At 34.0% G+C, this 72,089-nt stretch overlaps 2 protein-coding genes across 3 annotated transcripts; one reads left to right on the forward strand and one right to left on the reverse strand.

Moving 5' to 3' along the window:
• Positions 1–2,070: 2,070 nt before the first annotated feature.
• On the forward strand, positions 2,071–11,459 carry LOC101898825 (pupal cuticle protein Edg-78E). The gene is made up of 2 exons (XM_059126353.1): positions 2,071–2,142; positions 10,709–11,459. The coding sequence occupies exons 1-2, from the start codon at positions 2,131–2,133 to the stop codon at positions 11,060–11,062; spliced, it is 366 nt and encodes a 121-aa protein (XP_058982336.1). The 5' UTR covers positions 2,071–2,130; the 3' UTR covers positions 11,063–11,459.
• Positions 11,460–29,490: 18,031 nt separating this feature from the next.
• On the reverse strand, positions 29,491–35,314 carry LOC101897459 (probable serine hydrolase). 2 transcript variants are annotated; one of them, XM_005181789.4, is made up of 3 exons: positions 35,214–35,314; positions 30,808–30,902; positions 29,491–30,739 (listed from the first exon to the last, which is right to left on the reverse strand). In XM_005181789.4, the coding sequence occupies exons 1-3, from the start codon at positions 35,248–35,250 to the stop codon at positions 29,783–29,785; spliced, it is 1,089 nt and encodes a 362-aa protein (XP_005181846.2). In that variant the 5' UTR covers positions 35,251–35,314; the 3' UTR covers positions 29,491–29,782. The 2 variants fall into 2 exon arrangements, with proteins under 2 accessions (XP_005181846.2, XP_058982367.1); XM_059126384.1 differs by lacking the exon at positions 35,214–35,314 and adding an exon at positions 34,724–34,742.
• Positions 35,315–72,089: the final 36,775 nt, after the last annotated feature.

Here is a 72,089-nt window from a genome sequence, read left to right on the forward strand (position 1 = left end):
CTCCTCAAACAATTGTTGGGGTAATGAAAAACAGAAAAATGAAGACAACTTCGAAAACAGCAGCCTCGATGTCTGCAGTAACTGGCTAAACTGACTTTAAAGTACATAACTTTTTTTGGTTGAATAGTTGTTAATGGCGGGAGAACTATTGTTGCTATAATTTGGTCATTGGTTTTGGCGCATCACCATTAATTTTTGTTTTGTTGTTATTGCTGTTGGTGTTTCTAGTGTCCATTTGACTCACATCAAATTTGTTTGAGATACGGTATAGCCATTTGATGGCAGTGAAGGTGTTAGCATCCATACGCCTGTCTACATGCCGGCCTGGCTGGCTGGCTGGCAGGCTGGCTGATGGTCTTAACACCAAAGCCATTAGACAAAAAGAAATAAAGAGACCAAAGCAACAAACACCACACCAACGACACCCGTAACGAAGGTAGACAAATTGTTGGTATTTTTATGGGTCTTTTGAATTGCTGCCACACAAACATATTAAAGTCACTTCACGAAAAACACAAACAGCAATTGCCAAGTTAAGATGTTTTCATTAACCCTTTCAGTGTCAACGAAAATTTTTGTTGAGATAAAAATGTGAAATTTCGTACTTATGTTCATTTGATAGCCCATAATTTAGAAAAAATATTAATTTCGAATTTGTCTGTCACTCAAGTTCGATACCAAATGTCGAATATATTCGACATCGGCATTCAGAGACCTCTATTGCTCTTGCGTTTCACTTTGTATAATAATATTATTTATCATGCAATAGTATGCATTTTAATCTTTATAAAATGTTATAAAACATTTTACAGAAATTAAATCAAAAACATTATTCATTTTTTAAAGAACTAAGACGAATTAGTGGTTTAGATATAAATTAAACAGATTAATCACTTTTTCAAGAAATAAAAATATATTTGTGATTTTAATTTTTTATGACAAAGCACTTACAGAACTCCACCATAACAACCTATTTTTGGCAAAATGTTTGAAAGACAACTTTCCCTTGCTATTTGAATAAATAGTTGTATAATGGTCTGCATTCGAAAAGAGCTGAACGGTTATATAAATTTACTGAAATATGAGAACAGCGTCGTAATTCCAAATATGTTTGTGTTTTCAGAACCTGGCACAAAAGGAATGCCTTTAGATCTTCTGGCTTTCGAACTGCAAGTTTTTTTTACATTTGAGCGTATACGTATGGCGATTTTCATCAACACTTTCTTCTGATATTGCATCCTTAGACAAAATGTCCTGTGCTCACACTTGTGACACGTCAAAACAAACATTGTCATCATCTTCGATTACATCCCCAACATACGAATGTACTTCAAGTATCTTCATGATATCATCATCTTTTAATGATCCAATTTTCTGGGGAAAATGAAGAAAAAAATACTTGAGTTTGCCAGTACATGCGTATTTACTGTAAAAAATAAACCACCTTTGGAGGCCAATGTCGATTATATTCGACAACCCAAAAATGTTTCCAAAAGGCACCACACAATGTTTGTATTTTTCTTTTTTTTATTATATGGTGTTTTTACACTTGTTACAATGTTGACAAATTTTTTCAATATTTTCCGATTACAGCAAATCTGATTTTTGGTTCAGAAATATATTGTTTTCACAAATCCCATACTAATTTACGAAAATGCGCTCAGAAATTCGAAAACTAAACTTACAGAGTAGAGCTGCAATATTTTTAAATAGCACACGAGTCTGTCATTTAAAAGAACAAAACACATCAAAAATAACGGTACATGGGAAGATCAAAAAATCGCAAATAAAGAGAGTACTTTAAAATGTCAAATATATTTGACAAAAACACCGAAAGGGTTAAAGTGTATCTCGCGGTATGTAGGTGAATATGTGTTGGAGTATTTCTATGTGACTCTCTCTCTGTGTGTGTTTGTGAATTTGTTTTTCTATCTTCTGTCTACAACAAATTCGTTTTTCATCTTCTATAATTTTTTGTATGGCACTTTGATGGAATTGCTATTGTTGCTGTGGTTGTTGTCGTTAGTCTCGTCTGCTTTATGCTGCCGCTCTCTGCCGTAGCAAAGCTGATATATAAGCAAAGGTTTTTAGCAAACCAACAAACAGTTTATCAAAGTTTAATCTAGCAAAATGTTCAAACTTGTGAGTAAAGCGAAAATTTTTGAAAAAAAAAAAAAAATAACCGAACAAATAATTAAGAACTGTTAATATTAAATAACAAATTAGGCATTACACAAAAAGGACAAAACAGCAACAATATAAGAGACTAAAAGTGTGATTTTTGTGCTAATGTGTGTGTGTGCTCTCTCTATAAATCGAAGAGCAATTTTGTTGTGCAAATAAAAGAGTAGTGCAATCAACTTATTCATTCAAGTCCATCTGATTTTTCTCATGGGAATTAATTGATGCAGTTTGTTGCTTAAGTCTTTCGTTTCTCTTTGTATGGGAGTATCAACTTTGACATTTCCAGGCCTGTTTCGAATTTTCCACATTGTGATTTAATGGAATAAGTGGTCACAATTTGAAACTTGTTATCCTTGTGTGGGGAATTTGCCCCTTGAGTGTTTCGTGTTTGTGTCTTAAGTCTTTTGTTTTTGCTTAAGAAAATAATTAATTTAAAATAGAAAAGGATACGATTGAATACTTTACTGCTTAATGGCAATTACGACAACCCAGAATTGTGAAAAACCGATGTTTTGTTTTAACCATTTTTATCATTGTGATCTATTTTCTTCTTTGAAAAAAGGTGTTTAACAATTTTCCAACCTTTAAACCTTCCGTAGGGACTTAAAGGGACTGAATAATTGTTAAAAAAAAACGAGGTAAAGGGTTTTTCGAATTCCTTCAACCTGTCAAATTATCAATCAATCATATCAATGAAAAACTTTTTTATTCTATTTTTGAAGCAGTCTGCTAATGTTTAGACTTTATTACATATCCCAAAAAATTAAAACATTTCCAAAACATATTTAAACTTTATAGAATTCTTCATAACCTAGAGTAAAGGAAGATCTCTTCAAGGATTTATAAGCATCGAAAAAATAAGTGATCATACTTCCTCAAAAAAGAATACCAATTAAATAATCTATAGAACATATACTTGCTACAACTTCTATAATTGGAAACTCTACACTTTACCTATAAATCGCTACACATGTTACATATCCCAAGAAATTGTTACATATCCCAAAAATTATTACATTCCCAAAACATTTATAAACTCTATAGACATCCTCTTTACATAAAAGGAAATGAAGATCTCTTCAAGGATTTATAAGCATCGAAAGACTTATAGGTCAAAAATTATTACATTCCCAAAACATTTATAAACCCTATAGACATCTTCTTTACATAAAAGGAAATGAAGACCTCTTCAAGGATTTATAAGCATCGAAAGACTTATAGGTCATACATTCACAGAAGAGGCTCAAAAAGTCAACAAAAAAGAGAGTTCGTGTTCCATAAATATAGTACACCTTCGACGTCTTCCAAAAACAGAATAACCTATATCCTCCCTTTCTACAGAGAAAATCATGTTAATAAATTCTACACATGGAAAAGCCCCAAGAAATCTACTATATAGATTATATCAACGAGAGGTCTTAAAAAAAACTCTAGAGGGTAATTTCAGAGGTTTCCTATAGATACTTCTTCGGTTATAATGTACATGGAAAGCGTGTTTTTATTATCACTATTTCTCAATACTTATTTTGATATTACAACGAGTTTTTTTCTGTTTATCGTTAATGGAAACAAGGTTCTTTTCATTTCTTGACCATGTAAACAGGGTCGTTCTGGATTTCGGTTCATAATGTATATTGCTAAAATAGAAAATATATTAGAATCTTCTTTATAATAATTATTTTATCGTAGAGATATTTTAATAAAAAAATGATGATCTTCCGAATGAGGATTTGCCAACTTTGCTCATAAAAATTTGGAAAACTGCAAAAAGAGAATCTCTAGATGTTTCATTAGGAAATATATAAATTTTCTTATAAAAATCTATTGATATTATAAATGAAAGAAATCAGTTCTTGTTTAAAAAGATTTATTGATATTTAGTTATTTTAAAAAACATCAGTAAATCTTTTTTTTTTTTAATTGAGCAGAGTAGAGTTGTTCCAAAATAATCTTTCAAACTTCTCCGAGAAACTAAGTATAGCTTCTCAAAAAATATGTAGATCTAATCAAAGAATATATGTGAATTTGTTCATAGTGGATTTCTACACCTTCTGAAAACAGATATATCCTCAAGAAAAGATTTCTTTTGATACCTTTCTTTTGAAAATGATCAGTTAGGGTTCTTATTTTTAGTCGTTAATGTAAACAAGATTTTTTGTTTTCTTTATGTACACAGGTTTTTGCTTAGAATTTTTCATTGCAATTGAATTTTTGTTTATATGCCGCTTCAATCCAGAATAACAAATAATAATACCTGTAATAACAAAGAAAATATATTAAACTTTGCTTCAAAATATTTGAAAAAATAAGAGTTCTCTCAAAGTAAATCACCAGGGACTGGATTCCTGTTCCATGAAAAAACAATAAAAAACACATTTCTTTTCTTCACTTTTTCGTTTCCTTTCTCATGTTCATTTCTTTAACTTCACATTTTCATAAAACAGGAATTGAGGATCAGGCGTAGATATCTTAGCATAGAGATCTTAAGATATTTTCTTAAATATTAAGATCTTACTTTGCTAGACACGAAAATCAAGATCTTTAAATATCTCAACCTTTAATCCTCGAATAACAAATAATAATTCGAAAGGCTTGTTACAGAAGATTTTGTTATTCAAAAATCTTATTCCACTATTTACTACTATTTACAAAAAAATTGTAAAGTTATGTATTTTTTATTAGGATTTATATTTTATGTCTATTGTTGTATTTTTTTTTTTTCAATGGACCTTTGTTTTCCTTTTGCCATTCACTGAAAATATCTTTGCTTTCCACATACAACATTGCAATAGTCGTGTCCTAGGTTTTTTCATATTCTTTTTCTCTTCAGCTTAACATATGTCTTCGTATATGATTATATAACTCTATGTTGTAACCGTGTCGTTTTTTTCCTGACCCATTGAATACACTTTTTTAAGTCTGCAATGCTATTTAGCTCTCAGTGTGCAAAGTTCATTACATTCGCAGTCGAACAAGTGATTAGAAATCTTAACATTTCTGTAAATATTTCATTGATGATCGTTTGGATATTGACACCAAAATAGCTGATGGTTATTATTAATGTAACCACATAATTTAATTGACTGTTAGTATGTTGGTTTTTCATTAATAATTAAATAGTTATGTAAATATTATTGGAATTCCATCGAAAAAAAAAATAAAGCAATTAAATGTTTCTTCTTCTTTTGTACAATGAATTATAAAAACAATTGTTTCTATCTATTTAACTTGTTCCACAAAAACAATACTTGTGTGTGACTTATTTTTTCAGCAGAAATTAAGTTCGAAGAGCATCTTTTTTATCTTTTGTGCCACATTCCAACCGATGCCTTTAGCAAATACCTTTCAAAAATTGGCAATACTTTTAATTGTTTTGCAATTTAAATTTTCCCATCGATATGAACAAAAAAGCTAGCTAAAAACAAAAGCGTGAAATGTCAACTGGCGCATAATATAATGAAGTGGGACGAATTGAATTGCCATAAACAAATGATTAGTTAAATAAAAAAAAACTTAAATAGTTCATATATTATTTGATGTCATATTTTTTTTTAATATACAAAAATAAAGAGGAAAACAATATTTTTTTAATTTTTTTTTCGACCCAAATTATTATACATTGTCTTGTTTCTATTCATTCAACCATCTGGTTATGAATTTATAGCTCAGCATGCATTTATACCTTTCAAAAAATGGTTATGCATATTAATTCACATAACGAAAATGTTAAGTTTTTCAGCTCACAAAAATATATATTAATTCGAACATATCTATATATATATATTGTTCTGTAAACATCACTAGACAACCAAAAATATGAAACCTTCAAATATATTTAGTCTCTTTTAAGAAACAAGTTTTTTTTTTTTCATTCGAGAACATAAAAGTCTGTTTTATGCTTAGTTAATATATTGAAACGTTTTTTTAAATAATATAAACTATTCGAAAATATGGATCTGAAATATAAAAGCTAAAATGTCAACCTGAAAAATTCCGATATGTATATTTCCAGCTGAGTTTTATATTCAGAAAAAATATATAAAAATTAAATGAGGTTCCATTGTAGAATTAAAAAGGTATCCCCATTTTAAATAAACAAATCGAGCTGTGCATCTTCTGTAACTTACTTTATCAAATTTAACTGTATTTCTTTTTTACAATAAATTAGATATTGCCAATTGGTGTAACTTTGAAAAAAGTGTGAGTCTTAGGAAAAATTTTACAACCAAGAAGAAACATCTGAAAATATTATAAAATAGACTATCCCTAGTTAAAAAAATGTAAACGTGAAAAGAATTTCACCTTTATAAAAAGATAATAAAATATAAAAAAAAAGATAATAAAAACTCTATTTGGGTTGTCATGCTTTTATGCCTTCCTGGCTAAAGCTCTCTTCGCTAATTGTCCTGTCATTTTTTCAATTTAATTTCGTTAATGTAAACAAGATTTTTCACCTAATTTTTCTTGTAATTCTTTAAATTTAATTTCGTTAATGTAAATAATTTTTTTTTACTTTTTTATATGCATAAACAATATTGATCGGGATTAGTATCATTGCATTTGCAGATCTGATGAATATTTTAAATTTGCTTAAGTTGCGAACATTTAGTTTATCGTTAATGGAAACAAGATTTTTTTTAATTTTGACATTACATCTGGGTTTTAAAATTTGCAGGAACACCTTGTAATTGTGCCACAAAACGCTTTTTTTGACTGGCTTCATCGGTTGTCTTCCACTGCCTTTACACGGTGACATTTTTTAACCATGCCATTTTTTTGTTGGTAAAAGGTGTAGAAAGACAAGGATAGAAGAAAAAATGGCACGATAAGCCACCGCACAGGGTTACATGCAATTTTCTGTGCATTTCACTTTTTACTTCTTCCGAATTTTTTATAATTTTGACATTTCATATCGTTTCTTTATTGTAATTTTTGTTGCGTTTCTTTTATTGTGATGTGTTTAGTGTTTGAATTGTATAGTGAATTATATAAAAATTAATTGGAAGTTTTAAAAAGTAAAAAAAAAGAAAGTTAAAATAAAAGTCAATAATTTTAATAAATATGCAGACCAGATCGACAATAACTTTTTCCATCATTTCTTATTTAGATTCACACATTTAATTTTAAATCACTTCTTTATAAATATCTGTTACAAACAATTAGCACAACAATACAGCTCTATACGAAATACTGAATAAAATAAAATGTCAGAAAAAATGCCAAGCACTAATATCATAAAATGCCACCGTGTAAAGGCGCGAAGATTTACGCAGAAATTTTAAAAGAGAATTGATAAAAATGCCATGTAAAAATGCCACCGTGTAAAGGCAGTGTTCCTCATAAAAGATTAAAAGAGTGCAGGGCTAACAAGTATAGATTACGAGTCGAAATTGAACTAAGTTAACCTACAACTCCTTTGGAGAAGCCAGAAGAAGGTTCTCTATGTATCTGTACCCTTACCATGGTCGAAGAATATAGGTAGACGCGTCGACACAGTTGCTGGGACAATGAACTGTCAAACCAATTTTGGAATTTAAAATGTTGAATGAAAAATTATTTAAATTTGTAAAAATTGTTGAAAAACGCGAATTATAATAGCCTCCGACTGACGTAGCATGAGAAAACATATAAAAATCTACTTATATTTGAAAAAAACATTTAAATCTTTTTGGCATATCAATGCTCCCAAGCGTTGATGCATCTACCTGTATTATTCTGCCATGACCCTTACATCGTTAAAATTCTAATATCTATAATGTTTCTTTCAAAGTCAATTTCCTTAGAAATGTTCTCTCTATATATTTTTTTGCTTAATTTGCGAACATTTGGTTTATTGTTAATGGAAGCAAGTTTTTTTTTTAATTTTGACATTACATCTGGGTTATAAAATTTGCTGGAACACCTTGTTATTGCGTTATAAAACGCTTTTTTGACTGGCTTAAGTCATCGAAGAAAACTTTTCATGCATCTGCACCTTTACTTAGTTAAAATTCCAATATCTATAATGTTTCATTCGAAACACACATTTGGTTTATCGTTAATGGAAACAAGATTTTTTAAGATTTGTAAGTAAAATTCCACGTCGAGCAAATGAGTTCTTTAAATAGCCTCCATCCCAAAAAGTTTTGACTTTATTTCTCGTCTGACCTGTAATGAAAAAGTATATAAGATTATGAAAAATAATAAAATACAATAAGTTATATTAATATTTAAAAATTAATTTTCTATGACATGTAGATTCTAAGAAGACTGATTTTAAAACATATACGGGAATTTTTGAAATCAGGTCTCCGCTTGACTAAAATATGTATCTTATTCGATATCACCAATGGTATATATTGAAATGTTTCAAAATTTAGCTTGATATAAAAGCTAACCGGTTTATTTAATATTTAAAATTTCCAAAATTAATTTGTATTTTCAATCACACTTTATGTTCCTCAATTCTTAATATAAAATAAAATAAGATGTTATTTTGTTAAAGCAAAAAATTACCACAATTTGTGCAACATACATATATTTAACACCCTATTTGTCGTTTTAGCAATCGATTAATTAAATACCAAACCAACAATAATTTATTTTCATTTCTTCAAAGTATTTGAAGGCCTTTGCCATGGATGACATTAAACTCAGTATTTCACCTGGAAGTTTCATTTAGCCAAGCCAGTAATTTATTGCAAAACACATATTTCTGATAGTATTTCACAAAAAAAAAAGAACCTGTTCTTTTGATGTCGATCGTCATAGTCACCACATGCAATGCCAACAGCACAATTGGTTGTTCTGTTTTGCTCTGCCATAGAGAAGATGAGATATATTTTTAAATGTTGGCATTCACTTTTCAGGGTTTCATCAGTGTATCGTGGAAGTTAAATCACTTTTATGGCAAAAAAAAAATCTAAACTATTACTTGATTAATTGTGTGAATATTGCAATGACATTAAAAGAAATGTTAATTAAAAAAAAATATGGAATACTAATACACTGAGAGAAAAATAATTTTGAAATTAAAAAAGACTGAAATCTAGGAAGATTTCTTCTATGGGGGTTCCTTAATAGCACATCTACTAATTTTCGTAGAAAGCCTCGATCACTTTGAAGAATTTTTTTTTCTCAATAGGAGTTTTATGGGCCTTCTACTGCCTGTAGATGAAACATAGATCCTATATCTACTAAACAAATTGTTATCATATATTCCTTTAGTTTATATAATGTTTCTAACAAGTATTTTTAAGAGGCACAATTTCTTCCGATATTATATCGCTATATTGGCAAATTTAAGCTATAACTACAAGATGAGATAAAAAACGGCAACAAAGTCAAAAGCCATATTTTTTATTATTATTATTTTTTTTTAATTTTATTGAATGAAAGCAAAAATTGTCGGAAATAGCATAAAATTTTAGAATAAGATTAGATTTGTTCGAATGGATCACCTTTAGCACGTATTATGGCCTTCAAACGTCCAATGAAGCCGTCACACGCTGCCGGAATGTTGCTCTGCGGTATTTTGACCCGTTCCCGGCGAAACGCCCTGCTTGAGGTGATCGACACTTTGGTATTTTTTAGTGTCAACCTTCCTTTCCAAAATACTCCAGACACAATAGTCCAACGGATTGTTATCCGGAGTTTTGGTGGCCATTGTGCGCTGGAAATGATCATTTTATAACCATTCTTGGGTGACGCGTGCTGAGTCCTGTTGGAATGTCCAAGGTCTGCTGCCAAAATGTTTGCCTGACCAAGGCTTTGATACACCCTCCAGAATTATTTAGCGATAATATTCAGAGAGCGACCATCGCCAGTTATGGCGGCCGGCGCTTGAGTTCTGGTGGCCAATCGAAGGTGCACATTTTCAGCTGACCTTTTGGCAAGTAAACACGATCATTTTGTTTGTTTACAAACTGGCGGACATCGAATGCTTTCTCATCGGAGAAAACAAAATTCGGCTGTTCACCACTTTCGTCTATTGTCTTTCTGTTGCGGTGTAAGTTCTTGCACTTTTTGGAATAGCAATGGCTTTACACCGAGCTTATTTCTCAATATATGCCGAATTGAGTATTGCGATATGTTTAGCTCACTAGCCAATTTTCGGCCACTCCGACGCGGGTTTTAAAAAAGTCGCTTCTTTACTATTCGTACCATTTTTGCTGATGTTGCTGTTTTTTCCGTACACTTCCTTGACGTTGGGCTACGCTACCAGTATCCCGGTAACGGCAACAAGCGATGGTACGAGACACAAAAGATTTATTCACATTTAAATGCTGGAGTGCTCTAACGATAGGCACTTGTAGTTTTTCAGACAAAAGAAAGAAATCACACTATCACACTCGAATTCCACCACGAATACCCTGTATTACAGTGGATCTGTTACGGTTTTTTTCGTTAATGGAAAAAGTATTCATCATATAGCATCAAACCTTCTTGTTATCCCTAATTCTGTTCATCCTAATCTGCACATCACAAAATACACTTACAAACATTAACCTAAACCACTTTCCTTTTTTCCTCTTGTATTTTCCAGTTCGTCTTGACCGCTCTCGTGGCTTTCGCCTATGCCGATAACATCAACAAAGATGCCGAAGTTTTGAGCTTCAAAAATGATCCTGCCGATGCTGAGGGAAACTATGCCTATGCTTTCGAGACCAGCAATGGTATTCAGCAACAAGAAGCCGGTAATCCCGCTGGTGTAGCTGGTTCCTATGAGTTTGTATCGCCCGAAGGTGAAAAATTCTTTGTTAGCTATACTGCCGATGAAAATGGTTTCCAACCCGTTGGTGATCATTTGCCCACACCACCACCAGTGCCAGAGGCCATTCTCAAGGCTTTGGAATACATTGCTGCCCATCCTCCAGCCGATGAAACACACAGAAAGTAAATTTAAGTATTAATTTCCAAGAAAAAGAAAACACACAAAAAAAAAGGAAAAACCGAAAGGACGTTAGAAACAGGATGGAGCAGCGGCGTATTGGAGTAGTGAAAATGGTTGGAGTTAAGAAACTAGTCAACAAAAAAACTCTACCCATTGTTTTTTAATTTGCCGCTCTGTTCCACGCAATTTACATCATTCGGCCGTCCATGACCAAAATAAGTTCATCTGAATTTTGGGGTTTACAAAGTGCAGGAAACTTGTTTTCTTCTTCACTTCTTTTTTTTATAAATAATTTATAGTATTAGCTTGTTTTTATTGTATTATGTTTTAGGTTAAATGCGTTGAACATTTTTTTGTACGAAATGAAATGAAAAAAAAAAATCATGCACAAATAAATGTATAAAAAATATACAAACTACGGTCGTTCCAAATATCTTTTGGGGAATTTTTCGGAGTTGATTATAAATAAATCATCGACTTACTGGATTTATTTAGTATATTTCGGCCCAGGTCAGATGTGGAATTCGTTAGCACATTAATTACAAAGTCATGGCCAATCGATGAGTGGTAGGAATGATACAGCCCAGCTAATATTTTTCCGAGGGCTCTGATGTCCGATTTTTTGTTGAGATTTTCTACCGTTTCTCCAGAAAAGTTTCCGAGTAATCGCACATACTCCTTTCTTTTGTTTCGATTGAAAAACCATTGAAAATCCACAAAACGAGCAGTTTACCCCCTGGAAGAATATTGTCTACATAGGTGTACGATATATTACATCACCCATACAGGGTAAAATAAAAAAACAGCAAAAAAGTCAAACGCAATAATTTTTACATTTTTCAAAATTTTATTGAATGACAGCAAAAAAATGTCGGAAATAGCATCAAATTTTAAAAAAAAAATTAAAATTTAAAAAATTTATTTATTGAAATTTTAGAATAAGTTTAGATTTGTTCGAATTGGTCACCTTTGGCACGAATTATGGCCTTCAAACGGTCAATGAAACTGTAACACGCTGCCCGAATGTTGCTCTGCGGTATTTGGGCCCATTCCCGCCGAACCGCTTGCTTGAGGTGATCGACACTTTGGTATTTTTAGTGCCAACCTTGCTCTCCAAAATACTCCAGACGCAATAAGTCCAACGAATTGGTGTTCGAGAATTTTTGCGGCCATTGTGAGTGGGAAATAAAGCGAGGAACCTTATTTTGTAACCATTCTTGGATGGCGCGTGCTGAGTGCGATGGTGCTGAGTCCTGTTGGAATGCCCAAGGTCTGCGGCAAAATGTTTGCGTGCCCAAGGGTTTAATACACCCTCCAGAATATTTTCGCGATAATAATCGGCATTTATTCTGAGTCGATTGATACGAGCGGAGAGCGACCATCGGCTGTTATGGTGGCCCACACCATCACCATGGCCGGCGCTTAAGTTCTGGTGGCCAACCGAAGGTGCACATTTTAAGCTGACCTCTTTGGCAAGTAAACACGATCATTTTGTTTGTTTCGGAGAAAACAAAATTCGGCAGTTCACCACTTTCGGCCAAGCGAAGAAACCCTTCAGCTCTTTTAAGTCTATTTTGTTTCTGTTGCCGGTGTAAGTTCTTGCCCTTTTTGGAATTTCAATGGCTTTACGCCGAGCACATTTTGCAATATTTGCCGAATTGAATATTGCGATATGTTCAGCTCACAAACCATTTTCGGCCACTGCGACCCACTGCAGGCTTCGATCAAGTCGCTTCTTTACTTTTCGAACCATTTCTGCTGATGTTGCTGTTTTCTTCCGTCCACTTCCTTGACGTCAGGCTACGCTACCAGTATCCCGGTAACGGTAACAAGCGATGGTACGAGACACAAAAGATTCATTCACATTTAAATGCTGGAGTGCTCTAACGATAGCCACTTGTGGTTTTCCAGCCAAATATAAAGAAATCACACCATCACGCTTGAATTCCATCACGAATAACTTTTTCGTGGAAAATTCTGACCAAAATGCTTTTGTACGCTTGTAAACAATATAATGAGCTGTCACTGGAATAATTTTAACAGTTGTCGGACTAGTGGCTTAGAAATGACAGCAGTCTGAAGTTGGTTGCAGTTTTTTCATCTCACCTTGTATATGGGAGCTATAGCTATATCTGAACCGATTTTCTCCAAATTTGATTTATTTGCTTCTAGACTGAATTCGGTTGGATGTGCCAATTTTCAGGTCATTTGGACTGATATTGGCCATTTGGTGCACAATTACCCCAAAATAGGTTGAAGATATGTATGGGAGCTATATCTAAATTTGAACCGATTCTCATCAATTTTAATAGGGTTCGTCCTTGGGCCAAACAAATATTTGTTGGAAAATTTCATCTTAATCGGATAATAAATGTGACCTGCACTTTGTTCACAAAAATACATGGACAGTCAGCCCATCTGACATACATAAATCGACTCAGAAAGTGGTTCTATGAAGATCCAGAGAAGTAACTATGGGTCTATCTAGCTTTCTTCTCCATGTTACTATGTGGTGCAGGGTGTAAAAACTAAATATATATTCAAGAGGCTTCATATATACAGTAAAAATAATTCTGTACCCATTCTAATTTTTTAAACAGGAGTGGTGCGGAAGTTCTCCCACACAAAACAGAGGATTGAAAAGTAAACTCCGTAAAAAAACACCTACTCGCGAGCAAGTTTCGCTCCCGAAAGAAAATGAGGGATTCTGTGCTCTGGTCAAAACACACCAAAGTATGTAAAGAAGATCAACACCATTCGGATCGTACTATTAAATGGCAATTCACTCATTTAAATTTCCGTAATTTGCGATTTTTACGGATAGTCCTTAAGTCCTACCAATGCAACCGTGCCGGCAACATTAATTTAGACTTTTCATTCATAATTTTGCGTTTTTATTTTACCGATATTTGTCGATAACTCAGAAAATTTGTTAGAGAATTCCACTACTGATCGGATACAAATTTATTTAAGCTAGAGCACGTGGTGATATTTTCGACCCCCTCTTTTTTTCAAACTAACCAACTATGTTATAAGGTCATAGGCTAGGTATCTATCAACGAAACATGCCGACAATTTAATACGTATTCCAATCGTTTCATTAAAAATAGTTCAAAGCAATACAACCGGTTCATTTCGCATACGATTATCTCAGACAATAGTCGCAATTCTTCGTTGATAAAATGTGACAAATGCGGCCAATTAAAATGTTAAATAAAACGTTATTCGTGATCCACGTAGACCATATTGTAGGCATATTTTTATATTATACATTAAAATTTTTATATTCTTTAAAGACAATTCTATGTGTAGAGATTCTGTGATAAATGAACTTTTAAGTTAACATTTTTAAACAGAACTTGATAGGTTATATATTATAACAGGCGAACGAATAATGTTGCTTGCTCTTAGAATTACGTACACGAATCAGCCCATTTACACGACACTATTAGTCATTCAAGGTTGTTACATGGTTTATGACTTCTTAACTTTTGTTGGGTGTTTTTGGGGAAATTTGTACATGTAACATTCATGGTAGAATTTAGAATTTAGTAGTCTCATATCAAAAAAGCATATCCAGGGGCTGGATTCTTGTTCTATGAAAATATGAAATGAAAAATATTTCCTTTATAAAATTTTTCATTTGACATTTCTTTCCTTTATAAAAGTTTTCATTTCACATTTTCATAGAACAAGAATTGAGGCCCAGATCTGGTTTTTAAATATTATTATTACAGATAAGGTGTGTTTAAGACTTCTATTCGGTTCTGTGAAATAGGTTAAATGTTTGCTGTAATATTTTTCTAATCTGCAGGTCCAGTCAGCGAAAAATATACCTTAAACCAGTAAGGAAAGTCTTAAAGTCGGGCGGGGCCGACTTTATGATTCCCTACACCACTTTGCTAATTTAGAGGAGCTCCGCATAACAATTAAAAGTTTTTATGGGAGAATTCAATCATACGCGCTAGGATTATAATTATAATTTAAAGTTATGCTGAAGTATTTGTATGTTTTAAATTCGGACTTGTATTGCCCATTTGGTGACAAATAATTTAAAATCGGATAAAAATGTATTAGGGCTATATCCAAATCTGAACCGATCTCGATAAAATTTGGCAAAGTTATTTCTGAGCTGTATTTTATATATTTCACTGAATATCATTGTTACGGAGTGCATATTACGGTTGTGGGTAACAAATACAACAAATTGGATGACCAATATATATGGAAGCTATAGCTATATCTGAACCGATCTTCACCAAATTTGACATACTAGCTTCTAGGCTCAATTCGGTCGTAAGTACCAAATTCCAGTCATTTCTGGGCTGTATCTTTTATCTGGTACCAAATATCATTCTTGTGGAGTGCATAGTAGGAATGTGAGGGACTTAAAGATCAAATCGGATGAAAGATATATATGGGAGCTATAGCTATATCTGAACCGATTTTGATATACCAAATTTGATATACTTGCTTCTAGGCCGAACTCGGTTGGGTGTGCCAAAATTCAGGTAATTTGAACTGATAGTGGACATTTGGTGCACATTTAACCCGAAATCGGATGAAGATATATATGGGAGCTATATCTAAATTTGATCCGATTCTCACCAATTTCAATAGGGTTCGTCCTTGGGCCAAAAAAGTATTGTTTAGAAAATTTCATCTCAATCGGATAATAAATGCGACCTGTACTTTGTTTACAAAAATACATGGACAGACGGACAGACGGACGGACGGACCGACATGCATAAATCGACTCAGAATGTGATTCTATGCAGATCATCAAAAGGAACTATGGGTCTATCTCGTTTCCTTTTGCCTGTTACAAACAAATTCACAAAGACATAATACCCTGACCACCTTGTGGTGTAGGGTATAAAAATACCAAAGTGTCGATCGCCTCAAGCAAGCGCTTCGCCGGGAATTGGGCAAAATATCACAGAGCAATATTAGGGCCGCGTGTGGCGGTTTCATTGGCTGTTTGAAGGCCATAATTCGTGCCAAAGGTGACCGATTCGAACAAATCTAAACTTATTCTAAAATTTGATGCTATTTCCGACATTTCGTGCTTTCATTCAATAAAATTTGAAAAAGAAAATGTACAAATTATGACGTTTGATTTTGTTACAGTTTTTTATCTCACCCTTTATATGGAAGTTGTATCCAAATCTGGACTTACGTGTTTACAACGTATAAAACCTTTTGAAATTTTTCCACATTTTCATTACCAAAGAGATCCCATTTTGTTATTGTTCAAAAAAAAATGGTAATAATTTATACAAAATACAGGAAATAACTAAATTCTCGCTAATTGGCAAGTTTTTTTTTATTAATAAAGTTATGAAAATATTAATAAATTAATTCTAATATAAATCAGAGCGTGCTGGCAAATGCGCAGCATGCGTCAGATTTTTCTAGGTAGGTATGTATGTATGGAGATATTTTGTTTGTTATGTTTATTTAGTTTTGAGTTTGAATTTAAAATGCGTAAAACCTCGCATTCAGGCGAAAAAGAAACTGAACCGCAAAAAAAGGAAATGAATGAGAAATGATTAATTAATGAATTGCAAATGCAAATGTGATGGTGCTACAAATTCCACGATGCTCAGCCACAGTTCGCAACAGATTTGTTTCGTGTTAAAATGAATTATGTGGTATTTTTTTGGCAAAATTACTTTTGAACTAAGACAAGTTATTTTCCCAAGAAAAAAATTGTTTCAATACTTTTGAATAAATCCCAGGAAAATTACCTAACTACTTATCGGTAATAGCATGATTTCAATTTTCCCAATTTTCTGGGCTTGTGTTGCAGGTAAATAATTTATTTTATAGTAGGTTTACATTAGAGCAAAATGCTGATAAAACCTTCCTTATTAGGATTTATTTGACGATCATTCAATGAAATTGACAATTTACATCCACTTGGTTTACTAAATCCCTTAAATCGTATTCGTACAACAATACACATATTTGTATAAATTTATTTATTATTTTTAATTCTATATTATTTCTATTTATTTTCCTGCACATGTCCAAAAGACCCTGGAGGCACATAAGCGTGCAAAATACAGTTTAATTTTTAATAAGTTCAACACTAATGTCTTTTAAATACTCAATTTCCGTCAGCCTTAGGCAAAACAAACATTAAATTCTAGTCAAACGAAAAACGTCATTAATAATCTATCATTTTTTTTTATCATTTAAAAAAGATAAATAAATATTTAGAAAAATAAATAACTGAAAATTTTTCAAGGCATTTAAAACCAAAAACAATTAATTTTTTATGAATGAATACTCGTGCAAGGCATGTCAGACCAATAAACGTGTAGTATACGAGCTATAAACGTGGAATTTAAAACCTGGATTTTTATACCCTCCACCAAAAAATGTATGGAGGGTATATTAAGTTAGTCATTCCGTTTGTAACTCATCGAAATAATCATTTTAGACCCAACAAAGTATATATATTCTTGATCAGCGTAAAATTCTAAGACGATGTAGCCCTGTCCGTCCGTCTGTTGTAATCACGCTACAGTCTAAACGAATTAAGATAGGAAGCTAAAATTTTGCACAGATCACTCTTTTGTCTGCAGGCAGGTCAAGTTCGAAGATGGGTATCGGTCCACGATATCGTATAGACCCCATATATAACGGTACCCCCGATATTCGGTATTTTGATGATTTTACCCACATTTTTCAACGGAATTGTCTGAAAATCCACACAAGGAGTTCCTTGTGGGTACTTTATACCTCGGCAGAGAATTATCTATATAGGTCCACGATATCGTATATCCCCCCGATATTCGGTATTTTGATGATGTTAGCCACATTTTTCAATGGAATTGTTTTAAAATCCACATATGTAGTTCCTTGTGAGTACTTTACCCCCTGAGAGAGAATTGTCTATATAGGTCCACGATATCGTATATCCCCCATATAACTGTACCCCCCGATATTCGGTATTGTGATGATGTGTGCCACACTTTTCAATGGAATTGTCTTAAAATCCACACAAGTAGTTCCTTGTGAGTTCTTCACCCCCTGAGAGAGAATTGTCTATACAGGTCCACGATATCATATAGCCCTTATATAACGGTACCCCCGATATTCGGTATTTTGATCTTTTTAGCCATATTTTTCAACGGAATGGTCACAAGGGATTCTTTGTACACAAGGGGTTCTTTGTGAGCACTTATCCCCCGACAGAGAATTCTCTATATAGATTAACGATAACGTATAGCCCCCATATAACGGTATCCCCGATATTCGTGATTTTAATGATTTTAGCCACATTTCCCAATGGAATTATCTGAAAATACACACAAGGAGTTCCTTGTGAGTACTTTACCCCCAGACATAGATTTGTCTATATAGGTCCACAATAGCGTATATCCCCCCATATATCGGCACCTTCCTATATTAGGTATTTTAAAGATTTTAACAGAATTTTCAATAGATTTTATTTTTTTTTTGAATATTTTCTAATTCGTTCTAAATGGTGGATGCTATTTCAAAGTTCGGCCCGGCCGAACTTACTGCCTTTTTACTTGTTTAAACTGTTTTCTTTCACAACTAATAGAACCATAATCGTGGATTCTTAAAGACAATTTTTTCAAAGGCTCAATTGTTATAAATATTAATTTTTGTAAAATATTTTTTAAGTACCATACAGTGTGAGATAAAAAAAACTGCAACAAAGTCTAACGCCATAATTTTTAAATATTTTTATTAAATTATATTGAATTAAAATGTCGGAAATAGCATCAAATTTTTGAATTTTTTCGAATTGGTCACCTTTTTAGATTTATTCGAATTAGTCACCTTTGGCACGAATTATGGCCTTCAAACGCCAATGAAACCCCCACACGCTGCCCGAATGTTGCTCTGCGGTATTTTGGCACTTGCAACTTTGCTTTCCAAAACACTCCAGACACAATAGTCCAACGGATTGGTATCCGGCGATTTTGTTGGCCATTGTGCGCTGGAAATGAAGCGAGGAACCTAATTTTGTAACCATTCTTGGGTGGCGCGTGCTGAGTGCGATGGTGCTGAGTCCTGTTGGAATGTCCAAAGTCTGCGGCCAAAATTTTTTCGTGGCCAAGGCTTTAATACACACTCCAGAATATTTTCGCGATAATATTCGGCATTTCTTCTGATGCCACGGTCAATTAATACGAGCGGAGAGCGACCTCAGCTGACCTCTTTGGCAAGTAAAGACGATCATTTTGTTTGTTTACAAACTGCTGGAAAACGAATGTTTTCTCATCGGAGAAAACCAAATTCGGCAGTTTACCACTTTCGGCCAAACGAAGCAACTCTTTATCTCCTTTGAGTCTATTTTCTTTCTGTTGCGGTGTAAGTTCTTGCACTTTTAGGAATTTCGATGGCTTTAACCTGAGCTCATTTGTCAATATTTGCCGAATGGAATATTGCGATATGTTCAGCGCACTAGCCTTTTTCGGCCACAGCGACGCGGTTTTCGATCCAGCCGCTTCTTTACTTTTCGAACCATTTCTGCTGATGTTGCTGTTTTCTTCCGTCCACTCCCTTACCAGTATCACGGTAACGAGTGATGGTAAGGGACACAAAAGATTTATACACATTTAAATGCTGGAGTGCTCTAACGATAGCAATTTGTGGTTTTGTAGCCAAATAAAAAAATATCACGCTTGAGTTCCATCACGAATAACTTTTTTTCTGGAAAATTCTTACCAAAATGCTTTTGTACGCTTATAAACAATATAATGAGCTGTAACTGGAATAATTTTAACAGCTGTCGGAAGAGTGGCTTGGAAATGACAGCAGTCTGAATTTGGTTGCAATTGTTCATCTCACCTTGTTGTCATGGATTTTTTAAAGAATATTTTTTCAGGGATCAAAAGAATGAAATCGTGAATTTTATAGAATATTGTTGCAGGGGCTACCGGATCTATAATCGTGGATTTTTATTTATTATTTTCTTTATTTATTTATTTTCTCAAGGACCCAAAAGAGTTATAATTCGTGGATATTTAAAAAAATATGTGTTCAAGCACCATAATTCCGTTGGTCCTCGTATATTTTAAATGAATATTTTTTTAAAGACTAATATAGCTAAAGTCGTGGAGTTTTAAAAATATTTTTGCAAGATCTATGTGGATTTTTAAGGATATTTTTCCAATATCAATGTGAGTTTTTAAAGCTTATTTTTCAAATAAAAATCAAAATTAAACCTGGATTTTTAAGGAATATTTTTTCAAGGATTAGCTATTGATGTTTAAATGAAATTTTTGAAAATTTTGGATTTTAGGAGCAACAAAGCCAAAATCGTGAATTTTAAAGACCACAATATTTAATTTTTAATAAAATTTTTTAAGGATGATTATTTTGACCATAACTCCTTTATTATAAGTGTTTCACGTCTTTGTGTGTTTTAAATCTTCGTTTTTATAATTTTGGATTTCAGGAGCAACAAAGCCAAAATCGTGAATTTTAAAGACCACAATATTCAATTTTTAATAAAATTTTTTTTAAGGATGATTATTTTGACCATAACTCCTTTATATTGAGTGTTTCAAGTCTTTGTGTGTTTTAAATCTTCGTTTTTATAATGTGGAGGGCATTAAAATTTCGGCCGGGCCGAACTTAATGCTTTTGTAATTGTTCAAAAATGAACATTTAATTTTTTATGTTGGCCATAACTTCTTTATTATTCCGGTTTTCGCGTTTTTTGTGGTGTTATCTTCGTTTTTTCAAAAATGAAAATTTCAAATTCTTATCTTGGCAATAACTTCTTTATTATTAAGATTTTAGCATTTTAGATCTTCTTTTTTAACAATGAACCTTTCAATTTTTTTTGGCCATAACTCTTTTATTATTGATATGTTGCGTGTTTTAGGGTGTTTTAAATCTTCGTTTTTAACAATGAATATTTCATGTTCTTATTTTGCCCATAACTCCTTTATTACTGAGTTTTTCGGGTGTTTTTAATCATATTTTTTAATGAGCATTTTTTTCTTATTCTGGCCGTAAGCAAAAGCTCCATGTTTGTATATTTTGAATGAATATTTTGTCCAACAAAACCGTAATCGTAGGTTTTTAAACACATTTTTTTTTCTCTTTAGCCAGCTGATATTGAATCTTTATGAAAAATATTAATATTGCGCTCTTGACATATGATTATAATAATAATTATTAATATTTATTAAATATGCAAAAAAAAAAAACACTTTTGCTTTCAACAAGTCAATGACGCCATGAATAACCATTACTCATTCAACTAATTAGTGATCATCTTCACCTATATTTACCTTCAATTCTTTCTTTCAAAATTGCAAAGTCATGAAGATATGATGAGACTCACTCGGCTTATAGAAATAAAACAACAATGTTAACATCTCAATGCCTCAAATTGCCTACCGGTATTGTAAATGTGTCAAATTTTTTATAACCAAAGTAAGTTTAAGAAGAAAGACTGTTTTTAGCAAAAACAAGTAAAAGAGCAGTAAGTTCGGCTAGGCCGAACTTTAAATACCCTCCACAATTTGGAACAAATTTAGAAATTTTCAAAAAAAATAAAATCCATTAAAAATTCTGTTAAATCGTAAAACCAGTAAAGAAAGTCCTAAAATCGGGCGGTTTTTATGATACCCTACACCACTTTGCTAATTTAGTTGAGCTCCACTTAATAATTAAAAGTTTTTATGGGAGAATTCCATCATACACGCTATGATTATAATTATAATTTAAAATTCAAAGGACTAAATATGCCGAAGCATTTGTATCTTTTAAATTCGGACTTGTATTGCCCATTTGGTGCGAAATTAAATTGAAATCGGATAAAAATATATATGGGGACTATATCCAAATCTGAACCGATCTCGATAAAATTTGGCAAAGATATTTCTGAGCTGTATTTGATATATTTCCCTGAATATCGTTGTTACGGATTGAATATTACGGCTGTGGGTAACAAATACAATAAATCGGATGAACAATATATATGGAAGCTATAACTATATCTGAACCGATCCAAATTTGGCATACTACCTTCTAGACTAAAATCGGTCGTATGTGCCAAATTCCATCCCATTTGGACAAATATTAGACGTTTGGTGCACAATAAAAGCTAAATCGGACGAAGTTATATATGGGAGCTATATCCAAATCTGAACCGATCTCGATAAAATTTAGCAAAGGTATTTCTGAGCTGCATTTGATATATTTCCCCAAATATTGTTGTTACAGAGTGCATATTACGGCTGCGGAGGACAAAAATAACAAATCGGATGAACAATATATATGGGAGCTATAGCTATATCTGAACCGATTTCGATAAAATTTGGCATACTTATTTTCAGGCCTAATTTGGTTGTATGTGCAGAATTCCATACTATTCGGGCTGATATTACACGTTTGGTGCACAATAAAAGGCAAATCGGACGAAGATATATATGGGAGCTATATCTAAATTTTTACCGATTATCTCCAATTTCAATAGGGTTCGTCCTTGGGCCAAACAAATGTTGTTTGCCAAATTTCATCTCAATCGGATAATAAATACAACCTGCATTTTGTTCACAAGAATACATGGACAGACGGACGGACGGACGGACAGGCGGACTGACATGCATAAATCAACTCAGAAAGTGATTCTATGCAGATCATCAAAAGGAACTAAGGGTCTATCTCGTTTCCTTTTGCCTGTTACAAACAAATGCACAAAGACATAATACCCTGACCACCTTGTGGTGTAGGGTATAAATACCGAATATAGCCGTTATATTGAGGTCTATTCACAGGCTGTAGTACCCATTGGGAGCTTCAAACACGAAATTTCAAACAATTTCGGTGAATATTGTACCGCCAAAATACCGAATATAGGGAGATACTTATATATATGGGGCCTATAGGAAGACCTGGACCTGCATAGACAATTGTCTGTCATAGACTGTAGTTCCCATTACGAACTCTAAATACGAAATTTGAACAACTCCGGTAAATAATATAGCTAAAATCATCATAATAGCGAATATTGCGAGGTATGGAGACTATTCGAAGACGTGTGCCTGAATACACCATTTTTTGTCATAGGCTGGAGTAGTACCCTGTACGAATTCTAAATACAAAATTTGAAACATCTCCGGTAAATAATGTTCCCAAAATCGCCAAAATATGGAATATAGGAGGGTACCGGTGTATGTGTGCTTCACGATATCGTGGACCTATATGGACATTTCCCTTCCTGGGGGTGAAGTGCTACAAAAAAACTTCTGGTATAGATTTTTAGACTATTCCATTGAAAAATGTAGCTAAAATCATCAAAATACCGAATGTAGGGAGGTACCGATATCCTGGACCTATATAGGAAATACTATTCCAGGGGGTAAAGTACTCATGAGGAACTCCTTTTGTGTATTTTCAGACAATTTTATTGAAAATTTTGGCTACAATCATCAAAATACCGAATATGGGGGCTATATGATATCGTGGACCGATGTAGCCCATCTTCGAACTTGACCTGTCTGCAGACAAAAAACTGATCTGTGCAAAATTTTAGCATCCTATCTTAATTCGTTTTGACTCTAGCGTGACTACGGACGGACAGAAGGTCGGGTGGACAGGGCTAAATTGTTCTAGAATTTTACGCTGATCAAGAATAAAAAATTGTCTAAAATTACTATTTCGATGAGTTACAAACGGAATGACAAACTCAATATACCCTCCATACTATATGTGATGGAGGATATACAAAAGTAACAAAAAAGACATGATAAATAAATTGCCCAAGGAAAGTGTTAAACATCCCAGCCATGAAACAAAAAAGTGTAGACATCTGAAAACCCAAATACCCATAAGAAGTTAATGAAAATGAAAACCAGTTTGGAGTTTAGTTGTGGCCAATTAATATCCAAAGTATTGCATAATACAGCGCAGATGCCTTGCCACGCAGATTTGTGCTGGACCAGTGGGGAGGCCTACCACAAAGGAAAAGAAAGAAGACACGATAAAGACAAAGACCTCATATAACACCAAAGAATGTATACACTATGACATACTGAGAACTAAGAGCAGAAAAAAAGATATTTTAAATTTGACTAAAGGTCATCGTTGTTCAGACATTTTTTATTTATGCAAAATTTTAAAATAATTTTAAAATAAACGATATGATTAATAATATTATTAATATTGGAATTCTATCAACACATACTTAACTGTTAAACTCTTGGCATTGAACTTGAAAATACATAAGTATACTGTCAAAATATTGAGCCATACATAAACTGCAAAGCGTGGGAAGATATTCATATAAACTCTTCATTACACTATGCAACAAAATTAGTAAACAAAGCAATGATGTGTGACTTTTGCTTTTTTTTTTGTTTTATTTTAATATTACTAATTTTGAAATTGTTTCAAAATGATCATGGACAAATTGGAATTCAATTGCTAAAAAAATCGCAGATTGTACCTGAGACAAATACCAAATAAAACAAGTAAGCAAAGGCTACAGCCGAGCGGGGCCGACCGTTGAATACCCTACAACACTGTAATAAACGATACAGTTTATATAGGCGAGATACTCGAAAGAATTCCACACGATATTGTGACAAATAATAAAAGAAAACCATCACGTTCCGTTCTCTAATTTTCGAATAATAGCAACTTAAACTAATTTGCTCATTTCCAATTTATTGGTAGATGTTGCACGTAAATGGTCTTCCTAGATCTGGAACCAATATTTTTTGGTCCATTCCAACCCCTAAATATATGACGATCATCTCCAAAAAGAATAGGCTTTTATTCTGACCCTCATCTTATCTCCATGCAAAATTTCGTAAGGATCGGGTCATAAATGCGATCTGTATATGATATCCTGATATCCTAACTACTTAGTTTTGTTAGCTGTAGAAATATTACCAAATGTTTAATTCAAAATGAAAATATGCCAAAAATATGACAAAATTGAAAAAAATATGAGAAAATTTTACAAAATCAATATGTTCATCTTTAGAGAGATATTTTATGCGATTTTTTTAGGCGTTTTTTCTTTCCTGCCAAGAGGCCATTCTGAATTAATGAGAACTGTCGAAATCAGTTCAGCCGTTCTCGACATATAAGAGATTTTTCAAGCATATCTTCTTTGATAAACATATATATCGCACATATTTTCTATATATCCGATTTTTTAGATGTTAACATCAATGTAAAGATCAGAAGTAACCTTGTCATGGGTTTGTGATTTCGTCGGGATTTAAAATATTCGCGGTTTAATGAAAAATTTTGAATTTTTTCAACAAAAAAGATATGGTCTATTTTACCCGCTAAATATTATCCGATAACCACCCAAATGGGTAGGCTTCTTCCCTGCCCTAAACTCTAGCTACATGCGAAATTCCGCGTCGATTGGTCTATAATTGCGACCTTTAGAGCAAGTGCAAAATCAGGAATTTTTTCAGTTTTTGGTCCATTTCAACCCCAAATATTATGGCGTTTGATTTTGTTGCATTTTTTATCTCACTCTGTATATATATAAACGATTGTGGCTCTGCTGGTCTCTACTTAACTATTCTTTAAAAATCACCATTTATGGTTCAGTTGGTCCTTGAAATAAAATCGTTTGAAAACCAAGAAAAATAGATCTGTTGGCCCTTAAAAATTCCTTAAAAATGTCCATTTATGGCTCTGTTGGTCCTTGAAATAAAATTGTTTAAAAACAAAGGAAAATAGATCTGTTGGCCCTTAGCAATTTTCTAAAAATCCGCGATTATGGATCTTTTAGTTTTAAATATTTTCTTTAAAAATCCACGATTATGGCTCTGTGGGCCTTACAAAGATATATTTTAAAAATCTTCAGTTATCCTTCTTGTGCTTGAATTTTTTTTTAATTTATGGGTCTATCGTTTCTTAAAAAAATATAATTTAAAAGTTCACCTATATGGCTCTGTTGGTTATTGAAAAAATCCAGGATTTTTGTCCTTGAAAAACATTTTATAAAAATCCACATTTAAGTCCCTGTTGGTCCTCAAAAGTATCCCAAAAATATTTTTTTATAACCCCAGATAACAGCTCTGTTGGTCGCTACAGTTACCTGTGATGATAGCCACCCCCAAGTTTTAGGTCAAGTTTCGACATGGAGATGAGCCATCTTCTTCGCTTCTCGAAGATTATAGGCCACATTTTGTTAGGGAGATTGCCGTCTTGCCTATTCATTTGCTGCCTCATTATCTGGAATATTGTAATGGCCTGGTTTATGGTTATGGTATTGTTCGTCCTTGAAAACATTAGAATTTCAGGATTTCGGATCTATTCCTTCATCCAATACAAAATTTATTAACCAAGTTTAGTACTTTCCGAACTACTATAGTACCAAACTCATCCCATATCTTAACCACATACAACAAGCGTGGCATCCATATAGAATTTCAGGATTTCAGCTCTATTCCTTCACCCAATACCATGTTTAGTTTAATTTAGTACTTTTCGAACAGCTATAGGACGCATTTCCAAACCCACCTCCACATCGCAATTCCAAATACCAAAAGAGATCTCAATATCAAAATTCAGGATTCCAGCTTTATCCTTTCGATGTATACCAAATGTAATAGCATTTAGTGCTTCTCGAACAATTATAGTATTTTTCCAGGATACACATGAACAGCGACCATAACACCAGATTTCCAGAACAATCTTCTCATCCCATACCAAATTGTACCAAATATAGTACTTTTTTTACACTTGCAGTGCACATTTCCAAATCCACCACTTTATGACAAACCTCTCACCAATAGAGCCCCAATACAAAATTTTCAAAATTCCAGCTTCATCCGTTCACCCTAAACCAAACTGTTCCAAATTAAGTACCATATAGTACAGTTCGCACACTTAGTAGACTTTTCCAAAATCATCTTCATATATTAAACTTATTCTCCAATCTTGATTCTTATACCACATTTCAAGTTTTATACTATCCGTTCACATAATACCAAATGCTGTCATTTGAGAAGATTATTACAGAGCTATTCGCAAACGTAAAGTTTGATGTTCCACAAATCCTTTGGTGCATCTATCCTGTACTCCACCAGTGACCATCAATACAAAATTTGTCCAATACAGAGTAATCAATTTTTAGTACTTTCGTTATTTATTAGTAGGCATTTCCAAAAACCCAGCCTTATCACACGCCTTCGCACCATGCCTGACCCTTGTGGAAAATTTCAAGATTCTAGCTTCAGTTGTTTTGTATGGGCGTTGATTCTCAGTCAGCTATACTACTACTACTCTTTTATGTATATAATTGTCTAAAATTTCCCTTTCAATAACTCACATCTCTTTGTTTACCCTTTTTGAACTCGAGTAAAGTTTGGTCACTTTGTGTCTTTGCTAGGACCTGAGAAAATCCTATGTTTAAGTGAGTCCACAAAAGTTATCAACAAATTCAGTTCCTTTGAAAATGAAAATGAGACAAAAATAAATTGTAGACTCTAAATCTGTTAGGTAACATTCACATCCTAGGGATTTTTGACTATAATGCTGCCAAGTATCCTTCAACATTAATATTCATTGGACCTTTTTCAAACTCTTTATTTTTAAATTATGTCTATTTAAATCTTTATAAAAACTTTGGTAAAACTTCATTTATTCAATTTCAAAATTTTCAGTAAGGTATTCAAGTTGAGTATTTTTCCATATAAAGCAGTTGCCCGTCCATTCAACTAAACTTGGAGCCGACTTTCGGTACGCTTTTTTACTCATAAACTCTTATAACACCCACATTTATGGTCTATTAAAAATATACTCAAGGATTTCACGTTGCCTTGGTAATCAGTTATGGCTTGATAATTTGAAAACCATACTAATACCAGATATTCGTTCGCTAAATTTAAGGTAAATATATGCTGCAGGCAAAGATTTTTTGAAAATTATTTCCACCTTTTTATACCCTACACCACATAGTGGTAAGGGTATTATGTCTTTGTGCATTTGTTTGTAACATGGAGAAGGAAACGAGATAGACCCATAGTTACTTTTGAGAACCTTCATAGAATCACTTTCTGAGTCGATTTATGCATGTCAGTCCGTCTGTCCGTCCGTCCGTCCGTCCGTCTGTCCATGTATTCTTGTGAACAAAATGCAGGTCGCATTTATTATCCGATTGAGATGAAATTTTCCAAACAATATTTTTTTGGCCCAAGGACGAACCCTATTGAAATTGGTGAGAATCGGATCAAATTTAGATATAGCTCCCATATATATCTTCATCCGATTTCGGGTTAAATGTGCACCAAATATCCACTATCAGTCCAAATTACCTGAATTTTGGCACACCCAACCGAGTTCGGCCTAGAAGCAAGTATATCAAATTTGGAGAAAATCGGTTCAGATATAGCTATAGCTCCCATATATATCTTTCATCCGATTTGATCTTTAAGTCCCTCACATTCCTACTATGCACTCCACAACCGTGATATTTGGTACCAGGTATTAGATGGAGCACAGAAATAGCTGTTTCAAATTTTATCGAAATCGGTTCAGATTTGGATATAGCTCCCATATATATCTTCATCCGATTTCGGGTTAATTGACCACCAAATGGCCAATATCAGCCCAAATGGCCCGAATTTTGGCACATGTGACCGAGATTAGCCTTAAAGCAAATACAATAAATTTGGAGAAAATCGGTTCAGATATAGCTATAGCTCCCATATATATCTTTCATCCGATTTGGTGTTTAAGTCTCTCACATTCGTAATATGCACTCCACAAGAATGATATTTGGTACCAGATATAAGATACAGCCCAGAAATAGCTGTTTGTAATTTTATCGAAATCGGTTCAGATTTGGATATAGCTCCCATATATATCTTCATCCGATTTCGGGTTAATTGTGCACCAAATGGCCGATATAAGTCCAAATGGACTGAATTTTAGTACATCGGACCAAATTCAGCCTAGAAGCAAGTATATCAAATTTAGTGAAAATCGGTTCAGATATAGATATTGATATAGCAACCATATATATGTTTCATCCGATTTAGAGTTTTAGTCCCATACATTCGTAATATTCACTCCACAACCGTGATATTTGGTACCAGGTATTAGATGGAGCACAGGAATAGCTGTTTTAAATTTTATCGAAATCGGTTCAGATTTGGATATAGCTCTCATATATATCTTCATCCGATTTCGGGTTAAATGTGTACTAAATGGTCAAAATCAGCCCAAATCACCAGTCTAGAAGCTAATACGTAAAATTTGGAGAAACCCGGTTCAGAGATAGCTATAGTTCGTGAAATGCACGATAGAATTAGATAGATTTTGATTTTGTACCAAATATCTCATGGAGCTCTGAAATGCCCTGTATAAACCTTTTTACGAGAGCTCTACTAAAAGTGCATAGTGGTGTAGGGTATCATATAGTCGGCCCCGCCCGACTTTTGAGCTTTCCTTACTGGTTTTAAGTTAGAACTTGGAGTTCTCTTTAATTTGTGCTCTTATTTTTTATTTAAAACCATTCACATTATTTCAGCATGCTGTGCATGCACTTCTTATACAAAATTAATAGCTAACAATTACAATATGTTAAGGCATACAAACATACAATAATAATACATACATACAAATAAAATTTGTGTTATATATTTCCCTGGGATTTTTTAAGTAGTAGAATACGTTAGGTATATTTAAATATCACGCTTATCATTGATGACTTTCAAATCTAGCCTCTTTATCAGCACATTATACACTCTAGAGTTTACTTTCTTTATCGGCTTGTGCTGCTTGCTTGGCGGCCTTTGCCTGTTTTGTCCTTGCCACGGGACCAAAACGATTAATAAAATCAACAATGGGTCCAATTACATTTTCAGGGTTATTGATATGTAAATGATGGGTACCATCAGCTTCAACATATTCAAAATTCGGTTTGGTTTTCAGGACGTCCATAACTTCATCGTAATACTTTTTATCTTCAAAATATGAAGAGTTGCGGGCCTTAATAAAGAGATAGGGACAGGTGATACGTCTGGCCATTTCCACACACAACTCTTGGGAGCCCACAGCATAATTGTAGAATTTCAAACGTCTGTCACGTGTAAAGAAATACTTGTCTGGGTATTTTTCCGATTTTTGTATATTACGGGCCAACATATGTTTGCATAGATCCTTGTTCACCGAATGGAATGTGCCGACATAAATACGTTCGATTAGCTCATTGTAGGTGTAGCTGGGAGGTTCACTTTTATTGCGATTACGTTCATCTTCACGTAAAAATTCATCCATACGCGTTTCCATAGTGCGTATAACGCTGGGAAAAGGCCTCTGATGGGGTTTCAGGGCATCGATGCCAATGAACATATCAACTTTATCGGGAAAAACGGCAGCAAATACAAAACCAATAATCGACGACATTGAGTGGCCAATCAACGATAATTTCTCCCATTTGTATTGTTTCATGATTACACGTATAATATACAGATTGTCAATGGTATTGTAGTAACAACCATCTGGTAGCCTGGAAGATAAGCCATGTCCCGGTAAATCGACCGAAAGAAAAGCAATATCTGGTGGCAGCAATGGCACTAGCAAATCAAATGTACCAGCATTATCCTGCCAGCCATGTAAACCCAATATGGGTTGGACATCTTGAGGGCCATACCATTTGCCAGCCAAGTGGCCCCAAGGCACGGGAATAGTGACTTCAGCAAACTAGATAAAAAAAGGAAACAAATATTAAAACTGCAATTTAAAGACTAAAGTACTTTGTTTATATTAACCTCTCTTGTTGGTGGCTCCCCAGTTAAATCGCCAGCATGTCTGTATCTAATGTTTTTTGTTGTTCCGTCACCACTTTTCGATTCCATGCTGCTTACTATAATTGAAATAAAAGAATGTATTATAATGAAAGTTATTTTAGCTGTTTTGGAAATTATCGATAACGCAAATGAAAAAGATTAGCCTGTATATGTATGTCTATCAGTTGGTCTAGAGATAAGAATTCTGGTTTAAATCTATGAAATCAATAATTCAAAGGCCATAACAAAACAAGCTTATCAAATGACGAAAACAAAAGTATCTGCTTGGACTGAATAATAAAATAATCTAACAAAAGGATATTGAGAAATCAGCCCTAGACACCATCCAAATGTTGCAGTTCCTGACAGAGTAAACACTGAGTTATTCTGTTTCTTAAAAATACGTATATTTGGGCAAGAAATACAATCCGAAAAAAAGTAAGAAGTTTTCCGATCTAAAATGTAAAAAAAGTCAAAGTAACGATTTTATAGGAGGCATAAATCCCACTAGGCGTGTCCCTGTGTTACAGGATTACCAGAAATGCTTTTCAATCAAAAACTTTCCTGGGGGATGGGACAGAAATTAGATTTTTCTTGGAAACGATTCAGAAAATATAAAAAAAAATTGATAATTTCGGAAGAGGTGCGTCGCCCCCTAACAGCGTCGGTGGTTGTGATCATTCTCAATTCGGATGTGGGATACCAACTTTTGCTTTAAGAATATCACAGTCACCCAGAAGTCGGCAGTTACGTCACTCGAAGACCTTTGGCCCATTCTGTCTATCCGAAGAAGCGAAATAAGATATATATGGATGGAATATATGTCCAAGAAGGATGCTAGAGTTTTTATCTCCCACCTAACGATTAGCTTTTGTCGGTTGTTCGGTGGCATAGGGTGGTGTAGGATTTTGTCTCGTTTTCCTTTTCAGGTTCAAATATCTAATACTGATGTGGACCCTCAATACGCCTACTCCGATTCTTACATCTGAACTATCTATTGATAGAAGGCAATAGGTTATTCTTCTCGAGTTTTTATTGCCTTGCAACCGATTTCCAAGTGACATTTCCTGCCAGCCTCCCGGTGAAGGCCTTCTTGAAGACTAGGAACAACTTCAAGCTAATTCATCAGCCATTTCATTCCCCATAACACTACAATGGACTGGGAACCAAATATATTAAAAAAGTTTCACATTTCCTATCCTGACACTTATTACTTGAGACGATGAGGAGTGCAATGAAAGAGGGGGGGGGGGCACTGCAGTTGCTAATGGCATCTGTGAATCTATCAGTACGAATGCTATTCAGACCTGCTCGATGGGCTTCTTTATCTAGAGGCTATATTTTATAACGTTGGACCTCCCTCTGTAGAACGTGTAAGTTTTCCCACACGGCTTGTGGAAAAGTTGAATTCCCATAATATGGTTTAGATGACTCCCATTGCAACACTTTAACAGGTACTGCAACAAAAGTATATGTCCGCGCCCCAAGACTTGAATATGCTGTCAAATGGAAACACTAGAACCGTGGGGTAGTTCATTTCTTTGAACTTACCTCTCTAGATCATGTAGAACACCTGTGAGCAGAAATTCTGTCTATCATGAGAAGCTTGGATGATTTCCACAGACACTGAACGTACAAATCCTTCAGTGTATTTTGAGAGACTACCGCCTCCCATGCTAAAACCAAAGACCAATAAACGAAGACAAAATTCAGACTCATAGGAGCAGCATAGCAAGTACATTTATGAATAAGTCATAATAAAAACAGCTCTTAGGCTTAGGGAGCTCTGACAGGATCCCCTACAAAGTAATTCCAAAAAGTATCAGTCACAGTTACATTTTATTCTGAAAACATTATTTCAATATACTGAACATAATCGGCTCGGCCGGGTTCAAAGACCTATATCACTGAATTCCAAAAGATAATAACTCATATTGTAGCACTTTGGAAGGGTTATAGTGTCAACTATAATTTGGCAAATGTTGAGGACAACCAAAATGGAGCCATTTTCGACTTTTTTAAAAAATCCATGTCCAAAATAATTTTGACATAACTCCGGATCCGTTTTAAATAATATCATCACTTGTTGCGGAGGTATTTTCATTAGCAAAACAGTGTTGGCATGTTTGTCCGGGATACCCTAGTATTTTGTTGTTGCAAAATAGCCAGGATAAATCCCATTATTGTTGTTTTTAATACCTTATAAAAGAATTTTAAATAATAATTCCTTAAAGAATATCCCAGACAAAAAACAAGGAAACTGATGAGGATTGGTGGCTCTTTCCGAAACCTAGGTTGCTCTTTCCTAACCCCCTGGTAAACATTATTATTTTCATTAGCTTTCAAATGATACCTATATTGTCCACATCTGATTAGTAGGTACGGGTCTAACCCGGGTCTTGAAACCTCGGTTCAAATATCTGGGTATCCGGCACCCTCTTCCGGGAAAAAAATACTTTCCCGGAATCGGGATGCAAATATCTACCTCTGGACAAAATTTCAAAAAATTCGAGATTTTTTACTAAATTAGAGTTAAAGTTTTACGATGGCATTTAAAACCAGTAAGGAAAGCTCAAAAGTCGGGCGGGGCCGACTATATGATACCCTACACCACTATGCATATTTAGTAGAGCTCTCGTAAAAAGGTTTATACAGGGCATTTCAGAGCTCTATGAGATATTTGGTACAAAATCAAAATCTATCTAATTCTATCGTGCATTTTACGAACTATAGCTATCTCTGAACCGGGTTTCTCCAAATTTGACGTATTAGCTTCTAGACTGAATTCGTACTGAATTATGTACGAAAATTCAGGTGATTTGGGCTGATATTGGCCATTTAATGCACAATTAACACGAAATCGGATGAAGATATATATGGGAGCTATATCCAAATCTGAACCGATTTCGATAAAATTACAAACAGCTATTTCTGGACTGTATCTTATATCTGGTACCAAATATCATTCTTGTGGAGTGCATATTACGAATGTGAGAGGCTTAAACACAAAATCGGATAAAAGAAATATATGGGAGCTATATCTGTTTCTGAACCGATTTTCTCCAAATTTGTTGTATTTGCTTTAAGGCTAATCTCGGTCTCATGTGCCAAAATTCGGGCCATTTGGGCTGATATTGGTCATTTGGTGGTCAATTAACCCGAAATCGGATGAAGATATATATGGGAGCTATATCCAAATCTGAACCGATTTCGATAAAATTTAAAACAGCTATTTCTGTGCTCCATCTAATACCTGGTACCAAATATCACGGTTGTGGAGTGCATAGTAGGAATGTGAGGGACTTAAAGATCAAATCGGATGAAAGATATATATGGGAGCTATAACTATATCTGAACCGATTTTCTCCAAATTTGATATACTTGCTTCTAGGCCGAACGGTTGGGTGTGCCAAAATTCAGGTAATTTGGACTGATAGTGGACATTTGCTGCACATTTAACCCGAAATCGGATGAAGATATATATGGCAGCTATATCTAAATTTGATCCGATTCTCACCAATTTCAATAGGGTTCGTCCTTGGGCCAAAAAAATATTGTTTGGAAAATTTCATCTCAATCGGATAATAAATGCGACCTGCATTTTGTTCACAAGAATACATGGACAGACGGACAGACGGACGGACGGACAGACGGACTGACATGCATAAATCGACTCAGAAAGTGATTCTATGAAGGTTCTCAAAAGTAACTATGGGTCTATCTCGTTTCCTTCTCCATGTTACAAACAAATGCACAAAGACATAATACCCTTACCACTATGTGGTGTAGGGTACAAAAATGTGTACATTCTTGTATAGTAATGTCCAACCAATAAAATTCTTCAATGGCAGCCTCGGAAATTACTTCTATAAATCCTCTAGAAATATTTAAAACTTACTTCCAAAAGTTTGTAGGTCTTATAACAAGGAACGAACCATGGAACTAAGTTTGGCACGAATAACTGGAATAGCTTGACTGACATTAAAAGCACCTTCTTGCAATAATTACAACCACTGGAAAACACCTTAGTACCTAAATATATATTAAGCTTTACGATTATTAGTATCCATTAAAATAATTTCAATGAAATTTGCTCGTGTTTCACTTGAGATACATAATAATGTCAAAGGTTACATTCTCGTTGGCTATCATAAAAAACACCTAACTCCGAACTCATGTTCCAGGAATTTAACGTACATATTTTTTAAAGTCACAATCATTCACGATCAATGTCCATTTATACACATTCACATCAGTCATAACTTAATGTGGACTTTGACATTCACCTCCCCACTCCCAAAATACACTTTAATGTTGCTATCAGGAACCTTGCTTACATTCCTGAATGAAGTCATTCTCTTCTTGCTATCCTCAATTCCAATACTTACGTGTTAATTTGCTATCTGGTATTTTCAAGGATGCCATTGTTTCCTGGGGTTTTGTATTCGTCTTATTATATATTTCTAATTTGGTGAATTATCCGATAACTCCCCCTTCGAGTGACGAGTTCTTTGGTTTACTTTGGCAAGTAAGGGACACTTGGCAACACTGAAAAGAAAGACAGCACAGAAAGAAAATCTCAATAAAGATGGAAATCAAAAGGGAAAGGCCGACAACACAAATGGAATCAAAACAAAACGGCCGACAACATAAGAACAGCTGACTACTTCATCTTCGGAAACCAAAATAAAAAACGTCCCCAACGAATGAAATAAGAAAGCAAAAAGGAATGCACGATAAAAAATAAACAGAAAGCAAAATCCCCGAATACCTTGGCTGTTTACGAATGAGACATGAGGAAAACGCAATCAGCCGGACACATTCATTAAATGAACCGCGGGACTAGCACTAATGAGATTAATGTGTTGCCAATGAGTTGATTGTTAATAAGGTTAATAAGAGCTGACTGGCTGTTTCAGTGATGTCAATCCAACCGACTACTGATGGTAACGTCCAGGAAAAGTTAAATTTATGCCAAACATGATTCCCAGTGATTCATAGCGAAACAACCGTTTTATTATCTATTTTAGAACTGTCAAACTCTCAGGCATATGTTCGGCAAGGTTGCCACATCAACTGAAATGCCAGTGAATTGCCAACTATTTGGGAGATAATTTATGGCAGTTACAATGAAATTTAATTTAAATGAGATTTAAATTTGAATATGACAAACCTTTTTTACAATGAACGCGAACATATCTAAAATATTTACGTATGACGTGTGGCATATTTTACAAAAAAAAAGTTTTTTTCTGTGTTCCTTGGCACATAAAAACAATTATTTGTGTCATTCTCAGGAATACGAATTTTAACGCATCTTTTATTAGGCTTAAACATATGAAAAGTAGAGTTATATACCCTTCATTTTAAGGAAACTTTCTTGGAATTGTACCTTTAATGTAACTTATACCTGTCCATTTCCTATAGTGAACTTAGAGCACAACAAGGCGCGTTAATGCCGATCTTCATATTTGCCTTAACTTCAGCAAAATGATAATTCGAAGCAAAATTCAACAATTTCATATTCGTTAACAAAGACCTAAAATGGTAAAGACTAGACAAAATGCATTTTGAGCAAATGGTTTGTGTCTACAATACATGGAGTAACAGTTCATGAAAGAGGCATGTTAATATAAAAATCAAAATTACAGAAACGAACGACAAATAGAAATGTGAAAAATCCAAAAATGTGGTTTCAAAATTATATTCCATAGACTTTTCCAAAAATTCTCATATTGCCTTAGCGGTTTAAATCAATTAACATTGGTAGCTATGTTGTTATGATATCATAACAACAGAGGCATTTTCACAGGGTTGCCATATTTTTACTCTGTCTTGTCCTATCTTTATGCTTTCGTTAATGACTTAAGGGTTTTATATATTAGTTTTCTGTGTGGAAATTACAAACTATTTGGACGGAAATTCATTTAAATTCGGACAATATTAGTATGAACTTAACAAAGTTACTTTGTTGCAGAACTTGCTAGAATCTATCATATCATAAAGAAAAAATCTGCTATCGTGGTAACATTTCTTGAAGAGAGCAATTATAAAAAAAGTTCAATCATGGTACAATAATGAGGTAGAACAACTTCGTAAAACTACAGAAATACAGCCCTGAGGTTATGTGCGCTTCCTGTCAGACTCATTCAAAATTATATGCAATAAGTTGTGTTTATTTTTTCATATTTTTCCTCATTTTTAAAATGAGTTAAATAGCGCGAAAAATTAATGAATTGCCTGGATTTTTGCTCAAAAATCTGATCCAAACTTATCAATCTTTCAATTTCATGGATAAACTGGTTAATAGGTCATTTGCATGAGCCGTAATCTACGTGTATTCCAATCATTGATTTTTTTTTTTTTTTTTTTTTTTTTTTTGGACTGTCAAGCGAGCTCTCCTATGTTGTAGAGAGCATTGACGATCCTCAGGATACAAAAAGCCAGGTTGTACTCCAAATTAAGGTAAATTTGTAGAAAATCACCTCAAGTCCAATAGGTTTATTTTTCAAAATGATTTGCCAGATTACTTCACTCCAATGAATTTATTTTCCAAACTGGTTGGTCACTAGTGAAATCGATTACAATCCAATCAGCGTTTATCCCAACATGGTTTGCAAAGTCCAGTCCAATGCTTTTATTTTCCAAAATGGTTGGCCACTCTTGAAAACGATTACAAACCAATGAGCGTTTGTTACAAAATGGATTGCCAATATAAACAATCATTGGTTTTGAAAATATTTTTCAAAACAATAAATACATACACTAAATTGACAGAAGTCGGGCACAATTGTAATCAGGTGGTAGCTCTACTTTACCTTTTTTTATTGTAAACTTACCTTTTTTATTGTAACTTAATGCATGGTACAATAAGGAGGTAGAACAGCTTAGTAAAACTACAGAAATACAACCCTGAGGCTATGCCCGCTTCCAGTCAAATTTGCATGTAACAAGTTGTTTTAATATATTCAATATTTTTCCTCATTTTTTGGAATTAGTTAAACAGCGGGAAAAATGAATTATATTCCTAGGTTTTCTTTCAAAATTATGATCTAGACAGTTCTATCTTCCAATTTCATGGTAAAACTGGGGAAAAGCTTTAATGCGCGTCTCGCAATGTACGCATCTTCCAATCATGGATTTTGAAAATATTTTGTTTTTATTTTTCAAAACGCACATTTAGAAAAAAATTGTAATCAGCTGGTAGCTCTACCTTACCTTTTTATTGTACCATGATCAATAGTTTTTATACCCTACACCACAAGGTGGTCAGGGTATTATGTCTTTGTGCATTTGTTTGTAACAGGCAAAAGGAAACGAGATAGACCCATAGTTCCTTTTGATGATCTGCATAGAATCACTTTCTGAGTTGATTTTTGCATGTCCGCCTGTCCGTCCGTCTGTCCATGTATTCTTGTGAACAAAATGTAGGTCGCATTTATTATCCGATTGAGATGAAATTTTGCAAACAACATTTGTTTGGCTCAAGGACGAACCCTATTGAAATTGGAGATAATCGGTAAAAATTTAGATATAGCTCCCATATATATCTTCGTCCGATTTGCTTTTTGTTGTGCACCAAACGTGTAATATCAGTCCGAATACTATGGAATTTTACACATACAACCAAATTAGGCCTAAAAATAAGTATGCCAAATTCGATCGAAATCGGTTCAGATATAGCTATAGCTCCCATATATATTGTTCATCCGATTTGTTATTTTTGTCCTCCGCAGCCGTAATATGCACTCTGTAACAACATTATTTGGGGAAATATATCAAATGCAGCTCAGAAATACCTTTGCTAAATTTTATCGAGATCGGTTCAGATTTGGATATAGCTCCCATATATAACTTCGTCCGATTTACCATTTATTGTGCACCAAACGTCTAATATTTGTCCAAATGGGATGGAATTTGGCACTTACGGCCGAATTTAGTCTATAAGGTAGTATGCCAAATTTGGTGAAGATCGGTTCAGATATAGTTATAGCTCCCATATATATTGCTCATCCGATTTATTGTATTTATTACCCACAGCCGTAATATGCACTCCGTAACAACGATGTTCAGGAAAATATATCAAATACAGCTCAAAAATATCTTTGCCAAATTTTATCAAGATCGGTTCAGATTTGGATATAGCTTCCCACATATATTTTTATCCGATTTCAAATTAATGTCGCACCAAATGGGCAATACAAGTCCGAATTGAAAAGATACAAATGCTTCGGCATATTTAGTCCTTTGAATTTTAAATTATAATTATAATCATAGCGTGTATGATTGAATTCTCCCATAAAAACTTTTAATTATTAAGTGGAGCTCAACTAAATTAGCAAAGTGGTGTAGGGTATCATAAAATCGGCCCCGCCCGACTTTAGGACTTTCTTTACTGGTTTGTTTTGTTTTAAACGGAGTTAAAATTTTAAATTCAAATAAAATTTAAAATTTTTAAATACAAATAAAATTTTGATACAACTCCGGTGAGTAATTTTCCCAAAAACATTAAAATATCGACTATCGGGGGTACGATTGTATGTGGATTATAATGTTCTGCATTTTACCACAAATTATATACATATCGAAGATTTCTTATGGTGATGTGTGTGTGTGTACTTTTTATAATGGAAACCCCCATACGCAACGCATACATTATTATTATTTTGTTGGTGGGTCTTTTTCAAAATTTCGAAAACATCGAAATAAATATTTACTTTTAATCGCAATAAACACCTGACGAAGATCATTAACGGTGGACTTTCAAACATATTTTCAGGTATTTTTTTCAACAAAATACTGGGAAAGGAAAACCAAATAAATACATTTCATTGTTTATTAACAATTTGGGGTTTTATTTCATAGTTTCGATTTTTACCCTACCTTAGTATGTGACGTTATAGCGAATGATTTGGGCTTTAAACAAATTGTCTTTAACATCATTCAAAAAATGTAAAAATCAAATTTCAAAAAACCCTTTTAAAATTTCCACATTTAAGGGTCTTGAAAAATATGCTTAAAAATATTATGAAAGTGTATTCTTACAAGAAATATTCTTTACTTCCTTATATATTCCAGTAGTGGAATTTGCTAATTAATTTTTTGAGCTACCGATAAAAGTCGGTATTGTTCAATACAAAATTTGGGACAATTCCGTGGGAAAATGTGACTAAAATCACTCAAATACAAAAATGTGGACGGATATATCTCATTTTCAATACCAACCATCCAAGAATAAATACAAACAAACAGGACTAAATGCAAAGGCTCTACGTGAAATAGTGTGGACTATACAGGGTGGCGCAAAAGTAATCCTCCTATCAGAAAATGCTATAAATTTTACCATTGGCCCCTAATGTCAGCTCTGTTTTAACATTTTTGTTGTAAGCGCATGCGAAATACACAATAATAACCAATGTTCCGCTACACTGCTTCAGAAACCGGAGTATTGGTGACTATCGGTCGGTGACTTTGGAACAATTTCGTCGCAGATTTCCTGGCCAACCAATGTGAAACACTGCGACGTTTAACCCCTCGTCTCGAAGAGACTTGCTCAGCAAAAAATGCGTTCTGCAGAGAATATTGATGAGGTATCCGAGGATATCATGGAAGCGCCGTCGACATCGACCAGACGACGTGCCACGCAAATGGGTATCAGTCGGCGATACCCATTTGAAGATGTTTCCGTACAAAGTCCAGATGGTGCATCAGTTGTCAATGCTGACTGACAATCGCGTCTAAACCATCCTTAATCGCCACCATGATTTTTTATCAAAAATAATCATGAGTGATGAGGCCCATTTCCATATTGGCGGGTACGTAAATAAACAATATGTACGCTTCTGGAGCACTAAAAATCCGCGTGTAACCCATGAAGAGCTATTACACCCGCTCAAAGTCACTGCATGGTGTGATGTTTTCGCCGGAAGAATCATCGGAACATTTTTTCTTCGAAGACGTCGTGGGCCAAACTGTTACTGTGAATGGTAACCGTAGGATGCATTTCTCGGGGGCCTAATCTCCTGTTTTGGCGATTTGCACTGGTCAGCAAGGTCGCCTGATTTGACCGCTCCAGACTTCTTTTTGTGGGGCTTTTTGAAGTCGCGGTTTTATGTAAACAAGCCTCAGACTCTTTCACTCGGTGTTAGGTGCATTCGATCGCTGTTTCTTTATCTCCACCATTTGAAACGATTTTGGCAATTCTCAAAAAAAAAAAAACCGTTAAAAATTCTGTAAAAATCTTAAAAATACCGAATGTAGCTGTTACATTAGGATCTATACGACGACATGGACCTGCATAGGTAACTTTTATCATAAGCCATTACAATATTGAAATGCGAAACTTAACAAAAACAAAGTTGGTGAATAATGTAGCTTAAATTATCAAAATTCCGAGGTACCGTTATATGGGGGCTATACGAAGACGTGGACCTGACCCGACAATTGTCTGTCTTAGGCTGTAGTATCCATTACGAACTTCAAATACCAAGTTTGAAACCATTCCGGATGAAAATATCGCTAAAATCATCAAAATACCGAATATGGGGGTGGGGGTGTACCGTTATATGGCGGCTATACGAAGACGTGGACTTGCACAAACAATTTTCTGTCATAGGCTGTAGTATTCACTACGAACATTAATTGAAACAATTCCGATGAAAAATATCGCTAAAATCATCAAAATACCAAATATCGCGAGGTAACGTTATATGGGGGCTACACCAAAATGTGGACCTACATGGCCCATTTTCAATACCAAAAGTCCTGCAGACATAATATACAGTTGAATAAAATTTTATCAATCTACTTCAATTCGTTCGGAAGCTAGAGTTATTTCCACAGACGGACGGATACAAAATTTGAATAAAATTTTATCAATCTGCTTCAATTCGTCCGGAAGCTAGAGTGATTTTCACCGACGGACGGACATCGCTAAATCGGCATAGAATTTTATGCTGATCAAGAATATATATATTTTTGTGGGGTCTAAAATGTATATTTCGAGGTGTTACAAACGGAATGACAAACTTAATATACCCTCCATACTATAGTGGAGGGTATAAAAAAGTAACTTTTGTCATAATCCATTACAATATTCAAATACGAAACTTGAAAAAAACCCCGGTGAATAATGCAAATAAAATCCTCAAAATACTGAGCATAGGGAGGTACAGTTATATCGGGGCTATACGAAGACCTAAACCTGCATAGGCAATTTTCTGTTACAGGCTGTAGTACCTATTAGGAACTTCAAATGCGGAATTTCAAACGACTCCGGTGAATAATGTCGTCAAAATCATCAACATGCCGAATGTTGGGATATACCGTTATATGGAAGCTATACGAAGACGTGGGCCTGCATACGCAATTTGTTCTAGGCTGTTGTACCCATTACGAATTCTAAGTACGAAATTAGAAACAACTCCGGTGAATAATGTCCCTAAAATCATCAAAATATCTAATATCGGGGGGTACCGTTGTAAGTGGGCTCTACGATATCATGGACCTATGTAGATATTTCTCTTACAGAGGGTAAAGTGCTTAAAAAGAACTTAAAGTATGTATTTTTAGATAATTCCTTTAAAAATTTAGGTAAAATCATCAAAATACTGAATATAGGGAGTTATCGTTACATGAGGGATATACGATATCGTGGACCAAAATAGACAATTCTCTTTCAGGGGCTAAAATACTCAGAAGGAACTCCATTTGTGGATTTCCAGACAATTTCATTGAAAAAATTGGCTACAATCATCAAAATACCGAATATCGAGGATACCGTTATATGGGGGCTATACGATATCGTGGACCGATATAGCCTATCTTCGAACTTGTCCTGCCTGCAGACAGAAGACTGATCTTTGCAAAACTTTAGCTTCCTATCTTTATTCGTTTTGAAGCTAGCAACGGACAACAGACGGACGGACAGGGCCAAATGGTCTTAGAATTTTATGCTGATCAAGAATATATATACTTTGTTATGTCAAAAATTATTATTCCGACGAGTTACAGATGGAATGACGAACTTATGCGTGGTGAATTACGGACATGGACAAATGTTCCCAAATTACCAACGTTTATGTTTTTATACCCTACACCACAAGGTGGTCAGGGTATTATGTCTTTGTGCATTTGTTTGTAACAGGCAAAAGGAAACGAGATAGACCCATAGTTCCTTTTGATGATCTGCATAGAATCACTTTCTGAGTTGATTTATGCATGTCAGTCCGTCTGTCCGTCCGTCCGTCCGTCCGTCCATGTATTCTTGTGAACAAAATGCAGGTCGCATTTATTATCCGATTGAGATGAAACTTTGCAAACAACATTTGTTTGGCCCAAGGACGAACCCTATTGAAATTGGAGATAATCTGTAAAAATTTAGATATAGCTCCCATATACATCTTCGTCCGATTTGCCTTTTGTTGTGCACCAAACGTGTAATATCAGCCCGAATTGTATGGAATTTTGCATATACACCCAAATTAGGCCTGAAAATATGTGTGCCAAATTTGATCGAAATCGGTTCAGATATAGCTATAGCTCCCATATATATTTTTCATCCGATTTGTTATTTTTGTCCACCGCCGCCGTAATATGCACTCTGTAACAACAATATTTGGGGAAATATATCAAATGCAGCTCAGAAATACCTTTGCTAAATTTTATCGAGATCGGTTCAGATTTGGATATAGCTCCCATATATAACTTCGTCCGATTTACCTTTTATTGTGCACCAAAAGTCTAATATTTGTCCAAATGGGATGGAATTTGGCACTTACGACCGAATTGAGTCTAGAAGCTAGTATGTCAAATTTGGTGAAGATCGGTTCAGATATAGCTATAGGTCCCATATATATTGTTCATCCGATTTGTTGTATTTGTTACCCACAGCCGTAATATGCACTCCGTAACAACGATATTCAGGGAAATATATCAAATACAGCTCAAAAATATCTTTGCCAAATTTTATCGAGATCCGTTCAGATTTGGATACAGTTCCCAAATATATATCTTTATCTGATTTCAAATTAATTTTGCACCAAATGGGCAATACAAGTCCGAATTTAAAAGATACAAATGCTTTGGCATATTTAGTCCTTTGAATTTTAAATTATAATTATAATCATAGCGTGTATGATTGAATTCTCCCATAAAAACTGTTAATTGTTATGCGGAGCTCTACTAAATTAGCAAAGTGGTGTAGGGTATCATAAAATCGGCCCCGCCCGACTTTAGGACTTTCTTTACTGTTTTTTTTTTGTGAGGTCGGTTCCGTTTTATTTTTAACGATGTGTTTAAATATTTATTACAAAAAAAATGAACACACTTTTATAAACAATTTCTAGCTGTGCTAATTTTGTTGTTCTTTAGCCACAAATGACTTCTAGTGTTTACAAAAATATTTTCTGCTGGCATGACTGCCAGTCAATGTTTCCTTTATTTCGAATTAAAATATTTAATTATGCCTTAAAACCAAACAAAAAATCAAAGTAACAAAATTTGTTATGCCTCACTATTTGCTTTTCTCTTTTTTTTGCCCAGGCAATGGCGTTGATAGAATAATTAATTATTAATTCACACCTACATACAAGAAAAGAAGATATCGAAATAATTTCAACATACTTGTCGAATTAGTTGCTAGTTGCAGTCAATCCTTTGTTGGCAGGGGGAAATGATTGGTATTAATTATTTTAGTATTTTATTAAGACAATTTGAGTTGAGGAAGAATTTGTTGAAAAACATTTTTATTAGAAAAATCTATAAAACAATTTTTAAATGAGTAAGTTTGAATGAATTTTGTTCTATTTGCTTTCACCTATAGAGAAGCAGCAGATTAATTTTAAATATTTGTCATTTAAAATTTGTCAGAGATTTTGTTTGTTAAAATTGATTTAAAGAACTATCTCTATCTATCGATTTAAAGAACTAAATACAATCTGTTGCACATCGGAAGCTTCAGTGTTAATGCGAAGTGAAATACGTAATTCAAATTTATGACAAAACAAAATAACATTTTTTTTTTAAATCAAAATATGAAATATAGAATTCTCTATAGGAACTGATAACAAACACACACACACCCACAAATATTGCATTATCTCTCAAAGTGTTCGCATTCAATCAGAATATTTGTTTGTGCGAGTATTTCACACAAAATATATATATAGGTCAAGGTTACATTATCAAATAACGAAAAAAAAAAATAATTTAAATAATTTTTACCAATTAAGAAAAATTTAATTACCCTGCTCTAGTTTTTAAATGCCAAAAAATAGGTTTTATATTCAAAATGTATTGCGCATGAACTTCTCGGTTTGGTCTGCAAGGGGATCAGAAAGATTGTTTCCAGTTAAAGGACAAGTGACATTTCACGAGTCTATATGGACGTTGATTCTGTAATAGCTTTCATAAATTGTTCTACACCACAAGGTGGTCAGGGTATTATGTCTTTGTGCATTTGTTTGTAACAGGCAAAAGGAAACGAGATAGACCCATAGTTCCTTTTGATGATCTGCATAGAATCACATTCTGAGTCGATTTATGCATGTCCGTCCGTCCGTCTGTCCATGTATATTTGTAAACAAAGTACAGGTCGCATTTATTGCCCTAGCCAGATGAAATTTTGCACAAATCATTTGTTTGGCCCAAGGACGAACCCTATTGAAATAGGAGATAATCGGTAAAAACTTAGATATAGCTCCCATATATATCTTCGTCCGATTTGCCTTTTATTGTGCACCAAACGTGTAATACCAGTCCGAATAGTATGGAATTTTGCACGTACGATCAGATTGGACCTGAAAATAAGTATGCCCAATTTGATCGAAATCGGTTCAGATATAGCTACATCTCCCATATATATTTTTCATCCGATTTGTTATTTTTGTCCACCGCCGCCGTAATATGCACTCTGTAACAACAATATTTGGGGAAATATATCCAATACAGCTCAGAAATACATTTGCAAAATTTTATCGAGATCGGTTCAGATTTGGATATAGCTCCCATATATAACTTCGTCCGATTTACCTCTTATTGTGCACCAAACGTCTAATATTTATCCAAATGGGATGGAATTTGGCACTTACGGCGGAATTGAATCTAGAAGCTAGTATATCAAATTTGGTGAATATCGGTTCAAATATAGCTATAGCTCCCATATATACTGTTAATCCGATTTGTTATATTTGTTACCCACAGCCGTAATATGTACTCCGTAACAACGATATTCAGGAAAATATATCAAATACAGTTCAGAAATATCTTTGCCAAATTTTATCGAGATCGGTTCCGATTTGGATATAGCTCCCATATATATCTTTATCCGATTTCAAATTAATTGTGCATCAAATGGGCAATACAAGTCCAAATTTAAAAGATACGAATGCTTCGGCATATTTAGTCCTTTGAACTTTAAATTATAATAATAATCATAGCGTGTATGATTGAATTCTCCCATAAAAACTCTTAATTGTTATGCGGAGCTCTACTAAATTAGCAAAGTGGTGTAGGGTATCACAAAGTCGGCCCCGCCCGACTTTAAGACTTTCTTTAATGGTTTTATAATAACTCGCTTTGTGACCTATTTGAAACCTTTAAAGTTTCATTAGTAGAGTGATTGTACCGAAGCTGACAAAAACCGTGCTGCTACATGGATAAAGCCAGCCAGTATAGTACAGACACAAACCGTAAAAGATTACGTTTTAGCAGTGGTGCTAATGTTATGGGTCATTTGTGGTATTTAAAATGTTGATGGATGTTTAACATACCAAAAGAGAGTAAAATTTGAGAGAGACTTTTCAGTATTTGTAAAAAAAGTGGCTCAAAAAAAAAAGTGGCTAATAAAAAGTAACAGAAACTAATTTTATTATACCCTCATCGAAATATCGGTATTAGAACCTAGGTCTCTTTGGACTATTTGGTGTCGATCTAGCCATGTTAGTCCGTCTGTCTGGGATACTCGGAGGGAGTATCTGATTTGGTCCAAACTTGGTACATTGTAATATTATTATGAAACTTAGATCGAGTTCGGAGATGGTCAATATACAGGGTGAGATGCAAAAACTGCAACCAACTTCAGACTGTTGTCATCTCTAGGCCACTCGTTCAACAGCTGTTCCAGTGACAGCTCATTACATTGTTTACAAGCGTACAAAAGCATTTTGGTGAGAATTTTCCAGAAAAAAAGTTATTCGTGATGGAATTCAAGCGTGATAGTGAGATTTCTTTATATTTGGAAACCACAAGTGGCTATCGTTAGAGCATTCCAATGTGAATAAATCGTTTGTGTTTCGTACAATCGCTCGTTACCGTGATACTGCACAGTGGTCGCTGCCATTGGCCAAAATTCAAAAAATTAAAATCAGATATTTATTTTCAAATGTGTACACATGAACTCTTAAGAGGTTAAGCTTTTTAGAAAACATAATAATCTTGGCTTCATTCTAACGGGACACTTCGAAAATAGCATCAAAAAAGAGAAATTGTAGTTAGTTGCTTTTTTCAGTGGGATCAGTGAAAAAGTGGAGTACAAATAGAACTGTATTACAAAATTAAATACATTTTAAAATGACAAATCTTGGCATAATTATTAAAAAGCAAGGTATTGACTTATTTTTAGTGCAGTTATTTGTGTGTTTAGTAGTTGTGTATAATATAGACGATGTAAGTGTTCTGAGTTGCCTTTAAGATTAATTTTGAAAATAAAATTGGATTTCAGTTAAAGTTTTAATTGTTTTCCCCCCTGAATCCTCCAATGTGATTTTTTTCACGCCATTAGTAATGGTCCAAAGATTCTAGAAGTGCTAATTTAACTTTCAGATTTTGTCAGATTTGTATGTTATGCCCAATATACTGAAGTGACTTCGCGCCAATTATGTCAGTTCTATGGTGCTAGTGACTTAGAATATGTTTTTGTTGTTTGGGATCGATAAGGATATAATTGAGGGGTATTCAATAATGTTGCCTGCATTATCTTCTGGGTATAATATTAATGTCGAAAAATTTAAGGCTTTGCACTGGAAACGGCTAAAGAGTTAATAAATATATTTCCATGGCACTATCTTCCACCCGCAGCTCATAAAATTTTAATACATGCACCCGACATTATAAATTTGTCATTGTATCGATTGGAGAATTATAGGAGGTGGCCGTGGGGTCTAAAAACTGAGATATAAGAAAATTTTCGACTAAATCATACCCGAAAAAATTCTCGTGTTTCAACAAACACTGATCCTATTAACTGTCTTCTTCTGAGCTCTGACCCTGACCCTTTTACAACGGGACAGCGAACGTTACCAAACAATAAAAAATATGTTATTAAAATCTGCATTTGATGTACTTGAAGAACACTGAAATTTATAAATATCCATTAGTAACTTTGATTTAATTTTATATTGAATTGTTTATTTTGTTTACAAAAAAATGTCTATTTTGTTTATAAAAAAGTAATAAAATTTGGAATTGATTTGTATAAAAAAAAACTTCTATTTTTGGAGGTACCTTTACAGTGGGACTCTACCTGAAGGCGGGCCGTTCCAAATAATTTTCAGTAAGACTATTTTTTAGCTCTTTAGAACGTAAAATGTCAAATAATAGAACAATCTAGTGTAAAATGTGACAAAAATTGGGCAAATAACCCTTATTCGGGAGGTACGTTTTAAGGGGACCATGCCAAAACATGCATCGACCATATCTATTTTGTCACATTTTTTATTTTTATCCCAACAAGGCACCATAACCAAAGAATCATATTGATGTCTGCACTGAAAGTATTTTTGGCCGCTCTTCCCATACGATCTCGACCACTGTGTACTGGTAGCGTAGCCCGACGTCAAGGAGTGGACGGAAGAAAACATCGAGAATCGACTTGATCGAAACCCGCGTCGCAGTGGCCGAAAAATGGCTCGTGAGCTGAACATATCGCAATATTCCATTCGGCAAATATTGAAAAATGAGCTCCGGGTAAAGCCATTAAAATTCCACCGCAACAGAAAGAAAATAGACTCAAAAGTGGTAAAGAGTTGCTTTGTTGGCCGAAAGTGGTGAACGGTCGAATTTGGTTTTCTCCGATGAGAAAACATTCGTCCAGCACTTTGTAAACAAACAAAATGATCGTGTTTACTTGCCAAAGAGGTCAGCTGAAAATGTGCACCTTCGGTTGGCCACCAGAACTCAAGCGCCGGCCATGGTGATGGTGTGGGCCGCCGTAACAGCCGATGGTCGCTCTCCGCTCGTACTAATCGACCGTGGCATCATAATAAATGCCGAATATTATCACGAAAATATTCTGGAGGGTGTATTAAAGCCTTGGGCACGCAAACATTTTGGTCGCAGACCTTAGACAGGACTCAGCACGCGCCACCCAAAATGAAGATACCCGCTTCATTTCCAGCTCACAATGGCCACCAAAATCTCCGGATACCAATCCGTTGGACTATTATGCCTGGAGTATTTTGGAAAGCAAATACCAAAGTTTCGATCACCTCAAGCAAGAGCTTCGCCGGGAATGGGCCAAAATACCGCAGAGCAACATTCGGTCAGTGTTTGACGGTTTCATTGGCCATTTGAAGGCCATAATTCATGCCAAAGGTGACCAATTCGAACAAATCGAAACTTATTATAAAATTTGGTGCTATTTCCGACATTTTTTGCTTTCGTTCAATAAAATTTAAAAAAAAAACGTAAAAATCCTTGTAGTTCACTGCAAACGATACCAGTAGCATCCCCGAACAAAATGGTGGAAGGGTATCTTTCCAGTGATTCATAACGGAATACATCCAATTTTTTCTGTCCCAAACTATTTCAACGTCTCCACATGTAAACACTAGAAACCAATGGTTACCTCGATATCATATTTCAGAATTTCATCTCTATCCCTTTACCCAATATCAAATTTAGTAACATTTAGTACGCATATCCATAACAGTCTACATCTCTCCATCCAAGACACCAACAGTGATTCAAATTTAAACCACATCCAGATACCAATCTCTGTTGGTACCAACAAATTTGAGGATTCCAGCCCTATACCTTAACCCAATACCAAACTTAATACAATTTATTTCTTTTCGTACAATTACGGTACACATGTCTAGACCACCTCCATATCTCAATTCCAATTACCAACAGATAACCCAATATCTCCACCCAAGACAAATTTAGTACTTTTCGTACAATTATAGTACGCATTTGTAAAACCACAACCAGATATCAACAGAGTACCTCTGGTACTTGTACACACTTGTAGTACACATTTCCGAAACCACAACAGGGAGTCCAATACAACATTTCAAAATTCCATCTTCACCCGTTCACCCCAAATCAAACTGTACCAAATTGAGTACTATTTAGTACAGTTCGCACAATTAGTACACATTACCAAAACCACCGTCATAAACCAAACCAACCTAGATTCTCATACCAAATTGCACTTTTTAGCTCTATTCGTTTTTGTACCCTCCACCATACATAGTATGTAGGGTATATAAAGTTCGTCATTCCGTATTTAATTCATGCATATATTCTTGATCAGCGTAAAATTCTGAGAGATTTAGCCTTGTTCGTTCGTCACGCTAGAGTCAAAACGAATTAAAAGGGTCAGTCTTTTATTTGCAGTCCACGATATCATATAGCCTCCATACAACGGAACTCCCGATATTCGGTATTTTGATTATTGTAGCCAAATTTTTCAATGAAATCCTATATTCCGTATTTTGATGATTTAAGCGACATTATTCATTCAAATTTTGTATTTGAAGTTCCTAATGTGTACTACAGCCTGTGACAGAAAATTGCCTATGCAGCTTCAGATCTTCGTATAGCCCCCATATAACGGTACCATCCGATATTCGGCATTTTGATGATTTTAGCGACATTATTCAACGGAATTGTTTCAAATTTCGTATTTGAAGATGGGTACTACATCCTATGGAAAAATTGCTTATGCAGATCCGCGTCTTCGTATAGCCCCCCCGCATAAAGTCCACAATTTAAACGGTATTTTTCGGAAATTGTTGAAATTTTCAAGTTCTTTCCAAATGGTGGAGGGTATTGAAGTTCGGCTCGGCCGAAATAAACTGCTTTTTTACATGTTATAACACCAAATTGTACCATTTTATAAGTTAAGTACCAGTTCAGAACTTTTCGTAACATTAGAGTTCAAAGTTCCCAAACCCATTTGATGCATCTATCCTGCACTCCATCAGTGACTTTCATTCCAAATTTCAGAATTTTTGCTCATTCCGTTTATCCAAGACAAAGTATTGAAATTTTGGTACATTTTTAATATTTTTCGTATCCTTTTAGTACGAATTTCCAAAAACCCATACTTATCATACGCCTATGCACAAAGACTGATCCTCGTGCAAAATTTCAAGATTCTAGCTTCTGCCGTTTCGTCTGTTTTTTTTTTAATTCTTAGTCAATTAGTCAGTAAGAGATTTTACTATTCTGTTATATAAACAGGGTGAGATGAAAAAACTGCAACCAAATTCAGACTGCTGTCATTTCTAAGCCACTCGTCCGACAGCTATTAAACTTATTCCAGTGACATCTCATTACATTGTTTACACGCGTACAAGAGCATTTTATCGAGAATTTTCCACAAAAAAAAGTTACTCGTGATGGATTTCTTTATGTTTGGCTGCAAACCCACAAGTGGCTATCGTTAGAGCACTCCAGCATTTTGTGTTTCGTAGCATCGCTCGTTACCGTGATACTGGTAGCGTAGCCCGACGTCAAGGAAGTGGACGGAAGAAACCACAACATCAGCAAAAATGGTTCGAAAAGCAAAGTAGCGACTTGATCGAAACCCGCGTCGCAGTGGTCGAAAAATGACTCGTGTTCGAAAAATGACTCGCAATATTCCATTCGGCAAATATTGAAAAATTAGCTCGTGGTAAAGCCATTAAAATTTCAAAAAGTGCAAGAACTTACACCCCAACAGAAAAGAAATAGACTCAAAAGAGCTAAAGAGTTGTTTCGCTTGGCCGACAGTGGTGAACTGCCGAATTTGGTTTCCTCCGATTAGAAAACAATTGTTGTCCAGCAGTTTGTAAACATACAAAATGATCGTGTTTACTTGCCAAAGAGGTCAGCTGAAAATGTGCACCTTCGGTTGGCCACCAGAACTCAAGCGCCGTATTAATCAGCCGTGGTATCAGAATAAATGCCGATATTATGGCGAAAATATTCTGCAGGGTGTATTACAGCCCTGGGCACGCAGACCTTGGCCACCAGACCACCAAAATCTCCGGATACCAATCCGTTGGACTATTGTGTCTGCAATATTTTGGAAAGCAAGGTTGGGACTAAAAAGTACCAAAGTGTCGATCACCTCAAGCAAGCGCTTTGCCGGGAATGGGACAAAATACCGTAGGCCATAATTCGTGCCGAATTCGAACAAATCAAAACTTATTCTAAAATTTGGTGCTATTTCTGACATGTTTTGCTTTCATTCAATTAAATTAAAAAAAAAAAAAAACAAGTAAAAAAGCAGTAAGGCCGGGCCGAACTTTTAATACCCTCCACCATTTGGTACAAATTTGGGAATTTCCAAAAAAAAAAAACAAGTTAAAAAGCAGTAAGTTCGGCCGGGCCGAACTTTTAATACCCTCCACCATTTGCAACGAATTTGGAAATTTTCAAAAAATAAAATCCTTAAAAAATTCTGTTAAAATTTTAAAAATACCGAATATAGCCGTTATTTTGGGGTCTATACGACGTGGACATACATAGGCATTGTTTGTCATAAGCCACTACCATATTCAAATTCGAAACTTGAAATAAACGGTGTATAATGTAGCTAAAATCATCAAAATACCGAATATAGGGAGGTACCGTTATACGAAGACCTGGACCCGCACAGACAATTTTCTGCCACAGATTGTAGTTCCCATAACGAACTTCAAATACCAATTTTAAAACAATTCCGGTGAATAATGTCGCTAAAATCATCAAAATACCGAATATAGGGAGATACCGTTATATGGGGGTTATACCAAGACGTGGACCTGCACGGATAATTTTCCGTCTTAGGGTGTAGTATCCATTTTGAACTTCAAATACCAAATTTGAAACAATTCCCGTGAATAATGTCGCTAAAATCATCAAAATTCCGAATATAGGGAGGTACCGTTATATGGGGGCTATATGAAAACGTGGACCTTCATGGCCCATTTACGAACTTAACCTGCCTACTGGAAAAATAAACATGTGTGCAAAATTTTAGCCACCTATCTCAATTCATTCGAAAGATAGCGTGATTACAACAGACAGACAGACAGACGGACAGACAGACAGACAGACAGACAGACGGACATCGCTAAATCGACTTAGAATTTTACGCTGATCAAGAATATATATACTTTGTTGGGTCTGATATGAGTATTTCGAGGAGTTACAAACGGAATGACAAAGTTAATATACCCTCCATAGTATGGTGGAGGGTATAAAAAAAAATGAAATAAAATCCGTTAAAAATTCTGCTAAAATTTTACAAATACCGAATGCTTATACGACGACGTGGACCTGCATAGGCAACTTTTGTCTATGCAACAGCAGTATCTATTACGAACTTCAAATACCAAATTTGAAACAATTCCCGTGAATAATGTCGCTAAAATCATCAAAATACCGAATATCGGGGGGTATTGTTATATGGGGGCTATATGAAGACGCGGACCTACATGGCTCATTTTTTGACTTAGGATGTAATATCCGTTACGAACATCAAATACCAAATTTGAAACAATTCCGGTAAACAATGTCGCTAAAATCATCAAAATACCGAATATCGGGAGGTACCGTTATATGGGGGCTACACGAAGGCGTGGACCTGCACATCTATTGCGAACTTCAAATGCCAAATTTGAAACAATTCCGGTGAATAATGTCGGTAAAATCATCAAAATACCGAATATTGGGAGGTACCGTTATATGGGGGCTATATGAGAACTTGGACCTACATGGCCCATTTACGAACTTAACCTGCCTACTGGCAAAATATACATGTGTTCAAAATTTTAGCCTTCTATCTCAATTTGTTCGAAAGATAGCGTGATTACAACAGACAGACAGACAGACAGACACACAGACAGACAGACGGACATGGCTAAATCGTCTTAGAATTTTACGCTGGCCAAGAATATATATACTTTGTTGGGTCTGACATGAGTATTTCGAGGAGTTACAAACGGAATGACAAAATTAATATACCCTCCATAGTATGGTGGAGGGTATAAAAATAATAATAAAAATTATGGCGTTTGACTTTGTTGCAGTTTTTTTTATCTCACCCTGTATGTGTATATAGACAAACTCCTCGTGTATAACTCTGATTGTGCTTGGAACAAATACTTCTAAAAAGTGAACATTTATAGAGTTTCGAAGGTAATAAAACAGAAAATCTTATTCTTTAAAAAAATCCACGTTTAAAGGTCTGACAAAACTTTAAAATATATGCCTCACTCACGTTTGCGTTTATAGCTCTCAAAGTCCTTGAGTCAATGCTTCAAGGTATTTTTTTTTTTTTTTTTTTTTTTTTGATGATTTGCCAGCGCAGAGCTGCTGAAGACGTAGAAGAGGAAACAATCTTAATAAATAAGTAAGAAAAACAAAAAAAAAATCTAAAAAATAATCAATAGAAAGAACAACAAAGAGAGAAATAAACGCGGCGTATAATGTCTAGAATGTTTGTGGTCGATGATATTCACACATAAATACCAATAACACGCGCTGAACAAGTATTGATGTTTATAATAAGTAGTGCAGACCTACATACAAACGCTCCAACGTACAGACCGAGCGAATGAAGGAACAAACAAACATACCTACTTACCCATCAATTTTGTAGGAAAGTTAGGCATGTATGTAGGTGTGTGAGCATCTGTATGTCTAACCAACTGTCTGTCCGTCCATCCGTCCGTCTGTCTATTCGTCTCTAGCCAAGTGAGTATGTGCATATTTGTTGAACAGCACCAATTAACTATGACCCCTAACTGATAGCAGTACACGTTTTAATAATACATAAATAAATACTACACATCTTGATATTTGTTGCTGCTACCACTGTTGCTGTTTGTGGTTGTTGTTGTTGTTGTTGTTGCTTTTGCTGATTTTGTACTTGAACACAACAAAAAAAAAGCTAAACAACAACAGCAACAATTTCATACCCACGTAGTAATATAGTCATCGGCTGACTGGCTGGCTCTCACATCCATCGAAGAAGGAGGAACTTAAACAATATTTCTAAACAACGCGTTTCAAGTAGCCCCGGACAAACGGCATATTAATGACTACTAATTGGACGCAGTGGTGTCTCAGTGGCACCACAAACATTGGAAGGAATATACCTATCCTATACCTGAGTGATGATGAACTATATTTTTTATTTTTGCAATTTAGGTCACTAATGCGAATTATTCACACACACACAGACAGACGGATAGATATTTGTATAAAGAAATATTGAATTTTCCAGGGTCACCACAGGGGACGTTTGAGGTTGGAAGGAACATTTAAAATTCGATTCTAGAAGGTTATAGTACGTTTAGAGTTTACCGAATTTGCTAAAACGTCAATTAAATCCTAAAGCTCAAATGTGAACATAATATACGTTAATACAGGGTGAGATTAAAAAAAAACTGCAACAAAGTCAAATGCCATAATTTTTATTTATTTTTTTTTAAATTTTATTGAATGAAAACAAAAATGTCGCAAATATCATCAAATTTTAGAATAAGTTTAGTTTTGTTAGGATTGGTCATTATGGGCCTTCATTGGCCCATTCCCGGCGAAGCGCTTGCTTCAGGTGATCGACAATTTGGTATTTTTTAGAGTCAACCTTGCTTTCCAAAATACTCCAGACACAATAGTCCAACGGATTGGTATCCGTTTTTTTTGGCCTTGTGCGCTGGAAATGAAGCGAGGAACCTCATTTTGTAATCGTTCTTGGGTAGGGCGTGCTGAGTGTGATGGTGTTGAGTCCTGTTGGAATGTCCAGTCTGGTGCCAAACTGCTTGCGTGCCCAAGGCTTTAATACACCCTCCCGAATATTTTCGCGATAATATTCGGCATTTATTCTGATATCACGGTCGATTAATACAAGCGGAGAGCGACCATCGGCTGTTATGGCGACCCACACCATCACCATGGTCGACGCTTGAGTTCTTGTGGCCAACCGAAGGTGCACATTTTCAGCTGACCTCTTTGGCAAGTAAAAAACGATCATTTTGCTTGTTTGCAACCAACAACCGGAGAACACCAAATTCGCCAGTTCACCACTTTCGGCCAGGCGAAGCAACTCTTTAGCTCTTTTGAGTCTATTTTCTTTCAGTTGCGGTGTAAGTTCTTGCACTTTTTGGACTTTCAATGGCTTTACCTCGAGCTCATTTTTCAATATTTGCCGAATGGAACATTGCGATATGTTCAATTCACGAGCAATTTTCTGGCCATTGCGACGCAGGATTCGATCAAGTCTCTTCTTTATTTTTCGAACCATTTCTGCTGATGTTGATGTTTTCTACCGTCCACTTCCTTGAGGTCGGGCTACGCTACCAGTATCACGGTAACGAGCGATGGTACGAGACACAAAAGATTTATTAACATTTAAATGATGTGCTCTAACAATAGTCACTTGTGGTTATCCAGCCAAATATCAAGAAATCACACAATCACGCTTGAATTCCATCACGATTAACTTTTTTTTGGAAAATTCTCACCAAAATGCTTTTGTACGCTTGTAAACAATGCCCTGTCCGTCCGTCTGTTGTAATCACGCTACAGTCTAAACGAATTAAGTTGGAAGCTAACATTTTGCACAGATCTCTCTTTTATCTGCAGGCAGGTCAAGTTCGAAGATGGGCTATATCGGTCCACGATATCGTATAGCCCCCATATAACGGTACCCCCGATATTCGGTATTTTGATGATTTTACCCACATTTTTCAACGGAATTGTCTGAAAATCCACACAAGGAGTTCCTTGTGGGTACTTTATACCTCGGCAGAGAATTATTTATATAGGTCCACAATATCGTATAGCCCCCACATAACGGTACCCCCCGATATTCGGTATTTTGATGATTTTACCCACATTTTTCAACGGAATTGTCTGAAAATCCACACAAAGAGTTCCTTGTGGGTACTTTATACCTTGGCATAGAATTATATATATAGGTCCACAATATCGTGTAGCCCCCATATAACGGTACCCCTGATATTCGGTATTTTGATGATTTTACCCACACTTTTCAACGGAATTGTCTGAAAATCCACACAAGGAGTTCCTTGTGGGTACTTTATACCTCGGCAAAGAATTATCTATATAGGTCCACAATACCGTATAGCCCCCATATAACGGTACCCCCCGATATTCGGTATTTTGATGATTTTACCCACATTTTTCATCGGAATTGTCTGAAAATCCACACAAACAGTTCCTTGTGGGTACTTTATACCTTGGCAGAGAATTATCTATATAGGTCCACAATATCGTATAGCCCCCATATAACGGTACCCCCGATATTCGGTATTTTGATGATTTTACCCACATTTTTCAACGGAATTGTCTGAAAATCCAAACAAGGAGTTCCTTGTGGGTACTTTATACCTCGGCAGAGAATTGTTTATATAGGTCCACGATATCGTATAGCCCCCATATAACGGTACCCCCGATATTTGGTATTTTGATGATTTTCGCCACTTTTTCCAATGGAATTATCTGAAAATCCACACAAGGAGTTCCTTGTAAGTACTTTACACGCAGACATCGATTTGTCTTTATAGGTCCACAATATCGTATATCCCCCCATAAATCGGCACCTTCCTATATTAGATATTTTAAAGATTTTAAAAGAATTTTTAGTGGGTTTTATTTTTTTGAAAATTTTCTAATTCGTTCCAAATGCTGGAGGGTATTCAAAGTTCGGCCCGGCCGAACTTACTGCTTTTTTACTTGTTTCATCTAACACTGTATTCTTTAATTTAAAAAAATGCAATCAAAGGGTGAATATAAATCTTTTTTCTTATATTTACGAAGAAGCCAGTCTATGTATCTGGACCTATAGACTATTTCCAGTTTCTCTTGTCAACAATAGTTTTTGGTAATACATAGCTATTTTTTTTTTTAATAAAACACAGATTTTTTCATTATTTTTTTTTTTTTTTTTGTAATGTAATTTTTATTAAATTATTTTGGTTTTTCTTCTCACAGTTTATTATTGGTTTTTCATTCATTTCGTGTATTTTAGTTTTCTTTTTTTTTTCTGGGTACTTAATTAAAAATTATTAAATTTATAATATTTTTCACATTCGGTTTCGGTTTCTCGTTCAGTTTTTTACGAGTTTTTTTTAATATTTAACTTGGGGTATTTTTACGGATTTTACGGCTGATTGGCTGGCTTGATGTCTTATTTTATAATTATAATAATAATAATAAATATGCAAAGTGTAACACTGAAATTGTTGTTTTTTTTTTATTATCGGATTTATTAATTCATTCTTGCATACAATCTTAATATTTAATTACATTTTAATAAACCTTTTTCGTCATTGAAATTTCATTGAGTTTAACTATTTTTTAGCTTTTTTTATTTATTTTGTTTTGGGAGAGGGAGGGAGATTTTCGATTATAAAGATTGTATTTTCTGCTGACCACAATACTTTGTGGTTTTTCCGAGTAGAAAAGGATTTTCTTTTTAAGTTTGTATATATATAGTATCGTTCGGTAAGGTGATAAGAGTTATAAATATATATATATTTGTTGCCTTTGTGGGGAAGAAATGGTTTATTCGAGAGGCGGGTTTATTATGTTATTGGAAGTCTAGAAAAGATTATTTTTTTTAAATAATTGCCATTTGGTATATAAATATTTTGTATTATTGATTTTTCTAATTGAAACTCAACATCGTATTGTAAATAACAAAATTGCTCGGGGGGATAATTTACTACATGAGTGGGTTTTTATTTAAATAAATTCTATTACAAAAGTGATAGATGGTATAATACACTAGGCATTAGGGGAGAGGGAGGGAAAGTTCAATTTTAATTTCTATATTACCACAGTCTCTGTATTTTGAATAAAAAAGTACATATTTGCCTGGCTGCAATATTTTGTGTTTGAAATAGTTTTGGGTGTGTCGGTCTGACTGTCTGTGTGTGTGTGTGTGCAGAGAAACAAATTTACTTCAATTATTGAATATTCGAAAATATTTATTCTTTCCTATTTTTATTTAGCAATAATAGCATTGCGTTTAACGATTTATTTGGGTTCTTCTTTTTCTCATTTCATTTTCTCTTAAAGACAGGATGAATAAAACACCAAAATAATTGTTTGGATTGGTTTTTTTGTGTTTTTTTTTTGTCGAGTATTGTAGTTGTTTTTGTTTGGTTGGTATTTTGGCTATTTTGTTTGTTTATGGGGAAATGTTTATTTTTTATATTAAGTTTTTATTTCTATTTTTGTTTGTTTTCCTTTTTTTTTGGTTTCTGGCTTTTTTACCTGGTAACTGCATTCGAATGTTTGAGAACCAAAAAATGTTTATATATGGGACTAAAAATAAACTAAAAATCAACAGGGGAAATGTTTTAAATATATTGTGGTTTTGGTTAATATAAGAATGGAGTATTCTTCCGTAGCATATCAAAGTGTCTGCAAATGTTCAAATGTTTACTTTTCAAAGATTTTTCAAGGAGAATTTTAGCTTAATATTTTCCTGATGCCTGCAAATAAGTTATACATATTTTCAAAAAAAGCAGTAAGTTCTGGCTGAGCCGAACTTTGAATACCCTCCGCCATTTGCAAGTGATTTGGAAATTAAAAACAAAAATACGTTAAAAAATACTGTTAAAAATAATAAGAATACGAAACTTGAAATAAAGGTGAATAGCTAAAATCATCAAAATACCGAATATTGGGAGATACCGTTAAATGGAGGCTATACGAGAACGTAGACCTGCATATATTTTTATCATATGTCATAGTCATAGCTACGCCATAGCTGTAGTACCCATTACGTACTCTAAATGAAATTTGAAACAACTCTGGTGAATAGTGTCTCTAAAATCGTCAAAATATCGGATATCGGGGGTACCGTTATAACAGGACCTGCAGAGACAACTTCATTACGAACTTCAAATACGAAATTTGAAACAATTTCGGTGAATATTGTACCTAAATTCGTCAAAATACCGAATATAGGGAGGTACTGATATATGGGGCCTTTACGAAGTCCTGAACCTGCATAGACAATTTTCTGCCATACACTGTAGTTCCCATTACGAATTCTAAATACAAAATTTGAAACAACTCCAGTGAATAATGTCGCTAAAATCATTAAAATACCGAACATTGAGAGGTACAGTTATATGGAGACTCTCAGAAGAAGTGGGCCTGCAAACGCAATTTTTTATCATAGGCTGTAGTACCCATTACGAATTCTAAATGCGAAATTTGAGACAACAGCGGTGAATAATGTCCCTAAAATCGTCAAAATATCGAATAAAGGGCTCTCGAGGTTAGAAAGAACTTCTAGTATGGATTTTTAGACAATTCCATTGAAAAATTTAGGTAAAATTATCAAAATACCGAATATGGGGAGGTACAGTTATATGGAGGCTATACGATATCGTGGACCTATACAGACAATACTCTTCCAGGGTGTAAAGTGCTCAGAAGGAACTCCTTTTACGAATTTTCAGACAGTTCCATTAAAAAAATTGGCTACAATCATCAAAATACCGAATATGGGAGGGTACCTTAATATGGGGGCAATACGATATCGTGGGCCGATATAGCCCATCTTCGAACTTGGTCTGTGTGCAGAAAAAAGATTGATCTGTGCAAAATTCTATTCGTGACGGAAAGTCTAAATCGTCTTACAATTTTACTCGGATCAAGAATACACGGTTAGATAAAAAAAACTGCGACCAATTTCAGACTGCTGTCATTTCTAAGGCACTCGTCCGACAGCTGTTAAAATTATTCCAGTGACAGCTCATTATATTAGGTGTGTCTGGTTACTTTTCCAGCAGGAATTGTCCAGTAACTTCTTTCTGAAAGAGTAAGGTAGTTTTATTCTCTTTTGCAAGGAAAATGCGAAAAGTAAACAGACGGTATTCCTGCAGAAGCTTGCAACTAATCAGCTGATTTGTCAAAACAAACCAATTTGTCCCCCATAAGGAGAATTAAAACAAAGGAACCAATACTAATTTTACAAGTTTTTTAAATAAAAATGTTGGAAATAGTATTTTATTTTCTTATTACATATTAACATTTACGTTTTTCACATTTTGTAAAGTCGTTCTCCAAAAACAATTAGTCTTGCTAATTCCAAAACAATATTTTCAAATTAAAATCACAAAAAGAAATAAATAAACAATAGAAAACATCTGATTAAATGTCGATGAATGAGAAGAAGAAGAGTTGCAAGAGATTGCAAGAAGAAATTTTTCCAGCAAGAATTTGCAAACTCTCACTGAAAGAACTGTCAAAATTTCTCTCTCCAACCGCTCTCTTTTGCAGAACTTTTGGGTTAACAGACGACTTCCAGTAACAATTCGTAACAATTGTTACAAACTTTAGGGTAACCAGACATACCTATTGTTTACAAGCGTACAAAAACATTTCGGTGAGAATTTCCCTGATGATGATGAAATTCAAGTGTGTTTTCTTTATATTTGGCTAAAAAACCACAAGTGACTATTGTTAGAGAACTCCAGCATTTGAATGTTAGTAAATCTTTTGTCTCTCATACCATCGCTCGTTACCGTGATACTGGTAGCGGAGCCCGACGTCAAGGAAGTGGACAGAAGAAAACATCAACATCAGCAGAAATGGTTCGAAAAGTAAAGAAGCGACTTGATCGAAACCCGCGTCGCAGTTGCCGAAATATGGCGTGTGATCTGAAAATATCCTAATTCGGCAAATCTATAAAAAATAACTCGGGGTAAAGCCATGGAAATTCAAAAAAGTGCAAGAACTTGCACCGCAACAGAAAGAAAATAGACTCAATAGAGCTAAGGAGTTCCTTCGTTTGGCCGAAAGTGGTGAACTGCCGAATTTGGTTTTCTCCGATGAGAAAACATTCGTTCTCCAGCACTTTGTAAACAAACAAAATGACCAAAGAGGTCAGCTGAAAATGTGCACTTTCGGTTGGCCACTAGAACTCAAGCGCCGGCCATAGTGATGGTGTGGGCCGCCATAACAGCCAATGGTCGCTCTCCGCTCGTATTAATCGACCGTGGCATCAGAATAAATGCTGAATATTATCGCGAAAATAGTCTGGAGGGTTCATTAAAGCCTTGGGCAAACAAATATTTTGGCCGCAGACCTTGTACATTCCAACAGAACTCAGAACGCGCCACCCAAGAATGGTTACAAAATGAGGTTTCTCGCTTCATTTCCAGCTCACGATGGCTACCAAATCTCCGGATACCAATCCGTTGGACTATTGTGTCTGGAGTATTTTGGGAAGCATAGTTGGCACTAAAAAATACCAAAGTGTCTATCACCTCAAGCAAACGCTTCGCGGGGAATGTGCTAAAATACCACAGAGCAACATTCGAGCAGTGTGTGACGGTTTCACTGGCCGTTTGAAGGCCATAATTCGTGCCAAAGGTGACCAATTCGAACAAATCTAAACTTATTCTAAAATTTTGCTGTCATTCAATAAAACTAAAAAAAAATGTAAAAATTATGGCGTTTGTCTTTGTTGTAGTTTAGGTATTTCACCCTGTATATCGCTTATGTGAGGCTTTCTTTCAGCGAATTTCTTTGCCTTATTTCTGGTTAACTTCTGCAGCAACTTGAGTTGAGGTAATTTTTTTTTTCTGACAATTTGAGGCTCTTCTCTTGCAGTGAACACCCGTGGTCGCCCAGTGCTTTGTCTACTTAAAATGTTTACTCTGCTCAAAACGCTGTATTATATTGCGAACTGTGTATCTGCTTCTTTCTACATTTTCAGCATGAGATTTATTTTGACCGCGGAGTTATAAAATAATTTTACGCTCCTCTTCTGTAGTACTCTTGTCTTTTCTATCCGAATTTCAATTTTGATATGTATTTTTTGGCAATTGTAGATGTAAACCAGTAAAGAAAGTCCTAAAGTCGGGCGGGGCCGATTTTATGAGACCCTACACCACTTTGCTAATTAAGTAGGGCTCCACATAACAATTAAAAGTTTTTATGGGAGAATTCAATCATACACGCTATGATTATAATTATAATTTAAAATTCAAAGGACTAAATATGCCGAAGCATTTGTATCTTTTAAATTCGGAATTGTATTGCCCATTTGGTGCGAAATTAATTTGAAATCGGATAAAAATATATATGGGTGCTATATCCAAATCTGAACCGATCTCGACAAAATTTGGCAAAGATAATTCTGAGCTGTATTTGATATATTTCCCTGAATATCGTTGTTACGGAGTGCATATTACGGCTGTAGGTAACAAATACAATAAATCGGATGAAAAATATATATGGGAGCTATACCTTTATCTGAACCGATCTTCACCAAATTTGGTATACTACCTTCTAGACTAAATTCGGTCGTATATGCCAAATTCCATCCCACAAATATTAGACGTTTGGTGCACAATAAATGGTAAATAGGACGAAGTTATATATGGGAGCTATATCCAAATCTGAACCGATCTCGATAAAATTTAGCAAAGGTATTTCTGAGCTGCATTTGATATATTTTCTCAAATATTGTTATTACAGAGTGCATATTACGGCTGCGGAGGACAAAAATAACAAGTCGGATGAACAAAATATATGGGAGCTATGGCTAAAATCTGAACCGATTCGATAAAATTTGGCATACTTATTTTCAGGCCTAATTTGGTTGTATGTGCAAAATTCCATACTATTCTGGCTGATATTACACGTTTGGTGCACAATAAAAGGCAAATTGGACGAAGATATATATGGGAGCTATATCTAAATTTTTACCGATTATCTCCAATTTCAATAGGGTTCGTCCTTGGGCCAAACAAATGTTGTTTGGAAAATTTCATCTCAATCGGATAATAAATGCGACCTGCATTTTGTTCACAAGAATACATGGACAGACGGACGGACGCACGGACAGACGAACTGATATGCATAAATCAACTCAGAAAGTGATTCTATGCAGATCATCAAAAGGAACTATGGGTCTATCTCGATTCCTTTTGCCTGTTACAAACAAATGCACAAAGACATAATACTCTGACCACCTTGTGGTGTAGGGTATAAAAAAATGAAAACAACTTCTTGCATATAATTTTGAATGAGTCCGACAGGAAGCGAGCATAGTCTCAGGGTGGTATTTCTATAGTTTTACGAAGCTGTTCTACCTCCCTATTAAATTTTTAAGTTTTTTGACGCGCGAATAGGAAGGTTAGATATAATATTACTTGCATTTAGTGAAACGGATCAAAGAAAGGAATGCTCAAAAACCGCTTCAAAAAAAAAAACTGCAACGAAGTCAATGCAAAGCAGAAAGAGGTATTGACTAAATTTATGTTAGAGCATCTAGACTTTTAAAATTTCTGAATATTAAAAGCACAATTAGTTAAAAGAACTGATTTTGTCAGGAATATTTTTTCTTTTTAATGCCACTTTGTACTCATCCTCTGAGTCCGAAGACGAATGTGGTGATTTGACCCCTGGTTGAATAAATCCAGATTAAGCAATAAATCCTGAACATATGGGTTAATTCGAATAAAAAATTGTATGTGAACGTTATAGCGTTGTCGCAACAAGAAAAAAAGCTTTGTCGAATGAAATTAAATTATCTATAAAATTGGGATTTGTGATTTATATGTATCATTTTCAAACCAATATCGATGTTTATATCTGAAAAGGAAACTTCTTGCAATATTCATATTAAAAAAAAATAGAAAAACAAATATACAAGCAAAAAGCCAATAGTTTAAAGTTTTTGTTATTTCATCATAATTTTTATTTATTAAATTTTATCATCATCTTAACTACTATGTAGTTATATCTTTTATTCTTTAAGATTTTAATTTTTTTTTTTATATATAAGTACAATAATTCAATTTTTTGTTTGTTTTCATTTTGCTGCTGTTTAGAGAGCATATGTAGAGAGCAGTAGTATTTTTCAAAGAGTAAAGAGAGCATAGGTTTCAAGTAATTATCATATAGCTGCATATTGTTATAAAGTAGTAGAGAAAGAGGGAGAGAGTAATAGAGAGAAACAAATTTATAGAGTATATAATGGCTTATTTAAATAAAAAATAATTTTATAGTTTAGAATTAGTTTTTAAGTTTTTCTTTTATGAGATTTCAGTTATTTAGTTTGTAATTAAATTTGTTTTCTTTAAGACTATTAGCTAAATTAAGTTAGTTTTTAAGTTTTCATTTAAGTTTAAGCAAAGTTATAAAAAATTGTGTTGATTTTAAGTAGTGGAAATATATATGTATGTATATATATTTTTTGTATAGATTGGAAATATGTTAATTACCTTTATTATATATTTTTCTTTTTTTTTTTGTTCTTTTTGTTTCTTATATATAATATAATTTTATTCCATATTTATAAAGGAAAATGTTTTAATTTTTATAATTGTAGGTCTTGGAAATGTTCACCTTTTGTTCAGTTTTTTTGGTTTTTGTTTTTTTTTTAACTTTTACTTTCATTTGTTATATAATTATAATATGTGGTGTATGTAAATACAAGCAGGTGCAATTTCTTCTTGTTTGTATATGTCATGTTCTTTCTGATTTTTATTATTTTTTTCAGTTTTCAGTTTTTATTTCAATGCATTTGCTGTTGTTTTTGTTGTCCAATATTTTATTTAACTTTCTTACAAAGTCTATAATTATGTCATGAATTTTGTGGCTGTTGTTGGTAGTCAATAAATATTATTTATTAATATTGTTTATTATGGGTTTTATCGTATTTTGTTGCATTGCAATAAATATATATTTTTTAAGTAAGTCGATTAAATTTAGTTTAGTATGCGCATGTTATTTTCACAATTAGTATTTTGTTGTAAAAATGTTTTGCTATAGACTTTTTTTAATTTATTCCTATTGAAAATCAGGGTTGGAAAGTCGAATAAATGCTATGCCTTGGAAAACATTTTGTTGGAATAACTGGAGAGCAGATATAAATGACATTTTTAAGTGATAGAAAGCTTATTCCATAAAATACATTCTACACATAACGAATCCAGTGGATGTCAACTGTCAATTCTATTGTGTATACTCCACTAGATTTGAGAGCCGATTGCATTTGACGCATGGTAGAAGAATATAGGTAGACGCGTCGACACAGCTGCTGGGACATTGAACTGTCAAACCAATTTTGGAATTGAAAATGTTAAATGAAAAATTATTTAAATTTGTAAAAATTGTTAAAAAACACTAATTATAATAGCCTCCCAATGACGTAGTATAAGAAAAAATATAAAAATCTACTTATATTTGAAAAAACATTTAAATTTTTTTGACATATCAATGCTCCCAAGCTTTGATGCATCTACCTGTATTTTTCTACCATGATTTGACGTAATCGTAATAGGAATGACAGTTGGAATCCAATCGATTTATTAAGGTTAAACTTCCTTTAAAACATTTCATCTAAAACCATGTTCTCACATAATAAAAATGCATCGAATTTCAGATTTGAACTGAATTAATTATATTTAATCTGGCTCTGTGAAACGCAACACAAAGAAATATAGGAAGTCACCCGACATTAAAACCTCGCCTTAAATTCATTGAATACATTTAGACCACAGTAGAACAATATAGGTAGGCGCATCGACACAGCTGCTGGGACAATGAACTGTCAAACCATTTTTGGAATTGAAAATGTTGGATGAAAAATTATTTAAATTTGTAAAAGTTGTTAAAAAACGTAAAAATTGTTATTATAATAACCTCCAGATCACGTCGTATAAGAAACACACATAAAAATCTATTTACTTTTGAAGAAACGTTTAAATTTTTTTGACATATAAATGTTCCCAAGCGTTGATGCATCTACCTGTGTTCTTCTACCATGATTTAGACTAAAAAACACATAAATCGTATCCATAAAATCAGTGGATATTGTTTGAAGTATACGCTTTGAAATTGACATTTGAGATCGAGTGGATTTCGTAAATCTAAACGTACTCTAAACGCATTTGCACCGAACATGATTTCATAGAACGCATTATTTATATCATGGTAGAAGAATAAAGGTAGACGTATCGACACAGGTGACGGAATAGTAAACTGTCAAACCATTTTTGGAATTGAAAATTTTGAATGAAATTTTTTTTAAGTTCGTAAAAATTGTTGATAAACGCATATTATAATAACCTCCGATTGACGTCGTATAAGAAAACTTATAAAAATCTACTTATATTTGAAAAAAAAATATTTTAAAATTTTTGACATATCAATGTTCCCAAGTATTGATGAATATTCCTGTATTCTTCTACCATGATTTAGATTGTCAATCCATTTGACCAATTGTCAAAAAATTAATGTCTTCATAAAACAAGTAATTTAGGCTTCTGTGTAAGTTGTTTTATTGTCCGCATATTTTTTAAAGTAATTTTAGTAAATAATTGACTTTTATGAATTTTTTAAAATAAAGTAATCAATTAAAGTATATCTTCTGTTTGGTAAGCACATTGTATTTACTTTAATATCAGCAATCATTTATTAATTTATCACACAAAGAAAGACACAGCTTTAAGTTTAATTTTATTCTCAAAAATATGGCACATTTTTATCGTTGATTATAGATAGCTTTGGGTGCTTTTAGGTCTATACTTATTATTTTCTAGCTTCCTATTAATTGCAATGATGAATAATCAAGGGTTATTACTTTACTCTTGATTACTTAATTTTACTCTTGATTGCCTATCATTGCAATTAATCGGAAGCTAGAAAATAATATTCATTTATTGGAGATATAAAAGTTGTAAAGATACAAAAAGTGATATGACATTGGATTAGGATGAACGATTCCTCCTGGAAGAATGAATAAAAATTCCAATAACATACTTAATTGTGAAATATCTTTTATAAAGAGCGTCATCTAAATGGAAAAAATCTCTGAGTGACGACATGGTAGAAGAATATAGGTAGATGCATCAACGCTTGGGAACATTGATATGTCAAAATCTTTAAAATGTTTTATGAAAAATTAGTGGATTTTTAAATGTTTTTTTATACGACGCAAATCAGAGGTTGTTATAATATTTATTTTTCAACAATTTTTAAAAATTTTAATAATTTTTCATTCAACATTTTCAATTCCAAAATCGGTTTGTCAGTTCATTGTCCCAGAAGCTGTGTCGATGCGACTACCTGTATTCTTTTACCATAAGTGACGATAAAAACTAGTTCGGTTGCTCCGCTCAGTGAATTTGTCAAACGAACTACTTTTAAAGCACATTTACATATGATGTTTTATATACATTTGATTTGCGACTAATATTTGAGCTTAATGGGTTAGATCCCTCCAAATAATGCACAACACCACAGCTTATTTATCTTAAATTTATAATTTCATTTAATGCAATCTGCATGGTAGCAGAATACAGGTAGGCGTATCAACACTGCTGCTGGGACAATGAACTGTCAAACTAATTTTGGAATTGAACATTTTGAATGAAAAATTATTCAAATTTGTAAAAAAAATTTAAAAGACATATTATAATAACATCTAATTGACGTCTTATGAGATGTTTGAAAAATTATATTTGAAAAAAAACTTTTGAATTTTTTTGACATATCAATGTTCCCAAGCGTTGATGCATCTCCCTGCATTTTTCTACCATGGTAATCTCATGAAATTATTCGTGTGTACAAAGGCAATACCATGGTAGAAGAATACTGGTAGTCGCATCGACACAGCTGCTGGGACAATAAACTGTCAAATCTATTTTGAAATTTAAATTTTTGAAAGAAAAATTATTAAAATTTGTAAAAATTGTTAAAAAATGCATATCATAACAACCTCCGTCAAATTTTTTTGACATATCAATGTTCCTAAGCGTTGGTGCATCTACCTATATTCTTCTATCATGGGGACTACAAAAGATAAACAACATACTGCAATTGCACATGGAACTAGTTTATTTGTTCATTTCAATGAATTCTTTAACTGAACTCTCTACGCATTCATCCCATAATGCTAAGACCGTGTTCACATCTACATTATTACTATGATGAAGTGTTCCATCATGGTTAATTGGGGGAAAAAACATACGTCAAATATTACATCAACTGCCACCGAAGAAGCATAAATATACATTTTTGAAGAGAATATTTATTTTTAGTTACATTTTATTAATATAAGCTCTATTTCGTTCATTCCATGATGCACTGTGTATTTTCCTAAAGGCATAGCATTTTCTAGTTTTCTATGTCAATAAATCTAGAACTTGTCATGATAATGATTTTATTTATTTTCTATATATATATTATATATAAAATAAGTAGCTACATTACATAAACAAAATATTAATAATAATAATAGTAAAAAAACAACAAGTATTTAAAAATACATCACATAACAGCGTTACTACACTCCACGATATTTATAAACAAATGCAAAAATTTAAATACAAAACAAAAATGCCAACAGAAAAACTAAGTACATTACTCTGGCTAATGAAAATATTTAAAATTGTAATAAACTACTACAACTACACCTAGCTAAGCGATATAAACAAACAAGCAAACGAACTTGTTTCAACTATTTGAAGAATGAAAGGCTAAGCTTATAAGACATTCCAAGCAAATGTTTTTCTTTTTCTTTTTGAATATGGAAATGAAAACGAAAATGCAATTTGCCTGTTGTAAATGCTTTTTATGGAAATGTTGCTAATAAAAAACTAAAGGGCCTTCCATTGTACATTTCCTAATACAAATTCGTATTAAGCCCATTTTGGCAAGAAAGCCGGCATAATTAGAGGTAGCAAAAATGACAAGAGAGGAAGAAGTGAGAGAGAGAGAAACAAATTACCTTTTTTTTAAATGGCTGGCTAATAAATTCGAATTTAATTTGCAGATGCAAAATAATGCACGATAAGTTTATGTATTAGAAACATTAACATAAATTAAAAACGAAAGAAAAAACTTACATCACAATGACTTAATTTAAAAACTTATAACGAAATATGTAACAAAAGGTTTATTTTCTTTTTTGTTCTTTTCTGTAAAAATCGACATATATAAAAATCTGTTGTTTAAAAAAATATATGTTATATTGTACTTTCCTAAGTTGTTAGGGTTTTTTTTCTAATTCTCAGGTATAACCGATATGGACTCTAATTAAAATTCGATGTTAACAATCCTTGATAATGGTGTATACGTTATGTTTTACTTTGGATTTATTGTTTTTATATTATTTTTAATTAAGTGAATAAGTGAATAGGAAATTCAAAATGGGAAGAGAGTGAGATTCATAAAAAATATAATAAGAGAGCTAATTGTTTGGAAAAATAATTAAGATTAAGAGTTGTAGACTATACTCAAAATAATTATGTATCAACATTCAGTTTAAGACGCCATCTACATTTGGAGTCTGAATTCCATTCAAACCTAAACTAAGAAATCAACATCTAAACCTTATTAAATTGTAATAAAGTTCTTGGTGGTTATGGAAACAGATGTTAATCGTTGTTGGAGAAAATACCCTTAAAAACTTGAAGAGCGTGGACATGTAAGATATGGGTTGCTAGCGCCATCTTTAAATACGATTTTCTAATCCATGGGTAGAAGAAGGCATGGTAGAAGAATACAGGTACACGCATTGACACAGCTGCTGGGGAAATAAACTGTCAACCTAATTTTGGAATTGAAATTTTTGAATGAAAATTTATTCAAATTTGTAAAAATTGTTGAAAAACGTATATTACAATAATCTCCGATTGGCGTTGTATAAGAGAACATATAAAAACCTTTTAAAAATTATGACATATCAATGTTCCCAAGCGTTGATGGATCTACCTTTATTCTTCTACTATGCGTTTAGGCTAGTAAAATGACTTAAATATTATTTTAAACCAGTAAGGAGAGGTCAAAATCGGGCGTGGTCGACTATATGATACCCCACACCACTATGCGTTTTTAGTAGAGCTACCGTCACAAAGGAACTAGTTCGCTGAATGAACATGATGTAGTTCATTCAGGGAACTAGTTCCTTTGTCAACAAATTAAAGTCGGCTTTCGTTTGACCTGGAAAAACTATACAAGGATTTCTCATGCTAACAACATCCAGTTTTCAAAATTGAAAACGAAAATTACATCCTTTGAAATGTACGCACAACTTGTGTCCTGTGGCAAAGAAATATATTGTTTAAGGTTTGAATTTCTTGACTTTTATACACTATATAATAAAATTGTCTCTTAAAGTAGTAGATCGCGAGAACTATGCCGATCGTAGAATAGAAAAATATCATGTTTCGTTTACCCATACAGTGACCTGATACGACTTTTGTCATTTATGTCAATGTAAATAGTTAAATTATTTGAAAATAATTGATGACATGGCCCATCTGGCAAATAAGTTTCCCGTCAAAAGACATATTATGATTTGAAATTCAAAGAGAATCAAATCACAATAGTGGAGAAATTACCTAATTTATTGTCAAAGTAAATTTGTTACCAAAAGCAGTCTTCTTTGCCAACCTAATGTAGGCCTTGATTGATGGGTTCCAACATGGTAGAAGAATATAGGTAGACGCATCGACGCAGCTGCTGGGACAATGAACTGTCAAACCAATTTTGAAATTGAAAATGTTGAATGAAAAATTATTTAAATTTGTAAAAATTGTTGAAAAAGCCATATTATAATAACCTCCGAATGTCGTCGTATATTTGAAAAGAAATTTAAAAAATTTTTGACATATCAATGCTCCCAAGCGTTGAAACATCTACCTGTATTTTTCTACCATGGGTTCCAATATGAAAATGGTTAGCATTACCATTGTGGCAAATGAGATAACCTTGTTAATTTTGCTATGCATTTGACGAAGATTCGTTATTTATTTGACATATAATTCAAGAAGGTGACAATCGGTGTAAATAAGGATTAATAATTGTTTTGAGACTATCGTCGTTCACACAAGACCAATTGTCTGGAATTAGAGTTGTATTTTACTGCAATGTACTTGCTGGACTTAATGTTTTGGTTACTATCTAGCAATTTTTAAACAATTTATGAGAAAAACAATCTAAATTTGATCAGTAACAAAAGAGAGAAGGAGAAGCCCCAAAAAGTTAAAGGTAAACAAGTA

Source organism: Musca domestica, unplaced genomic scaffold (genome assembly GCF_030504385.1).
Source record: "Musca domestica strain aabys unplaced genomic scaffold, Musca_domestica.polishedcontigs.V.1.1 38, whole genome shotgun sequence".
Lineage (NCBI taxonomy): Eukaryota > Metazoa > Arthropoda > Insecta > Diptera > Muscidae > Musca > Musca domestica.

What these genes read in the sequence shown, in the direction of transcription:
- LOC101897459 (XM_005181789.4), bottom strand. Translation starts at nt 35,250, where the DNA reads ATGGCATCCTTGAAAATACCAGATAGCAAATTAACAC. An exon ending in ACCAGATAGCAAATTAACAC is followed by an intron (nt 30,903 to 35,213) that starts GTAAGTATTGGA and finishes TTTCAATTATAG; the next exon opens with TAAGCAGCATGGAATCGAAA. An exon ending in GGGAGCCACCAACAAGAGAG is followed by an intron (nt 30,740 to 30,807) that starts GTTAATATAAAC and finishes TTTTTTATCTAG; the next exon opens with TTTGCTGAAGTCACTATTCC.